Raw genomic sequence first — 72,089 nt, 5'->3', positions numbered from 1 at the left:
CCAGCCAGCTGGTCTGCGCATGCTCTGAGGGCGCAGCTGGGGATGCCCTCTGGGCCTGCAGCCTTGCGAGGGTTAACACGTTTAAATGTTTTACTCACCTTGGCTGCAGTGAAGGAGAGTCCGCATGTTTTGGTTGCGGCCGTGTCAGTGGCACTGTATTGTCCTCAAAGCGGGAAAAAAAGTTATTTAGTCTGCCTGGGAGCAAGACATCCTGGTCTGTGACGGGGCTGGTTTTATTTTTGTAATCCGTGATTGACTGTAGACCCTGCCACATACCTCTTGTGTCTGAGCCGTTGAATTGAGATTCTACTTTGTCTCTATACTGACGCTTAGCTTGTTTGATTGCCTTGCGGAGGGAATAGCTACACTGTTTGTATTCGGTCATGTTTCCGCTCACCTTTCCCTGATTAAAAGCAGTGGTTTGCGCTTTCAGTTTCACGCGAATGCTGCCATCAATCCACGGTTTCTGGTTTGGGAATGTTTTAATTGTTGCTATGGGAACAACATTTTCAACGCACGTTCTAATGAACTCGCTCACCGAATCAGCGTATTCGTCAATGTTGTTGTTTGACGCAATACGAAACATATCCCAGTCCACGTGATGGAAGCAGTCTTGGAGTGTGGAATCAGATTGGTCGGACCAGCGTTGAACAGACCTCAGCGCGGGAGCTTCTTGTTTTAGCTTCTGTCTGTAGGCAGGGAGCAACAAAATGGAGTCGTGATCAGCTTTTCCGAAAGGAGGGCGGGGGAGGGCCTTATATGTGTCGCGGAAGTTAGAATAGCAATGATCCAAGGTTTTACCAGCCCTGGTTGCGCAATCGATATGCTGATACAATTTAGGGAGTAGGTATAGGTAGGTATAATACATGAGTTTAATGCAACATGAGTTGAAACAAGGGGACAACAATCAGCATAGAGCAGAACTCCAGTTGTTCCATTGTTAACTTCCAATAGAATGACGTAATACAATTGTTATGGAATCGACTAGAACAGTGGTTCCCTAACGTTTTATTGTCCAGTACCCCTTCAAACATTCAGCCTCCAGCTGCGTACCTCCTCTAGTACCAGGGTCAGCACATTCTCAAATGTTGTTTTTTTGCCATCAATGTAATCCTGCCAAACACACACTATACGATACATTTATCAAACATAAGAATGAGTGTGAGTTTTCACAACCTGGCTCTTTATTTAACCATATTACATATAAAACCTTATTTGTTCATCGAAAATTGTGAATAACTAACCACAGATTAATGAGGAGTGTGTGCTTGAAAGGATGTACATAATTCTGCAATGCTGGGTTGTATTGGAGAGAGTCTCAGGCTTAAATAATTTTCCACACGCAGTCTGTGCGTGTATTTAGTTTTCATGCTTGTTAGGGCCGAGAATCCACTCTCACATAGGTATGTGGTTGCAAAGGGCATCAGTGTCAGTGCGATTTGCCAAGGTAGTGTCAGTCCGATTTGCCAACAGCACGATTTGCCAAGGCAGGATACTCTGAGCGCAGCCCAATCCAGAAATCTGGCAGTGGCTTTTGATTAAATTCAATTTTCACAGAACCGCTTGTTGCAATTTTGATGAGGCTCTCCTGTTCAGATATATATGAAGTAAGTGGAGTAAGTGGATTGGAGGCAGGGAATGAAAGGCATAACAAATCCAGTTGTTTGTGTCATCCATTTCGGGAAAGTACCTGCGTAATTGCGCACCCAACTCACTCAGGTGCTTCGCTATATCACATTTGACATTGTCCGTTAGCTTGAGTTCATTTGTTAACGCAGACAGAGAAGAGCTCCAACTTCTTAATCATAGACTCAATTTTGTCCCACACATTGAATATAATTGTGGAGAGTCCCTGTAATCCTAGATTCAGATCATTCAGGTAAGAGAAAAAAAATCAGCCAGATAGGCCAGTCTTTTGAGAAAATGGTCATCATGCAAGCAGTCAGACAAGTGAAAATTCGGATCAGTAAAGAAAACTTTAAGCTTGTCTCTCAATTCCAAAAAACGTGTCAATACTATGCCTCTTCATAACCAGCGCCATTCTGTATGTTGTAAAAGTGTTACATGGTCACTGCCCATATCATTGCATAGTGCAGAAAATACACGAGAGTTCAGGGGCCTTGCTTTAACAAAGTTAACCATTTTCGCTGTAGTGTCCAAAACGTCTTTCAAGGTGTCAGGCATTACATTGGCAGCAAGAGCCTCTCGGTGGATGCTGCAGTCTACCCAAATGGCGTCTGGAGCAACTGCTTGCATGTGCTTTACCACTCCACTATGTCTCCCTGTCATGGCTTTTGCGCCATCAGTACAGATACAAACACATCTTGACCACCAAAGTCCATTTGATGTTACAAAGCTGTCCAGTGCTTAAAAAATATCCTATCTTGTTGTCCTGGTTTCCAGTGGTTTGCAGAAGAGGATGTCTTCCTTAATTGACCCCTATAAACGTAACGGACATATACCAGAAGCTGTGCTAAGCCCGCCACATCTGTTGACTCATCCAGCTGTAACGCATAGAATTCACTGGCTTGTATGCGGAGCAGTAATTGTTTCAAAACAGCTCCTGCCATGTCACTGATGCATCGGGAAAAAGTGTTGTTTGATGAAGGCATTGTCTATATAGTTTTTTTGGCATTTTGCCTGGGCCTTTTTAAAAGAATTCATCAATTTTCGAGCAAACGGAATGAGCAGCAGCTATGTTAGGATACATACGGACGGTTAGTGGAATTCCTGCGAGAGCGTAACCGTTAATGTGATTGGATGTTAATTATTTGACTCGGCTACCTGTATTTGAAATTGTGTTGTTATTTTTGCTGAACACTAGATGGTTTAATTTTATTTTTGGCAGTGAAACGAGTCTACTCAGGTGATAATAAAACCTCACCCAAATGTATAGCCCCGTTGGAAGATATAACTGTATTTCTTTAAAAAAAATGTGAATCACATTATTATTTGGCGTACCCCCAACGGCATTGCGCATACCCCAGTATGGGAATACCTGGACTAGACAAACCTACTATTACACCATACTCGCAAAGTCTATGGTCTCTACACTGTAAAAATTAGGGGTCCAGCAAGGGTTCTTTTAAGATCCTAAAAGTTCCTTGAAGAACCTTGACATCAAAAGGTTCTCCAAGAAGCCCAAAGGAGGTGGGGTTCATCGAGGAACCTCCTTAGTTGGTGGGGGTTCTTGTAGGAACCTAACTGCCCAACTGAAACATTTGGACAGCAGGTGCAGGTACTTAACTGAAAATGGAAAGATTGCCTCAATGTAAGGTAAGGTTTCTCCCTTGTATGATCTAAATTGATATTGTTTTAGGATGATACCATCTATATTTTTGTATTTGTACAAATGGTAGTGTTGTTTGACACTTTCTCCCTTTAAAAACGATTTCTAAAACAGAAAATGGACACAATTCAATAGATATCAGTCAACAAAGAGGTAAGAATATGTTAAAGGCTATAGCTGCATTAGGTGCAGATGACCAAACTGCTAACTTTTGTGTGTGTCTGAGTCTGCAGGTATACTGACCAGGAGGCACACAAAGGTATGCACAATTTTTATTGGTATGTTGTGCAGATCACATGTATCATCTACAGTTAATTTTGGTTTCTCCAAAACCTTATAGGACCCAGTCACAGCAGCTTTCTTATGGACAAGGTATTTGTATAAAGAACATGATCAAAAGTTTTTTTTTTCATTGTCACAACTTCTGCCGAAGTTGGTCTCTCTCTTTGTTCGGTGGTTGAAGTCGCCAACCTTCTAGCCATCACTGATCCTCTTTTCATTTTCCTTTGGTTTTGTCTTGTCTTGTATCACACCTGGTTCCAATCCCATTCATTACATGTTGTGTATTTAACCCTCTGTTCCCCCTCATTGTCCTTGTTGGTGATTGTTTTGTTTGTAAGCATTGTGCAAGATATGTTCTGGTGTGCGACGGGTTTGTACCCACTTGTAATATTTTGTATATTTTGGTTTTCTGAGTTTTTGAGCACTTATTAAACTGCTCCGTTTTATAAGTTTGATCTCCTGCGCCTGACTTCCCTGTCACCAGCACACACCCTACCACCAGCACGCACCCTTACATTCATTCACATTTGTACATCTGTATAATTGCAGTTTTTTGATTCACACACTCCCCCCTCCCTACACCTCTGATGAATATAACAGGAAACCTGCTTGATCACCATGCACTGCAAAATCATTCTGGCTAAGGATACGGAGAACATCAACACATTAACATGAACAAGCAAAAGGATATATCCATTGGACTTGGAGTTTACCTCAGGTTTGGATTTTTACATTTTGCTTTGCCACTAATATCATAATAAACACTGACACCTGAAATATTGTGACATTGTTGTTATTGTTATGAATATTATTAATAGTAAGGGAGGGGGGAGTTTAAAATGTACCCAAAAAGGTTATTCAAAAGGGTCTTTGAGGATCCATTAAAAGGGGTTCTTTGAATAACCATTTTAAATGTTTTTTTCCTAAGAACTTATAGAGGATACCCCACAGTTTAAATTTGAAGAACCCTTGAAGCATACTCCAGTGTAGGCTTGCCTAGTTGTCCGGTAACCTGACTAAGTGTGTGCATTGATGTGAAAGTATTAATGGGAGGTCGGTGTTGGATGTGGGTGTACCTGGGGACAGCGTGTTTGCTTCCCAGAGTTTCAGGTGGACAGCTCCGGCGTGACATGTAACCCACGTACTCTCCCTTCATATTGCACAAAGTAAGCCTCAGTAATCAGGCAGTATTGGTTTTGGTTACGTTCAGTACGCTTCTCCTGTTTTGTATTATCTTCATGATTATTATTATTAAACTCAGCTTCTGCACCTGTTTCCTGACTCCCTGCGTATGTGGTAAAGAACACTGCCTCTTCAAAAGAGTAGAAGCAGCAGAAGATAAGGACATCTCTCAGATGGTCGCCGAACAAGGACACCTAATCCGCCAACATCACGATCAGCTGGCGTAACTGGGTGTGGCTATGGATGAGGTCTTCCACCTCTTCCATCACCCGAGAAGATTCACCTAGAACTAGCGGAGGGCCTTCTACCACGAGTCATCCTAGTGAGCCAGTACCCCAGCCTACCAGTCCGTCCAGGTCAGTGATTCCCAACTGTCCCTACCGGACAAGTATGACGGGACTCTTTCCAAATGCTGTGGCTTCCTACTCCATTGCTCCCTCTATTTCGCTCATCAGACAGGAGCCCCCACCAGTGAGAGGTCCATGGTTGCACGATCAATTCCCTGCTGACTGGGCGGGCGTTGGAGTGGGCTATGGCTCTCTGGGAGAGAGGAGAGGAAGAGCTAGGTTCCTATGAGGGGTTCATGGCTCTCTTCAGGGCACGGTTCGACCATCCTCTGTAGTGCAGAGAGGGAGGTGAGCGACTACTCCAACTCGGGCAGGGTGCCCAGACCGCTGCGGAGTATGCCCTCACCTTCCGGACCATGGCAGCCTCCAGCGGATGGAATGAACGGGCGCTAAACACCCTATTCCGAAAGAGGACTGTGCGAGTAGTTGGCGTGCAGAGACGACAACCTTTCCCTGAACGCACTCATCGCGATGGCCATCTGTTTGGAAAACCTTCTTTGGTAGCGCCGGTGCTCTCCTCACCTTCCTCCGTTGTCTATCCAGGGGCAGAGTTGAACCCATGGAGATAAGGGTCACACACCTCCCTGTGGCAGAGCAACGTCGCTGGAGACAGATGGAGCTGTGTCCCTATTGCGACCAGGATGGGCACCGTCTCCAGCTCTAATTAATGGACTCTGGTGCAGCGAGGAAATTCTTATTTACAATGAGGGCCTACCAGGGAACAGTGGGTTAACTGCCTTGTTCAGGAGCGGAACAACAGATTTGACCTTGTCAGCTCGGGGATTCAATACAGCAACCTTTCGGTTACTTCAGTACGCCCAACGCTCTAACCATTAGGCAAGGGTAGCCTAGTGGTTAGAGCGTTGTACTAGTAACCAAAAGGTTGCAAGTTCGAATCCCCGAGCTGACAAGGTACAAATCTGTCGTTCTGCCCCTGAACAGGCAGTTAACCCACTGTTCCTAGGCTGTCAATGAAAATAAGAATTTGTTCTTAACCTAGTAAAATAAAGGTAAAATAAATAAAAAACCTGCAGCTACAAAACTGCCTCTGTCAGAGCTTCCAAGGGAGGGTTCTTCTTCCAATACTGTAGCTTATCCAACTGCCAGAGCTTCTCTACATGGCTTAACACAGCGCGCATCCAACCCGGAAGCCAGCCGCACCAATGTGTCGGAGGAAACACCGTGCACCTGGCGACCTTGTGCACTGTGCCACTGGATTCGCTGGTGCGCGATGAGACAAGGATATCCCTACCGGCCAAACCCTCCCTAAACCAGATGATGCTTGGCCAATTGGGCGTCGCCCCACAGACCTCCCGGTCGCGGCCGGCTGTGACAGAGCCTGGGCGCGAACCCAGAGTGTCTGGTAGCACAGCTAGCGCTGCGAAGCAGTGCCCTAGACCACTGCACCACCCTGGGGACCGCCACAAGATACTTCTTCTCGAACTTCTTAGCCATGAGAGTACAGCTGAGCTGCTTGGTGTTCGCATCCACAGGAGCTGAAACCTGGTTCATAGATTCATGTAATGCTGCATGGTGTTGCAGAACGGAAAATGCTTCTTTGGCATCTCCCCTGATCTTTCCTCCGGAAGCTGGTTCTGCGCAGAGACTTTGGCTTTGTCCTTTCTCTGCTCACCTCCGTGGAGGATGGTGGTGGTCTTTGGGAAGGATTTGTCTTCACGCTGATCTCGGCGTGAGCTAGGGTGGTCCCTGCTTTGGTTGCTACTGAACAGCGTGTCATCTATTTGCACACTCACCTCATACTCAAGCCACTTTGCCAGCTGAAGGAGGGCTGGAATGGGTGTCTTGATGGGGTTCACACATCTCTTGAAGCTGGCTTTTAGATTGTGTGGTAACTTAGCTACAAGGCGGATGACATGTGAGCCACACCTCAGTTCTGTCTGTCCATATCTCCCTAGCTGATCCAACATGCCAACCAAGGCACGCACTCTCAGTGTGAATTTTCAGAATCCCTTGGTGTCACCACTCTTGGTGTTGCGGCCATCCATTAACCCTGCGATTTGTTGGAAGGCAAGCTGGTGGGGCTGGCCATACAGTTCTGTGAGGGACTCCATGGTGTCACTGTATGGGTACCTGCTGTTGCTGTAGGAGTCAGAAATTAGCAACTTCAGGTGGTCCACCAATATCTGAAACTTGAAGCACTCTGCATCTACAGGCAGCACATTGTCAAGGGCCACCTTCAGCCTTGCAAGCTCTAGTGGATCTTCATTGATGAAGTTGGGGATGGTACGAGTTGGGCCAACGTAGGCGCGCTCCCGGCTGGGTGGAGAAGGTGTGCAGTACCGGGCAGGTGAGTGCCGACAACAATCAGGTGAGCAGACCCACCAGCGATGGTCAGGCAAGTTGTCGCAACGGCGATGGTCAGGTAAGGGCTGACGACAGCGGTCAGGTGAGTGGTCACAGCGGCGACAGTCAGGTGTTTGCTGATAATGGCAATCTGGTGTAGGCTGACTGCAGCGGTCAGGTGAGTAGTCACTACGGTCAGGTGAGTGGTTGTGACTGCTAGGCGGCGGCCGTCAGGTGTGAGCCGATAATGCTGATCAGGTGTAGGCTGGCCGTAACAGTCAGGTGAGTAGTTGTGACTGCCAGGTTTGGGCTGGCGACAGCGATCAGGTGTAGGCTGACCGCAGTGGTTAGGTGAAGGCTGATGTTGGCGATCATGTGAAGTCCGCCCTTTAGGTGGTGCTGTAGGGCTACGAGTCCTGCAATGAGATGAGGACCGGTCTCGCTGGTGCGATGGCTCTCGACGGCGAGGGGTTGACTGAGTAGATGATGACGATGACTGGCCTGAGAAGGAGAGCCCTCTGATCCCAAGGTTTTCAATGAGCTGCTCCATCTATCTTTGTGACTGCAGTTTATCATCTCTGGTTGTCACCAGCTGTGCCCGCTCAAGCTGACTTTGATGATGACAATCTCTAGCAGAGGTGCGCCTGCTATGGGGGGCCAGTGAGTTGGCAACCGATGAAGGTGAGGCTCCATCCTCACTGTTGCGGGTCAGCCTGGGTAGTGACTGTTGGGGATCCATTGAAGCGGTTGAATTAACCTCTAGCGTCGCGCAATCCCGTATCCGGGAGCGTAATCATAGCCTCAAGCTCATTAGCATAACACAACGTTAACTATTCATGAAAATCGCAAATGAAATGAAAGAAATATATTCACTCACAAGCTTAGCCTTTTGTTAACAACACTGTCATCTCAGATTTTCAAAATATGCTTTTCAACCATCGCTACACAAGCATTTGTGTAAGAGGTATTGATAGCTAGCATAGCATTAGCCTAGCATTCAGCAGGCAACGTTTTCACAAAAACAAGAAAAGCATTCAAATAAAATAATTTTCCTTTGAAGAACTTCGGATGTTTTCAATGAGGAGACTCAGTTAGATAGCAAATGTTCAGTTTTTCCAAAAAGATTATTTGTGTAGGAGAAATCGCTCCGTTTTGTTCATCACGTTTGGCTAAGAAAAACCCCCGAAAATTCAGTCATTACAATGCCGAACTTTTTTCCAAATTAACTCCATAATATCGACAGAAACATGGCAAACGTTGTTTAGAATCAATCCTCAAGGTGTTTTTCACATATCTATTCGATGATAAATCATTCGTGGCAGTTGTGTTTCTCCTCTGAAGAAAAGGGAAAAATGCAGGCAGCTGGAGATTACGCAATAATTTCGACGGAGGACACCAAGTGGGCACCTGGTAAATGTAGTCTCTTATGGTCAATCTTCCAATGATATGCCTACAAATACGTCACAATGCTGCAGACACCTTGGGGAAACGACAGAAAGTATAGGCTCATTCCTGGCGCATTCACAGCCATATAAGGAGACATTGGAACACAGCGCCTTCAGAATCTGGGCCATTTCCTGTTTGAAATTTCATCTTGGTTTCGCCTGTAGCATCAGTTCTGTGGCACTCACAGAAAATATCTCTGCAGTTTTGGAAACGTCAGTGTGTTTTCTTTCCAAAGCTGTCAATTATATGCATAGTCGAGCATCTTTTCGTGACAAAATATCTTGCTTAAAACGGGAACGTTTTTTTTATCCAAAAATTAAAAGAGCTATATATCGAAGAAGTTAAGCTCTTCCGATAGCTCCCGTATCTCCCGTGTCAACTCCTCAGTTTCCTTTCCTTCCTTTCCAGCTTCAGGTACGTTATGACTATTTTGGAAGAAGAACAGGTTTCTCTCTCATCATGTACAGGAGGGTAGCTGCTACTAGTCATGGGGTGAGAGTAATTAATTCCACTCACAGCACCCCCTGCTTGTGGTCCCTCGTTGGAGTGGTGTGTTATTGTGTGTGTGTGGGGTTGTCTGCCTTGACTCGAAGCTACCTCATAGCCGACCAGACAATGTGGGGAGCGAGTCTGAGGCGGCGACGTACCACAACTTGTGGAGTATCTTCTCTGGTGACTGGCATCCTTGGACTCTGGCAGACACTGCATCCGGCCTGTAAGGACCATGAAAATATCAAATAAAATCAAATGTTATTGGTCACATGCAGATGTTAATGCAAGTGTAGTGAAATGCTTGTGCTTCTAGTTCTGACCAATCAGTAATATCTAACAAGTAATCTAATAATTTCACAACAACTACCTTTTACACACAAGTGTAAAGGAATGAATAAGAATATGTACATATAAATATATGGATGAGCGATGGCCGAACGGCATAAGTAAGATGCAGTAGATGATATAGAGTACGGTATATAGATATGAGATGAGTAATATAAGGTATGTAAACATTATATTAAGTGGCATTGTTTAAAGTGACTAGTGAAGCATTTATTACATCCAATTTTTAATAAATAAAGTGCCTAGAGATTTGAGTCAGTATGTTGGCAGCAGCCACTCAATGTTAGTGATGGCTGTTTAACAGTCTCATGCGCTTGAGATAGAAGCTGTTTTTCAGTCTCTCGGTCATAGCTTTGATGCACCTGTACTGACCTCGCCTTCTGGATGATAGCGGGGTGAACAGGCAGTGGCTCAGGTGGTTGTTGCCCTTGATTAACTTTTTGGCCTTCCTGTAACATCGGGTGATGTAGGTGTCCTGGAGGGCAGGTAGTTTGCCCCCGGTGATGCGTTGTGCAGACCTCACTACCCTCTGGAGAGCCTTACGGTTGTGGGCGGAGCAGTTGCCATACCAGGCGGTGATACAGCACAACAGGATGCTCTGGGTTATTTATGAATTAGAACTACCAATAAAAAGGGATAAAAACATAGGTGCTGGATTTTACTGCTTCAATGCCAAACTCCAGCGGAACAAGGTTTGAGATTGTTAATCTCAAACCTTTCTCCAAGAACGTGAGTTGATTATGATCTGTATATACAACCAAGTCCCCGCCTGCCCAGGACGCATACACTTTATAGTGCCTAGCGACCTATACCAGAACCAAAGCCTCTTTTTCGATCGTTGTGTGAGGCTGTTGATGCTTATTCAGTTTCTTTGAAAAGTATGCTATGGGCCAGTGGTCACCAACCTTTTCTGAGCCAAGATCTCTTTCAAAATACATACCGAGATCTGCCGTTCAGATAAAAAATAAACGTAAGCCTATGCAACATTAACTTATTAAAAACAGTGCAGCAAAAATGAGGTTTATGCATTAAGCTATAGGCTCAATACATTATCACTGCATATTGGCTATTATTGATGTTGTTGCTCTCTTTTTTTTAAATATATATTTACAAACGTGAAGTATATGATCACACTGGTAATTGATCATTTGTTGTATTACTTGTGAAGAAATACATTGAAATCATTTGTTTATTTTTTTTTACTGGACTGATGGTGCCTGCATCGGATGGTCAGTCTCAGGAGAGAGAGAGAGAGAGAGAGAGAGAGAGAGAGAGAGAGAGAGAGAGAGAGAGAGAGAGAGAGAGAGAGAGAGAGAACATTCAAAACAAAATTGAAAAGATATTAGACAATGATAGGACAAAGTAACAGTAACAGATGAGCATAACAAAAAATAATTATAATTATAATTATATAAACAAACATACAATAAGAAAAAATAAATAATAATGAGACATTGGATCACTTACCGTAGGCTACATATTATACATTATGTGTGAAATATTATGTTTGGATTATATCAGAGGTGGGCAAACTTTTTGACTCGCGGGCCACAATGGGTTCTAAAATTCGACAGAGGGGCCGGGCCAGGAGCATTTGGAGGGAGTGTTTGGGCCGGATATACTAAAGCATTAAATGTAGTGTGTGCAAACCTCATAGCACAGTAAGAACACTACAACCCAATTTATTAACTGTCTTTCAAATGTGAAAAATAGCCCTTATCAGTTAATAAATTTCTCAAGGAATATGCAAGATATGGCATTTACATACTATTTCGGAGATACTGGGAGGAGGAAATGTAAATAGATTAAAATAACATACGCACTGTGATTTATCAAGATTGCGTCTGTTTTTAATAAGTTTCAATCGAAGGTGCAAAGTTAAAGAAATCAACATTTATTGAAAAATGGAATCACTTTCAACATTCAAAACATATTATTACACAACGAAATACTCAAGCTCAATAATATCTACTTGTGTTAAACTCCGCAAAATCATGGATGGATTGTCCTGACCGCGCGCTCTACAAACTCGCCACGGACGCCCTCGCCTTCACGCGCAAACAGTACACGTGTATCGTTGCCAAGCACACAGACATAGGCTGTATTAAATATCAGCTGAAAATTTAAATTAAGAGCGATGTGCGGCGTGTTAATTAAGCTACTGTACCGCTGCTGTGCGTAAATGCGCATTGCTCTTAATTAAAAGACGCACTTCCAAACTTTCCATATGCATTTTTTCATAACACAGCAGAAAAACTCACCATTTCAGTGGGAACAGTGTTGTTGGTCTCCCTTTTTTGCCAGTGCATCAAAGTCTGGAGTTAGTTTTGTTGTGGCAATTCTCAGGACAGATCTGAGGTGTTGGTCAGTTAACTTGGATCTGTGATGGGCTTTGTTGATTTTCATGACGCTAAACGTCTGCTCACACACGTAGGTCGAGCCAAACAACACCAGCATCTTCTGCGCCGTCCTCCGGAGGTTTGGAAACGCGGTCTCGTTAAGTGAAGCGTAAAAGTCATTCAGTTTAAGAGACTTGAACTTCTCCTTTGAGACGGAGTCAGACTGAAGATCGATCAGTTCCAATTGCAGCTCCTGCGGTGCTGATTCGGGGTCTTGTGACAGGGGACAGGACACCAGTTGAAGTGACTTGTCAATTTTTTCAAAATCACAGAACCGACGGCAAAATTCTCTGTGCAGATCGTCCAGTGATTTGCAGTATTTCTTCGCATTTCGGGCGGCCTCTTTCTGCACGGCTAGTGTGGGGAAATGTGCGAAAGATTTGTTTGACATTTGCTATCCTTATTAAACACTCGGCATTCGCTGTCCACTTTCCTTCTCTTTGGTCCGCTCATTTACACAGAAGGGCTTAATGGTGACGTGAAACGAAGTGAAAATTAAAGTGAAATAAAGAGAAATACGCGCCACTCCAACAACGGTCAATGTGTTTTGAGTGCGCCATCTATTGGGGAAACGTGGGCATTGCAGGGAAAGGGGAAAAAATGAGGTTTTTACTATAATTTGGACAAGTTCGGCGGGCCGGATTAAAAAGCCTAACGGGCCGTATGTGGCCCGCGGGCCGTAGTTTGCCCATGTCTGGATTATATAGAGATTCAATCAATGAGATGTCGGGGGGAGATCCTCCATATGGTCAATAAAAGGTTGCCAAATTCTGTAAAATGTCTTTAACTTATTCCTCAAGCAGTAAGTGATTTTCTCCAAAGGGATACAACTATAAACATCCGATAGCCACATTGCAACTGGCAGGGAGGAATCCAATTCCCATTTCAAGGCAATATTTCTGTTAGCTTTATAGTATGGCTTTGCCTAAGATTGGTGTTAGAAAAGTTGCCCAGTAGACAGACCTCCGGGTCTAAAGGGAATGCAACCCCGTGAATTGAGGATATGGTATCGCATACCCCCTGCCAGAAACCGTGTAGTTTTGAACACTGCCAAGTGGAATGGAGGAATGTTCCTTCATCTGAGCCACATCTAAAACATAGGGAGGAGATATCAGGGTTGAACTTGTGCAGTCTAGATGGGGTGATATAGAGCTGATGGAGGAAATTAAACTGGATCAGTCTGTATCTGGAGTTCAATGTGGATGTAACACCATCCCTGCGTAGGTCACTCCATAGATCCCCATCAAGATCTAGATGAGGATCTTTTTCCCATCTAAGTCAGGGTTTATCTAGCTCAGGCAGTGTTAGTCCTGACATAAGAGCATCGTATACAAGGGAAATGGTCTTGAACAGTCGTTGGTCTGCGTGGCAGAGTTGTTCAATAGGTGACATCTTAGGTAGGTTCCATTGTCCCTTGAGAGTCACCCTAATAAAGTTTCGTAGTTGTAGGTAGCTAAAGAAGTCAATGTTAGACAGGTGGTATTTCTGTTTCAGCTGATCAAAAGACATAAGAACTCCCTCCTCATAACAATGTTCCAGAAGAGTGATCCCCTTATCAGACCATGATCTAAAGTTACTATTCTGGAAAAACATAGGAATCAATCTGTTGTTCCATAAAGGAAAAGGAAAGGAATCCCCCTCCTCCGAACAGCTCATGTAGTTTGGACCATGCCAGGACAGAATGTATGATTAAAGGGTAGTCTGTGATGGTTTTTATAGATTTTCTGTCCCATTTGTAAAACAATTCTGCCCCAGTGTCATCATTTACCTCAAGCTTTTCAATGTTCAACCATGAGGGAGAGGGACCATTGTCAAACCTCTGAGCCAGAAACCTAGACTGTGCAGCCCAGTAGTACATTCTAAAATTGGGTAGGTTTAAGCCCCCTTGACCGTAATCAAGGGTCAGTTTATCCAGGCCAACCCTAGGGGTTTTGCCGTGACAGATAAACCGTCTGGTCAGCTTGTCAAGAGAGGAAAAAAAATGCTAGAGATTGAAACAGATATAGAAATCTGGGCAGGACATTCATTTTAATTACATTGATTCTACCCAATAGAGTGAGAGGTAAGTCCATACATTTCCAAAGGTCACCCTCCACCTTTTGCAACAAACTGGCCAGTGTCACGCCCTGGTCGAGGTATTTTGTGTTTATCTTCATTTATTTGGTCAGGCCAGGGTGTGGCATGGGGTTTTTGTATGTGGTGTGTTCGTATTGGGTTTGTAGCTTAGTGGGGTGTTCTAGTTAAGTCTATGGCTGTCTGAAGTGGTTCTCAATCAGAGGCAGGTGTGTATCGTTGTCTCTGATTGGGAACCATATTTAGGCAGCCATATTCTTTGTGTGTTTCGTGGGTGGTTGTCCTTAGTGTCCTTGTTCCTGTAGCTGTGTTAGTTTACAGTAGTATTTGGCTGTTTCGGTTTTCGTTACATTCTGTGTTTTGTAGTGTTTGTATTTAGATTTGTGTTACGTTTTGTTCATTAAACATGGATCGCAATCTACACGCTGCATTTTGGTCCGACTCTCTTTCACCGCATGAAAACCGTTACAGAATCACCCAACACAAACGGACCAAGCAGCGTGTCAACAGGCAGGAGCCACAGGAGAAACAGCAAAGGCAGCAGCAGGAGCAGCGTAAAAAGGACTTTTGGACTTGGGAGGAAATCCTCGACGGGAGAGGACCCTGGGCTAAACCAGGGGAGTGTAGCCGCCCCAAGGAGCAACAAAAGGAAGTATCAACATGGGAGGAGGAATTATTCGGAGAAGGACCTTGGGATCAGCCTGGAGAATATCGCCGCCCCAAAGAACAACTAGAGGCGGAGAGAGCTGAGAGGCGCAGGTATGAGGAGGCAGCGCGGCGACGCGGTTGGAAGCACGGGAGTCAGCCCCAAAAATTTCTTGGGGGGGGCTCACAGGGAGTATGGCGACGCTAGGTAGGAGACCTGCGCCAACTTCCTGTGGTTACCGGGAGGCTAGAGAGACCGGGCAGGCACCGTGTTATGCTGTGGTGCGCACGGTGTCTCCAGTGCGGGTGCATAACCCGGTGCATTCTATTCCAGCTCTGCGTATTGGCCGGGCTAGATTGAGCGTCGAGCCAAATGCCATAAAGCCGTCTTTACATATCTGGCCCTCAGTGCGTCTCCTTGGGCCGGCTTACATGGCACCAGCCTTACGCTCGGTGTCCCTGGTTCGCCTGCATAGCCCAGTGCGGGCTATTCCACCTTGCCGCACTGGCAGAGCAACCGGGAGTATTCAACCATGTAAGGTTGGGCAGGCTCGGTGCTCAAGAGCTCCAGTGCGCCTGCACGGTCCGGTCTACCCAGTACCACCTCCACACCCCAGCCCTCCGGTGGCAGCTCCCCGCACCAGGCTTCCTGTGCGTGTCCTCGGCCCAGTACCACCAGTGCCAGCACCACGCATCAGACCGACTGTGCGCCTCACCTCTCCTGCGCTGCCGGAGTCTCCCGCCTGTTCAGCGCAGCCAGAGCCTTCCTCCTCTCCTGCGCTGCTGGAGTCTCCCGCCGGTTTAGCGCAGCCCGAGCTGTCAGTCTGCATGGAGCAGCTGGAGCTGCCAGTCTGCAAGGAGCTGCTAGTCTGCAAGGAGCAGCCAAAGCCGCCAGTCAGCATGGAGCAGCCAGAGCCGCCAGTCAGCATGGAGCAGCCAGAGCCGCCAGTCAGCATGAAGCAGCCAGAGCTGCCAGTCAGCGTGGAGCAGCCAGAGCCGTCAGTCTGCCAGTCAGCCAGACTCTTCCAGATCTGCCAGTCAGCCAGACTATTCCAGATCTGCTAGTCAACCAGACTCTTCCAGATCTGCCAGTCAATCAGACTCTTCCAGATCCACCAGTCAGCCAGGATCTGCCAGAACTGCCAGCCAACCAGGATCTGCTGGATTCAACTACCTGGCTGAGCTTCCTCTCAGTGCTGGGCTTCCTCTCAGTCCCGAGCTTCCCCTCAGTGCTGAGCTGCTCCTGTCCCGAGCTGCTCCTGTCCCGAGCTGCCCCTCTGTCCCGAGCTGCCCCTCTGTCCCGAGCTGCCCCTCTGTCCCGAGCTGCCCCTCTGTCCCGAGCTGCCCCTCTGTCCCGAGCTGCCCCTCTGTCCCGAGCTGCCCCTCAGTCCCGATCTGCTCCTCAGTCCAGTAGGGTTCTGGGTGAGAACTACTAGGCCATGGTCGGCAGCGAGGGTGGACTATCCAAGGACGCGAGGAGGAGGGATTAAGACGGTGATTGAGTGGGGTCCACGTCCCGCGCCGGAGCCGCCACCATGGACAGACGCCCACCCGGACCCTCCCTATTGTTTTGAGGTGCGTCCGGGAGTCCGCACCTTAGGGGGGGGTTCTGTCACGCACTGGTCGAGGTATTTTGTGTTTATCTTCATTTATTTGGTCAGGCCAGGGTGTGGCATGGGGTTTTTGTATGTGGTGTGTTGGTATTGGGTTTGTAGCTTAGTGGGGTGTTCTAGTTAAGTCTATGGCTGTCTTAAGTGGTTCTCAATCAGAGGCAGGTGTGTATCGTTGTCTCTGATTGGGAACCATATTTAGGCAGCCATATTCTTTGTGTGTTTCGTGGGTGATTGTCCTTAGTGTCCTTGTTCTTGTAGCTGTGTTAGTTTACACTAGTATAGGCTGTTTCGGTTTTCGTTACGTTCTTTGTTTTGTAGTGTTTGTAATTAGATTCGTGTTACGTTTTGTTCATTAAAAATGGATCGCAATCTACACGCTGCATTTTGGTACGACTCTTTCACCGCATGAAAACCGTTACAGCCAGATTGAGTTTATAGAGGTTGTTCAGATTACCATCCACCAATATGCCCAAATATGTGAAGCCCATAGGCGACCATCTAAAAGGAAACTTGTGCTTGATGGCATGATGGTCAAAGACAGACAACGGTAAGATTTAGCTTTTATCAAAATGGACTTTATATCCAGAGAAAGAACTATGACACTGTAGTAGGATCTGCAAGTGAGAGAGGGAGTGTTCTGGGTTTGTTAGAAATAAGATAAGGTAATCCGCAAAGAGTGATAATTTATGGGTTTGGGGGCCCACCCGAGCTGTATTTTTAAACTACTAACACACAGCTTGGATACCCATGCATACCCCACAAGACCTGCCACCAGGTGTCTCTTCATTATCCCCAAATCCAGAACAGACTATGGGAGGCGCAGATTACTAGATGGAGCCATGGCTACATGGAACTCTATTACACATCAGGTAACTGATGCAAGCAGTAGAATCTGATCTAAAATCCACCTTACGGAACGGCAGGGACTGCGAAGACACACACACACCGGCACAGACACACACATACAGTGGGGAGAACAAGTATTTGATACACTGCCGATTTTGCAGGTTTTCCTACTTACAAAGCATGTGGAGGTCTGTAATTTTTTATCATAGGTACACTTCAACTGTGAGAGACGGAATCTAAAACAAAAATCCAGAAAATCACATTGTATGATTAAGTAATTCATTAGCATTTTATTGCATGACATAAGTATTTGATACATCAGAAAAGCATAACTTAATATTTGGCACAGAAACCTTTGTTTGCAATTACAGAGATCATACGTTTCATGTAGTTCTTGACCAGGTTTGCACACACTACAGCAGGGCTCTATTTTTGTCTCATCAGACCACATGACCTTCTCCCATTCCTCCTCTGGATCATCCAGATGGTCATTGGCAAACTTCAGACGGGCCTGGACATGCGCTAGCTTGAGCAGGGGGACCTTGCGTGCTCTGCAGAATTTTAATCCATGACGGCGTATTGTGTTACTCATGGTTTTCTTTGAGACTGTGGTCCTAGCTCTCTTCAGGTCATTGACCAGGTCCTGCCTTGTAGTTCTGGGCTGATCCCTCACCTTCCTCATGATCATTGATGCCCCATGAGGTGAGATCATGCATGGAACCCCAGACCGAGGGTGATTGACTGTCATCTTGAACTTCTTCCATTTTCTTATAATTGCGCCAACAGTTGTTGCCTTCTCACCAATCTGCTTGTCTATTGTCCTGTAGCTCATCCCAGCCTTGTGCAGGTCTACATTTTTATCTCTGATGTCCCTACACAGCTCTCTTGTCTTGGCCATTGTGGAGAGGTTGGAGTCTGTTTGATTGAGTGTGTGGACAGGTGTCTTTTATACAGGTAACGAGTTCAAACAGGTGCAGTTAATATAGGTAATGAGTGGAGAACAGGAGGGCTTCTTAAAGAAAAACTAACAGGTCTGTGAGAGCCGGAATTCTTACTGGTTGGAAGGTGATCAAATACTTATGTCATGCAAGAAAATGCAAATTAATTACTTAAAAATCATACAATGTGATTTTCTGGATTTTTGTTTTAGAGACCTCTACATGCTTTGTAAGTAGAAAAACCTGCAAAATCAGCAGTGTATCAAATACTTGTTCTGTAACGATTGTCCTCTTCTTCTGAAGAGGAGTAAGAGAGGTCAGACCAATGTGCAGCGTGGTAAGTGTCCATTTTAATATATAAAACTGAACACTACAAAAATACAAAACAACAACGTGAATGAACAAACGAAAATCGAAACAGTCCCGTATGGTACAAACACAGTCACAGGAAACAATCACCCACAACTCAAAAGTGAAACCAGGCTACCTAAGTATGGTTCTCAATCAGGGACAACAAATGACAGCTGCCTCTGATTGAGAACCACACTCGGCCAAACACAGAAATCTCAAATCATAGAAAAAGGAACATAGACAACCCACCCAACTCACGCCCTGACTATACTAAAACAAAGACATAACAAAACACTAAGGTCATAACGTGACATGTTCTCCCTACTGTACACATACACATATACATATACAAAGACCCCAGCCACCCCAGTCATAGACTGTTCTCTCTACTACCGCATGGCAAGCGGTACCGGAGTGCCAAGTCAGAAGACAAAAAGGCTTCTCAACAGTTTTTACCCTCAAGCCATAAGACTCCTCAACAGGTAATCAAATGGCTACCCGGACTATTTGCATTATGTGTTCCCTCCCCACCCCAACCCCTCCTTTTACGCTGCTGCCACTCTCTGTTTATCATATTTGCATCGTCACTTTAACAATACATTCATGTACATACATTCATGTACTACCTCAATTGGACCGACCAACCAGTGCTCCCGCACAGTGGCTAACCGGGCTATCTGCATTGTGTCCCATCCACCACCCGCCAACCCCTCTTTTATGCTACTGCTACTCTCTGTCAATCATATATGCATAGTCACTTTAACCATATCTACATGTACATACTACCTCAATCAGCCTAACCGGTGTCAGTATGTAGCCTCGCTACTTTTATAGCCTCACTACTGTATATAGCCTGTCTTTTTACTGTTGTTTTATTTCTTTACCTACCTATTGTTCACCTAATACCTTTTTGCACTATAGGTTAGGGCCGGTAATTGAGCAATTCATTGTACGGTCAACACCTGTTATTTTCAGCACGTGACAAATAAACTTTTATTTGATTTGATATTTGATGCTACACACACGTACACATGGATTTTGTATTGTAGATATGTTGTGGTAGAGTAGTGGCACACACTTAATGTGTTGTAAAAAGTGTTTTGAAATGTAATGTCACGTAATATTTTTTATTATACATAACTATAACTGGATAGAAAACCAGGTGTCTGCTAACTGGGTTGCTGGGTCCTCTCAATCCTTTGAGGGGTTTGCCGGTACTTGCTTGGCCTACTTTTGAGACCGAATCACTACACAGGCTGGGAGTATTCCTTTTGCCTCAAAGCTATCAAACTGATCTATCCCAGAGCCCAGCAACAAAATATCTTGAGACCACCAAATGAACAGCGTTCGAGAGGTCCAGTTGGACTGCCTGAAGTGAAATGCTTGTATTCTTAAAATGTTGGAGTATTGTGTTCCACAAGTTACACTGAAAAGTAATCTCAAGTTTATCCATTTGGCTATAGTGCATTAGAGCCTTGTTATGCAAGACCAGCGTGCGATTTTCTACCTCAGACACTTCTAAACTCAGCAAAAAAAGAAACATCCCTTTTTCAGGACCCTGTCTTTCAAAGATAATTCGTAAAAATCCAAATAACTTCACAGATCTTCATTGTAAATGGTTTAAACGGTGTTTCCCATGCTCGTTCAATGAACCCTAAACAATTAATGAACATGCACCTGTGGAACGGTCGAAGACATTAACAACTTACAGACGGTAGGCAATTAAGGTCACAGTTATGAAAACTTAGGCCTTTCTACTGACTCTGAAAAACACCAAAAGAAAGATAACCAGGGTCCCTGCTCATCTGTGTGAACGTGTCTTAGGCATGCTGCAAAGAGGCATGAGGACTGCAGATGTGGCCAGGGCAATACATTGCAATGTCCGTACTGTGAGACGCCTAAGACAGCACTACAAGGAGACAGGACGGACAGCTGATCGTCCTCGCAGTGGCAGACCACATGTAACAACACCTGCACTGGATCGGTACATCCGAACATCACACCTGCGGGACAGGTACAGGATGGCAACAACAACTGGCCGAGTTACACCAGGAATGCACAATCCCACCATCAGTGCTCAGACTGTCTGCAAGAGGCTGAGAAAGGCTGGACTGAGGGCTTGTAGGCCTGTTGTAAGGCAGGTCCTCATCAGGCATCACCGTAACAACACTGCCTATAGGCACAAACCCACTGTCGCTGGACCAGACAGGACTGGCAAAAGGAAAAGGACTGCTCTTCACTGACGAGTCACGTTTTTTCTCACTAGGGGCGATGGTCAGATTTGAGTTTATCGTCAAAGAAATTAGCATTACACCGAGGCCTGTACTCTGGAGCGGGATCGATTTGGAGGGTCCGTCATGGTCTGGGGCAGTGTATTACAGCATCATCAGACTGAGCTTTGAGCACGTCTGTGACCTGTTGGATCGGAGGGTGAGGGCTAGGGCCATTCCCCACAGAAATGTCCGGGAACTTGCAGGTGCCTTGGTGGAAGAGTGGGGTAACATTTCACAGCAAGAACGGGCAAATCTGGTGCAGTCCATGTGGAGGAGATCCACTGCAGTACTTAATGCAGCTGGTGGCCACACCAGATAGTGACTGTTACTTTTGGAGCCCCCCCCTCCCCACCCTTTGTTCAGGGACACATTATTCAATTTCTGTTAGTCACATGTCTGTGGAACTTGTTCAGTTTATGTCTCAGTTTTTGAATCTTGTTATGCTCATACAAATATTTACAAGTTAAGTTTGCTGAAAATAAACGCAGTTGACAGTGAGAGAACGTTTACTTTTTTGCTGAGTTTAGAAGAGACTGACTAACATTGGCATAATTGAGCCATAATGCTTTTGTGGCTTGTGCATGGGCAGACCACATCTTACCAGAAAGAGTTTTGTGGATTTCAATTCAACTATTTTCATTTGGTTGATGTAAACAATCTGCCATTGCCAAGTGGATTTGGAGCAAGTTAAATATTGACGGCACAAGCGTGAATCTGTCTCAAGGCAGCAGTTTACAGTATTTACCCCAACCAAATTCAAAGTATGTGCAGCTCAAGGCACCCACTCTGCCAATGGGTTGATCTTTCATATGCTTGATTGCAGGCATTTTGGTTGTCGTGCCTTTGTGTTGAGCAGAAAAATAACCAGTCAGTTCGAGTATTGTTTGTTTAAGTTGTTGCTCGTGCTGTTGTTTTATTTTATGCTTTCTGATTGGATTATGAATGACACATGACTCACACAATTGACCAGTCACATGTACTTATTTTGCAGTTATTTTTTTAAACTTTTTATTAATAAGTTACCCAATCAAGGCAGGACCCCCAGTTACCCACGTGGGCCCCCTAACTCCTCTCCTTACCCCATCTGATGATTCGCAGAGCAGCAGCAGGCAGAAACAGGCTGTCAACACTCATTGAGAGTGTACTCCTGAGTTCTTCTGTGGTTGGCAGTTGCAGTACATATATAATATACTGTGTATATATATTTGTTGGTGTCTCCTGGGCAGAGGGGCTTCAGTCCCGGTAAACCCCTACATTAACTTGGTCCTGACTGTGGCCTTCCCCTCTTACCCACCTACTACATAACACAATGCTTATGTGTGTTCACACCACAGGAGGCTGCTGAGGGGAGGATGACCCATAATAATAGCTGGAATGGAGTGAATGGAAAGGTACACTATATATAGAAAAGTATCTGGCTCCCCTTTCAAATCAGTGGATTTGGCTATTTCAGCCACACCAGTTGCAGACAGGTTATAAAAGTGAGCACACAGCCATGAAAACTCCGTAGACAAACATTGACAGTAGAATTGCCTTACTGAAGAGCTCAATAACTTTCAACCTGGCACTGTCATAGGAGGCCACCTTTCCAAGAAGTCAGTTGGTCAAGTTTCTTCTCTGCTAGATCTGCCCAGGTCAAATATAAGTGCTGTTATTGTGATGTGGAAACGTCTAGGGGCAATAACAGCTCAGCCACGAAGTAGTAGGTCACACAAGCTCACAGAGCAGGACTGCGGAGTGCTGAAGCGATTAGCACGTAAAAATCGTCTGTCCTATGTTGCAACACTCACTACTGAGTTCCAAACACTCTGGAAGTAACATCAGCACAATAACTGTTAGCCGGGAGCTTCATGAAATGGGTTTCCATGGCAGAGCAGCAGCACAAGCCTAAAATAACCATGCACGATGCAGTGAAAACACGTTCTCCGGAGTGATGAATCACACTTCAGCATATGGCAGTCCAACGGAAAAATCTGGATTTGGCGGATGCCACGAAAATGCTACCTGCCCCAATGCATGGTGTCAACTGTAAAGTTTAGTGGAGGAGGAATAATGGTATGGGGCTGTTTTTCATGGTTTGGGCTGGGCCTCTTAGTTCCAGTGAAGGGACATCTTAACGCTACAGTATACAATGACATTCTAGATGATTTCATCGACCACCTTTGGGATGAATTGAAACACCGACTGTGAGCCAGGCCTAATCGCCCAACATCAGTGCCCGACCTCACTAATGCTCTAGTGGCTAAATGGAAGCAAATCCCCATAGCAATGTTCCAACATCTAGTGGAAAGCCTTCTCAGAAGAGTGGAGGCTGTTATAGCAGCAATCGGGGGATCAACTCCATATTAATGCCGATTATTTTGGAATGAGATGTTCGACGAGCAGGTGTCCACATACTTTTGGTTAAGTAGTGGATCAAACACATGGGAACCATCTGTTTGATGTGTCCAATACCATTCCATTGATTCCATTCCAGTCATTACTATGAGCCCGTTTCCCCTTTTAAGGTGCCACCGGCCTCCCGTGGTTTATGCGTCAGTGTATCATCCATTCTTGTGAAGGTAAACCATTTTGGGTGATTTTAGTTGACCATAGGAAATAAGAGCTTGCGCGTAATATTCCCCTATACGGGTTTGATTGAATAAGCTCGCTCTCTCGCTTCCCTGCTTGGCTATACTCAGTTGACCGTCTCCTTTGCTGTGGTCCACTGTCCACTGTTTCCTTTGACACAGAAGCCACGAAAGACGAGGTGTGGTGTGTGTGTTGCTGGACGACACGCCAGTGTGCACTGTGTGCACTGTCTTGGGTGAGATAGTACATTCTGTGTGTATGTGTGTTTGCGTCTGTGTGACCCAGTCTCAGACCTCTCCTTGCAGCTACCAACATCAGGTAACTACTTTATCATCTTCTCTCTTAGCTACATCCACTTGAAATTATCATTTTAAATTCCTTGAAGACACACTTTGTTGTTGCAAAAACTAAACCCTCTAAATGTATTTATTGTCTTACTGAGGAAATTGATACTGGGGATGTAGTGGTTATTTATGGCAATGAGAAGAGTGATTTTGTGTTATGTTTACTGCTCAGTCAATCTGCTCAGATGCATATTTTTTGGCCCCATTGTGTTGCATAGGGTGCATCTGCAGGATTGTATTAGGTGTTATGGATGTTTCAGACATCTACAACTCCGTTTTTTCCTTTATGATTTTACATTAGCATGCATGCTTTAGAGAGCATTTCATTAAATTACTGGGTAAAAAAAACACTACAAAGTTTGACCAAAGAGTAATCCCATTACCTTATGTAGCTAATAAAATCGACAAAGACAACATTCACGTGATATTTATACCATTAGGCTAAAACAGAATCATCCTTTTTCAATCTTTTCCAAGTGATTTATCATTTTTAGCATGCAATACCCCCTCATGCTTTAGAGAGCATTTCATGTAATTACTGGGTTAAAAAAAATAAAAATCTCCACAAAGTTTGACCAAAGAGTAATCCCATTACCTCATGTAGCTAGTAAAACCAACAAAGGCAACATTTACATGATATTTATATTACACTGGATATTTTATATTTAATGGCTAAAACAGAATCATCCTGTTTCAATCTTTTCCAAGTGATTTATAATTTTTCTCATTCCCCCCCAAACTCTCCAAACCCAGAGACAAAAACGTTTGTGGATTCAATCGACTCTATTCTCTATCTAGTAGCTTCCGGTGTTTGCCTTAGCGTCTTCTGAACTCTCAATGTGGCTACTGAGAGACTGGCGCATCTCTGAAGGGAGAGCTTCACACTATGGCAACCGAGAGGAGGCGTGGGAGGGGGGTCAAGATTTAAATGTTCTAGAGTTGGGGAAAATGGTTTGTCCAACTTGTTTTTCAATCACTCCACCCATTTCTTCTTATCAAACTATAGTTTTGGCAAGTCGGCAAGGACATCTACTTTGTGCATGACAAGTCATTTTTCCAACAATTGTTTACAGACAGATTATTTCACTTATAATTCACTGTATCACAATTCCAGTGGGTCAGAAGTTTACATACACTAAGCTGACTGTGCCTTTAAAACAGCTTGGAAAATTCTAGAAAATGATGTGTACCTGTGGATGTATTTCAAAGCCTTTAAACTCAGTGCTCTTTCTTTTTTCAAAAGAAATCAGCGAGGACCTCAGAAAAAAATTGTAGACCTCCACAAGTCTGGTTCATCCTTGGGAGTAATTTGCAAACGCCTGAAGGTACCACGTTCTTCTATACAAACAATAGTGCGCAAGTATAAACACCATGGGACCACGCAGCCATCATTCCGCTCAGGTAGGAGAAGCGTTCTGTCTCCTAGAGATGAACGTACTTTGGTGTGAAAAGTGCAAATCAATCCCAGATCCATAGCAAAGGACCTTGTGAAGATGCTGGAGGAAACAGGTACAAAATAAACTATATCCACAGTAAAACAAGTCCTATATCGTTATAACCTGAAAGGCCGCTCAGCAAGGAAGAAGCCACTGCTCCAAAACCCCCATAAAAAAGCCTGACTACGGTTTGCAACTGCACATGGGCACAACAATTGTACTTTTTGGAGAAATGTCCTCTGGTCTGATGAAACAAAAATAGAACTGTTTGCCGAAGAACACCATCCCATCCGTGAAGCACAGGGGTGGCAGCATCATGTTGTGGGGGTGCTTTGCTGCAGGAGGGATTGGTGCACTTCACAAAATAGATGTCATCATGAGGATAGAAAAATATGCGGATATACTGAAGCAAGATCTCAAGACATCAGTCAGGAAGTTAATGCATGGTCGCAAATGGGTCTTCCAAATGGACAATGGCTTAAGGACAACAAAGTAAAGGTATTGGAGTGGCCATCACAAAGCCCTGATCTCAATCCTATAGAAAATGTGTGGGCAGAACTGAAAAAGCGTGTATGAGCAAGGAGGCCTACAAACTTGACTCAGTTACACCAGCTCTGTCAGGAGGAAATGTCCAAAACTCACCCAACTTTTTGTGGGAAGCATGTGGAAGGCTACCTGAAACATTTGGCCCAAGTTAAACTTTTTAAAGGCAATGCTACCAAATACTAATTGAGTATATGTAAACTTCTGACCCACTAGGAATGTGATGAAATAAATAAAAGCTGAAATAAATCATTCTCTCTTCTATTATTATATTTCACATTCTTAAAATAAAGTGGTGGTCCTAACTGACCTCAACAGAATTTTTACTAGGATTAAATGTCAGGAATTGTGAAAGACTGAGTTTGAATGTACTTGGCTAAGGTATATGTAAACTTCCGACTTCAACTGTATGTACTAATTGCACTTTGCCTCTTTTAAGGCCCAATACATCTGTTTTTATCTCATTATCAAAACATTTCTTGGTAAATATGAAGTACCTTACTGTAATAGTTTTCCATAAAAAATAAGTAAAAAATGATTTCTCAAGCAAGAATTTTGCTAGGAATGTGTCGGGAGAGGAAGGGTTTCCTTTCAGTCTGCACTCTCGGTACAACACAACTCACTTTTGCGACTTCGATTGAAGAACTGGAATCATGCCTGACAAGGCTAATGAAATCTGTGCCTTTCTGAAAACGATAACCTTCTACAGGCGATAACGATAACCCTGAGGCCTCATTCATTCCTGCAATTCTTTCACTCTTCACCTCGATGTGAGCAGGAACAATTCACGCTTCTGCAAAAAAATTAAATACCGGAACATGAGATTATCTGATTTTGTACCAACTAAACTGTCGTGTTCACTCGTTATGTGCTGGGGTATGTATTTGTTCTCATAGTTTTTTTGTCACAAAAAATGCGTTATTCTTCAATATGCTTCAGCAATGAGTAAGACGGCAAAACATTTGACCGAGACGATGAAGGCTAAGCTGGGTTCAGGTTCGCGACCATGTCTCCAGTCATGCAGTTGTACTATTTCTCCCATAGATACTCATGATTTCTTTTGTTTGGCTTGGAACACACTCAGGGGGCACTCTTTCAAAACCAGTCCAGTGGCTGCATGCAAACTCCTTAGATAGACATATATAGCATTCTTGAGAAAGCTTGGGGTTAACATTGGCGACCTTCCTCTGCTGGATGCCGGTACTTGCAAAGTTGCAGGACGTGGGGAGGGTTTTTGGGGCTGTGGTCAAAGCAAATAGAACTAGCCTCCCAGCAGGGCAATAGTGAACTGGCTGATTCGGTCTCCCACAGAGATTCACTGGGCCCAAGTTCTGATGACGACATGTTGTCTCTTGCGGGCTCAGGGGGGATCTTGGTTGAGGACATAATTCCGGGGCAGCTGCCTCCTCACGCTAGTGATCATCCTTCCCCGCAGAAGTGACCGTCCTTCCCGCTGAAGAAATCTTCCACGTACCCGCCCCCTATGATTGCCACAGTCAAACACCACCTGCCTCTTTTTCCGGTTTTCGGCAAGGAAGTGGCAACAACCTGGTCCAAGCCACATTCCCTTTCGTCCGTCACTATTCTACAGTTCTACCAGACCGAGCTGCTGGCAGAGTAGGACGCAACTTTGACTGCCAGGTAGCCCCACACATTTCATTCTACTCATGTCCTGGTGCACTGTTCTGTTACCCAGGGAAAGTATGGGAGCTATTGTGGTGGGAAAGTGTCATCTTTAGCTGACTCTCTCGGAGGTGCCAGAGAGGGACAGATAGATGTACTTTGATGAGAATATTTCTCCGGCCCAGTTTGAGGCTAAAAAGAAGCAGGAAGAGGCGCTGCATGGTTTTCTCACTCTGAGGTCTTTCGGGGCTGACTGTGGAGAACCTTCCCGAAAGGAGACAGGTGGAGCCCTACCAGCTAAGTGGGCTGACCCGCTTAGACACACAGTTGTCGAGAGTGGTGGAAATAAAAAATAACCAATCCATCCCAGTCCACGAGAGGGCATTATGCCCCCTCAGATGACACTTTTCGGGAGACTCACTGCCTGCTCCGACCAACGTCGCACATGCGCAGTGTTACCCTAGATCATGTGAGGATGCAGTCAGGATACAGGCTGCAAGATGGTGCCGACAGATAGGGCAGCTTTGCTTCTAGCTCCTAAGCAACTTTGCAGTATTTATTTTTGTGTGTGTTATTTCTTACGTTATTAACTCAGGACATTTTTTTGTGTTATTACATACAGCCGGAAATAACTTTTGGATATCAGAGCGGCAGTAACTCAACAGTATTACGACCGGGAATACGACTTTCCCGAATTGGATCCTTTGTTCGTACCCCCCAGGGCAATTTAACTGATTCCAGAGGTTGATCCAAATCACCGCCGGCAGAGAAGAAGGATTCGGAGTGAACTTCTAGTCCGACTCAGGAGGTCCTCACACCATTCTCCACATCCGAGTATATTACTCATTATATTGTATTATTGTATTACTCATGTTCAGTCTCTGGATAATAAAGTAGACGAGCTCAGGGCAAGAATCTCCATCCAGAGAGACATCAGGGATTGTAACATACTCTGTTTCATGGAAACATGGCTCTCTCGGTATATACTGTCTTTGTCCATATAGCCAGCTGGGTTCTCAGTATATTGCGCAGACAGGAATAAATAACTCTCTGGGAAGATGAAAGGCGGGGGTGTATGTTTCATGATTAACCACTCATGGTGTGATTGTGATAACATACAGAAACTCACGTCCTTTTGTTCACCCGACGTAGAATACCTCACAATCAAATGACCGTATTACATCCCAAGAGAATTTTCTTTGGTTATAGTCACAGCCGTGTATATTCCCCCTCAAGCCGATACCACGACGGCCCTCAAAGAACTTCGCTGGACTTTATGTAAACTAGAAACTACGTATCATGAGGCCACATTTATTGTAGCTGGGGATTTTAACCAAGCAAATTTGAGGAAAACACTACCGAAGTTCTACCAACACATTGACTGTAGCACTTGCTCTGTGAAAATATTAGACCACTGCTACTCAGCTTTGAAATGCCTACAAGGCCCTTCCCTGCCCTTCCTTCGGCAAACCTGATCACGACTCCATTTTGCGCCTCCCTTCCTATAGGCAGAAACTCAAACAGGAAGTACCTGTGCTAAGTACTATTCAATGCTGATCTGACCAATCGCAATCCAATCTTCAAAATTGTTTTGATCATGTGGACTGGGATATGTTCCGGGGAGCCTCTGAGAATAACATTGACGAATACACAGATATGTGACTATTAGAACCTGTGACTATTAAAACCTACCCCATTCAGAAACTGTGCATTGATGGCAGCATTCACGCAAAACTGAAAGTGTGAACCACCGCATTTAACAATGGCAAGGTGATTGGGAATATGGCCGAATACAAACAGTGTAGATATTCCCTCCATAAGGCAATCAAACAGGAAAAACGTCAGTATAGAGACAAAGTGGAGTCTCAATTTAACGGCTCAGACATGAGATGTATGTGTCAGGATCTACAGACAATCGCGGACTACAAAGGGAAAACCAGCCACGTCGGGGACAAGACGTCTTGCTTCCGGACAAGCTATAAACACCTTCTTTGCCTGGTTTGAGGATAACACAGTGCCACCGACGAGGCCTGCTACCAAGGACTGTGGGCTCTCCTTCTCCATGGCCAATGTGAGTAAGACATTTAAGAGTGTTAACCCTTGCAAGGCTGCCGGCCCAGACGGCATCCCTAGCCGCGTCTTCAGAGCATGCGCAGACCAGCTGGCTGGAGTGTTAACGGACATATTCAATCTCTTACTATCTCAGTCTGCTGTCCCCACTTGCCACCATTGGCCACCATTGTTCATGTACCCAAGAAAGCAAAGGTAGCTGAACTAAATGACCATCACTCTGAGCACTCACTTCTGTCATCCTGATGTGCTTTGAGAGGCTAGTTAAGGATAATATCACCTCTACCTTACCTGACACCCTAGACCTACTTCAATTTGCTTACTGCCCCAATAGATTCACAGACGATGTAATCGCCATCACATCTGGACAAGAGGAATACCTACAGTGAGGAGAACAAGTATTTGATACACTGCCGATTTTGCAGGTTTTCCAACTTACAAAGCATGTAGAGGTCTGTAATTTTTATCATAGGTACACTTCAACTCTGAGAGACGGAATCTAAAACAAAAATCCAGAAAATCACATTGTATGATTTTTAAGTAATTAATTTGCATTTTCTTGCATGACATAGGTATTTGATCACCTACCAACCAGTAAGAATTCCGGCTCTCACAGACCTGTTAGTTTTTCTTTAAGAAGCCCTCCTGTTCTCCACTCATTACCTGTATTAACTGCACCTGTTTGAACTCGTTACCTGTATAAAAGACACCTGTCCACACACTCAATCAAACAAACTCCAACCTCTACCACAATTGCCAAGACCAGAGAGCTGTGTAAGGACATCAGGGGTAAAATTGTAGACCTGCACAAGGCTGGGATGGTCTACAGGACAATAAGCATGCAGCTTGGTGAGAAGGCAACAACTGTTGGCGCAATTATTAGAAAATGGAAGAAGTTCAAGATGACGGTCAATCACCCTCAGTCTGGGGCTCCATGCAAGATCTCACCTCGTGGGGCATCAATGATTATGAGGAAGGTGAGGGATCAGCCCAGAACTACACGGCAGGACCTGGAAAATGACCTGAAGAGAGCTGGAACCACAGTCTCAAAGAAAACCATTAGTAACACACTACGCCGTCATGGATTAAAATCTTGCAGCGCACCTAAGGTTCCCCTGCTCAAGCCAGCGCATGTCCAGGACCGTCTGAAGTTTGCCAATGACCATCTGGATGATCCAGAGGAGGAATGGGAGAAGGTCATGTGGTCTGATGAGACAAAAATAGAGATTTTTTATCTAAACTCCAGTCTCCAGACCTGAACCCAATAGAAAATCTTTGGAGGGAGCTGAACGTCCGTATTGCCAAGCGACAGCCCCGAAACCTGAAGGATCTGGAGAAGGTCTGTATGGAGGTGTAGGCCAAAATCCCTGCTGCAATGTGTGCAAGCCTTGTCAAGAACTACAGGAAACGTATGATCTCTGTAATTGCAAACAAAGGTTTCTGTACCAAATATTAAGTTCTGCTTTTCTGATGTATCAAATACCTATGTCATGCAATAAAATGCTAATTACTTACTTAAAAATCATACAATGTGATTATCTGGATTTTTGTTTTATATTCCGCAAAATCGACAGTGTATCAAATAGTTGTTCTCCCCACTGTATGTAAGAATGGTGTTCATTGACTATAGCTCAGCATTCAACACCATAGTACCCTCCAATCTCGTCATTAAGCTCAGGGCCCTGGGTCTGAACAATGCCCTGTGCAACTGGGTCCTGGACTTCCTGACGGGCCGCCCCCAGGTGGTGAAGGTAGAAAACAACACAGGGGCCCCACAAGGGTGTGTGCTCAGCCCCCTCCTGTACCCCCTGTTCACCCATGAATGTGTGGCCACGCACACCTCTAACTCAATCATCAAGTTGCAGATGACACAACAGTAGTAGGCCTGATTACCAACAATGATGAGACAGCCTAGAGAGAGGAGGCGAGGGCTCTGGGAGTGTGGTGCCAGTGAAATAATCTCTCACTCAATCTCAACTGATTGCACATTGTTGTCTTATTTAATTTAACCTCTCTAGGCTAGATGGGACGCTACCGTCCCATCAGCTTCTTCTGTTAGCACTCCAATATGTCCCATAAACATCACAAATGGTCCTTTTGTTCGATTAATTCTGTCTTTATATTTCCAAAATGTCCATTTATTTGGCGAGTTTGATCCAGAAAAACACCAGATCGAACTCGCGCAACATGAATACAAAATATCTGATAAGTTACCTGTAATCTTTGTCCAAACATTTCAAACAACTTTCCTAATACAATTTTTTATGTAAATAATCAATCAAATTTAAGACGGGATAAACTGCATTCAATAGCGGATGAAAACAAAGTGGAGCAAGCTTTCAGGTCGCGAGCCCCAACCCCAACAGTACACTAGACTTGGCCCTCGTTCTGAACAGCCCTACTTTTTCATTTCGCAAAGGAAAAACCATCAACCAATTTCTAAAGACTGTTGACATCCAGTGGAAAAAAATCCTGGATGGTTTGTCCTCGGGGTTTCGCCTGCCAAATAAGTTCTGTTATACTCACAGACATCATTAACTTTTTATGGCGGCAGGGGCAGTATTGCGTAGCTTGGATGAAAAGGTGCCCATATCAAACGGCCTGCTCCTCAGTCATAGTTGCTAATATTTGCATATTATTATTAGTATTGGATAGAATACACTCTGAAGTTTCTAAAACTGTTTGAATGATGTCTGTGAGTATAACAGAACTCATATTGGCAGGCTAAATACTGAGGTGAAATCAAAACAGGAAGCCAGAAATCTGAGTCCCCAATGAAATCCCCTTGACATATGAATGATGTTGCACTGCCTTTTTACAATTTTCTACATTTATAATAATAGGGAAAACATTAAAACTATGAAATAACACATGGAATCATGTAGTAACCAAAAAAGTGTTAAACAGAAAAAATATATATTTTATTTTTGAGGTTCTTCAAATAGCCACCATTTGCCTTGATGGCAGCTTTGCACACTCTTGGCATTCTCTCAACCAGCTTCAACTGGAAAGCTTTTCCAACAGTCTTGCGGTCCGACTCATCCCAACCATCTCAATTTGGTTGAGGTCGGGGGTTTGTGGAGACCAGGTCATCTGATGCAGCACTCCATCACTCTCCTTCTTGTTCAAATAGCCCTTGCTCAGCCTGGAGGTGTCTTGGGTCATTGTCCTGTTGAAAACAAATGATTGTCGCACTAAGCCCAAACTAGATGGGATGGCGTTTTGCTGCAGAACGCTGTTGTAGCCATGCTGGTTAAGTGTGCCTTGAATTCTAAATAAAATTAATCATTCAAATTTCTTGAAATATTCCATATTGACATATCTTAAAGTAATGATGGACTATTGTTTCTCTTTGTTTATTTCAGCTTTCCTTGCATAATATGAACTTGGTAAATAGAGCTTCTGCCACCTTAACCGGTCGCTCCGGTTGTCCCCCGCATACCTGCAGGCACTGGCCCAGTGGGGTACTGTTGCAAGGGGCGCTCATGGGACAGGTGTTATTCCGCAAGGTGGTCATAATAGACGTGTTCCTCTAAGTGTGGGGCACACTGTGTAATAGCTACTCAAATCGGGGGTATGGACGGTGGACAGAGTGCCTGACATTTCAATTACCTGGAGCTTCAGAGGATGTAATTGGCGTTCATGCACCTCCTCCCACGTTTGATGGGCTGTTATGTGCTGGTCAGTGGAGGCTACACCCCTGGGTGGCTGCCCAGATATGGGAGAGGTTAGGCAGGGCCGATGTAGATCTTTACGCAATGCAAGAAAACAAAAGTTATTGCGCACCAGTGGTCTTGGACCCTGCTGTACCTATTGGGCCCACATGGGATTTAGCTCTGGTTTTGGAGGCATGTGTGCTGCCCCCTTTGAGCCTCTGGAGTTGGTGGATCTGAATGTGTTGGGGGCCTCCACGACTTTTCCGTACAGCGTTCCTGTTCACCCCTGGCGACTCTAAGGTGACGTTGTGTCCTAATGTGGCCTTCATGGTTATGACTTACATGTCTTTAGCCTTTGAGCTTATTTTCCTTTTCTCCTCCTCCTTTTGCTTCTGTAGAGCAACAGAGGTTTCATGCCCTGTCCAGTACTAGCTTTATGCACGCACTTTGAGCGGACTCGAGATAACCGGTTATGTGACCAGCTTTTTGTCTGTTTAGCTAATCCAGCTCGTAGCAGGGCGCTCTTTAAGCAACGTCTCACCCTGGCATACAGCAGCAAGTGGTAAGGGTTATTTAGCGGTGTACCTGCCCACTCGACCATGGGTTTGGCAGCGTCTTGGGCTCTTTTTAAAGGATTGACTGTAGGGGATATTTGCACTGCGGCAAGTTGGTGAGGTTTTATAGCTTGGATGTCACTTCTCCCAGTGTAGCCCACAGTGTGCTTACAGCTGGGACAGGAGAGGGTCATTAGGCAGCGCACAGTGTGCATAATACCCAGACTACCTTGCGGGTGGAGGTCTGGGTGGTCTGCCATGGGCCATTTCAGTTGGTATCCATTGGGGCCGGCTTGGGACGGGATTTGAATTCTCCATAGTTGTGTTGAACCGACAGGGTTTGATAGGTTACTTTCTAAATAGAAATCATTAAAGTTACTAGTTAACTGTCCAAACTTGTATCAGTAATGTCATTTTTGGATTACCCAAACTCAGTAACATAATCTGATAACTTTCCTATTAAGAGGTATCAGTAGAAGACACAAAGGAATATTACAAATTGAACAACATCTATTGCAGGATCAATCAATGTTAGAGTTTAGCTGGCTAATAATGGATGTTGCATTTTACTTTATGGGTTAGGTATATTTCTAACCCATTGCTTTCTACTTCAATACAGATAATAATACGATTGGGCTATATCTTTATGTTTGTCAAGCATAGGTGTATAGGTGGCAGGGAAGTCAGGCGCAGGAGAGTCAAACAGAGTGTAAAATGGAGTCTTTTAATAAAGTCCACGTAACATGCTCCATAACACTAACAGGTACATACATAAACAAACATGGGTACGAGGACCCGACGCGCACCTATAAAACTACACTGACAATAAAACAATCTCTGACAAAGACATGAGGGGAAACAGAGGGTTAAATACACAACAGGTAATGAATGGGATTGAAAACAGGTGTGTGGGAAGACAAGACAAAACCAATGGAAAATGAAAAATGGATCAATGATGGCTAGAAGACCGGTGACGTCGAACGCCGAGCACCGCCCGAACAAGGAGAGGCAACGACTTCGGCAGAAGTCGTGACAATGTTAAAAAACTACATCTGTCAGATTTCTAGTCATTTCAGTTGATTAAATACATACCCCTTGATCTTCAAGAATATGACTTGAAAATATTGATTAGCAAAATATTTTTAACTGAACATGACCCAAAAACGAAGGACTTATTAATTTCAGTCAATTAAAAGTGCACAAGTTTGAGCATGCGTTTGTTAGGCCTATTGAAAATATTAAATCAGCTGATATTAGATTGAGCAATAAAAAGTCCCACTCGTGGTATTCATATGATACAAAACAAAGGGAAAAATGATTTTGACTGCCCTGGTCCTTTAAACTTTATACTCAATTATAAATCCTAATAAATAATATATTCCATTTTAATTTGATGTCGTTATAGGTATGAAGACCCGTTTAATATTCCTTTGGCTATTGGCCTCAGCATTTCCTGTGTCTGTAAGTACTGATAAATCCACTCTTACTTTATGAACAGCTTTTTAATAAAAATGTATGATGCCAATCATTGTAGCCCTGTTGAATAACCACGTCTAATGATGTTTTATAAGGAATGATTTGCTATTCCCAAGGTCAAAGGCAAACGTCACGACAAACATGAAGCTTTGTCCAAGTCCTCACACATAGCTAAACAGAAGGTAAAGTGCATCCAACTCCTGTATTTTAAATAGGTTCCATACTGTAAATAAACCCCATCTCTATAAAAACAGAACACATTGACAAGGATTCTCCAGAAACTTTACCTTTCATTATATGAATGGCAAAAGTTTGTCCAGAAGCTATATCTTTTGTTATATTTACAAAATGTTTTTCCAGAAACTTTTCATTTTGTTTTCCAAGGACATTGTTCCAAATGAGGTCAATGAGGGGGAGGTCCTGCCAACCTTCATGACCTTTGAGTCTAGCAGTCAGGAGCAGGAGGACATAAGCTACGATGACAATGGTAATGTTAATGTGGGTCCCTCCAATGAGGGAGGGGTGTTTGAGGTGTCCGACAGTGGTGAGAGGAGCACCCCCGTCCTGCTGAGAGATAAGGCACTGGTGGACCTCCTCCTGGGGGAGTCAGAGGAAGAAGAGGTGGAAGAGGTGGAGGAGGTGGAGGAGGAGGAGGAGGAAGAAGAAGAGGTGGGAGACTTGGAAAAGGAGGAGGAAGATGAGGAGGTGGTAGAGGTGGAGGAGGAGGTGGATGTGGAGGCAGAGAAAGAGGTGGAAAATGTGAAGGTGATGGCGGATGAGGAGGAGTCAGTTGAGAATGAGGAGAAGAGAGAGAAAGAGGACGAGGAGGAACATGTGGTCGGGGACAGAGGAGTAGAGGAAGAGGTTCAAGTTGAAGAGACGGACAGCAACACCGAGCCTGAGATTCCAGAGGATCTGTACTACGCCAGCGACAGCGACAACACAGAGCCTCTTGAAACCGAGCTTGAGGAAGGGAAACCCCTCGCCGAAGACGCCAAGTTCCTTTCAAATAAGAAAGTGGAGGCCGAGGTGGAGGAGAAAGAAGAACAAGCTAGCAAGAATGACGAAATCCCCACTGCCACTGATGACTATGAGTCCCAGCCAGACATACAAGACGCCGAGTTCACTGAGAGCCAGGAAGTGCTCGGTCAGTACAAGTACGATGCCCAAGAAAAGGGGACCAATAAAAAAGACGCAGACACAGACACTGAACTCCAAGAGACAAAGAACAGTGTGGATCTTGATGGGACACATCTTTCAGTAGAAGGGGGAGAAGAGAAGGAGGAGAAGAACATAAACAAGAGTGCCAGTCACACCAGAGGCAAAGCCAGGAAGCAGAGGAAGAACCAGAGAGTGAGGAAGCACCCCCTACAGAGGGATGAGGCCCCACCAGGAGAGGGAGTCCCAGACAACCAGGGGGATGAGGGCGTGAAGGAGCACTACCGCACCACCGACAGTGCTGTATACAAGCCCAAGAGGAGAAGAGCAGGGAAATGGGTAACACTCATCACATATCGCCCATTAGCTATAATGCAATGTCATCCTAAAACTTCAACCTACATTGAACCATGTCACCTCTATATAAAGCTAGGTCCTTTTCTGCAGGTGACCTATTTAAAATTAAACCGATGATCCATGGATGGATCTACTCTATTCCCAGAGCTTCCCAAAATGTGTGTACTATACAATATAGGAAATGTAATTTAAAATGCAGCCCACATCTTATCTATTAACATCTGTGGGTGGTTTGTTGACCTCTATTGAGATTTCACCTTGTTTCCTACCCAGGCTCCTCTGGTGGGAATGAACCCGGTCCAGATCAGGGCGACAGTGGACCTCTACCCCAGCACCAGGCCCTCTTTGGAGGCCAGCCTATACAGACCCCAAGCATCCACTGCCGGTAAGTGTAAATCTCAGCAAGGCACGCACACACACACACACATACACACCAGGAATCTGCTGACTGGGCCTTTTCACTAACACTCCCAGAAGAATAGTGCCACGCTACCAAAACAAACTCCCTCTCGTCTCCGCTGGATTAAGGGGTCAATGAGCGAGCTCATGTTGAATTCGAGCACTGTACAAACTCAAATGGCAATGGAATGCAGGGGGTAATGGCTGTGGTGGTAGTGCTGGGGTTTCCATTGACATCTATAACCAATAGAAAGTACATACTAGTGAATCATAATTAAGACATGATTAAAACATTAATATCACATGAACAAAGTATAAATACAATGACTTAGTGAATCTAGCAGAAAATAAACATCAATGTTCACATCAATGTTCCACTGACATAAAATTATAGGGCATGAGTGTGCTTAGGTTTTTTTTTCTCTTTTAGACCCTTGTGAGAACTTCCGTTGTAAACATGGAAAGACCTGTAAACTCAACAAGGAGAAGAAGCCTGTGTGTGTGTGTCATGAGCCTTCTGCCTGCCCACAGAGTGTCACTGACTATGATCATGTGAGTATGAACAGTGGTCATTGGGGTGCCAGGTGCGTTTCAGAGTTTTAAATCGTTGCCTCTGAATCATATATACTGTAATGAAACAGGCAGGGAGCAGGTCTCAAACCCTCGACCTTCAAGCCCGAAGTCCAGCAAGCTATCGACTGTGCCCCAAAAGCATGCTTGAGCGGCAGAGTCGATATCCGCGCTTATAAACCCAATACTATACAGTATGTTACAATACTATACAGTATGTACTGCTGTGAGCATGGGTTGAACCTGACCCACTGCTCTAGCACGTTCTCTCTATCCTGTCGAATAAACATAAACAATACGAAAGGAATTCCTTTAAAAACATTTGGGAAAAGTTTCTATTAGGGTCAGGCCATGGAAATGGATGTCACGTTGGTATGAAGAGAGTCGGGAGGCTCAGGAATGCAAATTACAGCGTGTGGTGTAAAGGCACGGGGACGAAGACCAAACAAACACGTAACAAAAACACAGGGTTGAACCCCCAAAAAAGAGTGAGGAGTACCTAAAATAAATAACACTAACGCACAATGATTATCACACGGGACTAGACCCGTAATCATCTGCGCAATCCACAAGGGCACGAAAGCCCAAAACACACAGCATTGGTACTCACACGCACCAACGGACATTATAACAATAATTGACCCCACTATGGTGAACAAAGAGCACATATATACAAATACAATCAGTGGGAACAGGGGACAGGTGTGCGCAATGAAAGTTCCAGAGATAACTGTGGCAATTGATAAGATTGGTACCACAGAACTATGCCTCTATAAAAGTTCAGATTTGGATAAGTATTCTGATCCTACATCTGTATTTCGAGGAAACTTGAAGGAAACATGCCACGAATCTGGCAATGGTAGGTACAACCCTGACATGCTATTCTAGCAACATTGAGGAGCTGTTGGTTCTGTCTAGAATTGTATCTGCAGACATCTGTTCCTAAGACAGGTGCACTAGCCTCAGTTCCGATAGAGTTGACTATATTGGAAAAATGTGACGCTTAGTTGCTTACCAAGAGCAGGATGTTCTTTGTTAAATCCATAACTCATGAAGTCATTTGTCTTTCATGCAGGTATGTGGAAGTGACAATGTCACCTACACACCCTGTGAGTTCTTTGCCACTAAGTGCAACCTGGAAGGCACCAAGAGAGGCCATAGACTTCACCTGGACTACACTGGAGTCTGCAAATGTAAGACAGCTATAGTCAGACCACCTCTACAGTTTCTGACCAATACAGTAACTAACATGAAATAACTACATAAAGTATAACACTTTTTTGTCAATTTCTTCTACTCCCTGTATTTTTATGTATTTTTCTCTCTCGTTTGTTTCTCACACTCTATATAATTCCCTCATCTTACCTTGTCTCTTCCTCTCCCCTCTTTCTCACTCTCTCTCTTTCTTCCCCTACCTTACTCTCTCTTTTAGTCATAGCACCCTGTATGACTGGTGAACTGGTCCAGTTTCCTCTGCGTATGCGCGACTGGCTGAAGAACGTCTTGCTGCATCTCTATGAACATGACTCCATGTCCCCTGGCTTCCTCACCCCCAAGCAACGCATCCGAGTGAGTAAACATCTTTTTTTTTATTTGGATTTTATTTTTATAGATTTTTATTTAATTCAATATCATTGGATCCATAGATTTGAAAAAACTCTCTTATGGACACACTTAACTATAAGCTTAAAATATGAGGGTAGACATACCGTATATAAAGGGGTTATAGTAGTTTAATTATTTCAAATCAAATCAAATCAAATTTATTTATATAGCCCTTCGTACATCAGCTGATATCTCAAAGTGCTGTACAGAAACCCAGCCTAAAACCCCAAACAGCAAGCAATGCAGGTGTAGAAGCACGGTGGTTAGGAAAAACTCCCTAGAAAGGCCAAAACCTAGGAAGAAACCGAGAGAGGAACCAGGCTATGTGGGGTGGCCAGTCCTCTTCTGGCTGTGTCGGGTAGAGATTATAACAGAACATGGCCAAGATGTTCAAATGTTCATAAATGACCAGCATGGTCGAATAATAATAAGGCAGAACAGTTGAAACTGGAGCAGCAGCACGGCCAGGTGGACTGGGGACAGCAAGGAGTCATCATGTCAGGTAGTCCTGGGGCTTGGTCCTAGGGCTCAGGTCCTCCGAGAGAGAGAAAGGAGAGAATTAGAGAGAGCATATGTGGGGTGGCCAGTCCTCTTCCGGCTGTGCCGGGTGGAGATTATAACAGAACATGGCCAAGATGTTAAAATGTTCATAAATGACCAGCATGGTCGGATAATAATAAGGCAGAACAGTTGAAACTGGAGTAGCAGCACGGCCAGGTGGACTGGGGACAGCAAGGAGTCATCATGTCAGGTAGTCCTGGGGCTTGGTCCTAGGGCTCAGGTCCTCCGAGAGAGAGAAAGGAGAGAATTAGAGAACGCACACTTAGATTCACACAGGACACCGAATTGGACAGGAGAAGTCCTCCAGATATAACAAACTGACCCCAGCCCCCGACACATAAACTACTGCAGCATAAATACTGGAGGCTGAGACAGGAGGGGTCAGGAGACACTGTGGCCCCATCCGAGGACACCCCCGGATAGGGCCAAACAGGAAGGATATAACCCCACCCACTTTGCCAAAGCACAGCCCCCACACCACTAGAGGGATATCTTCAACCACCAACTTACCATCCTGAGACAAAGCTGAGTATAGCCCGCAAAGATCTCCGCCATGGCACAACCCAAGGGGGGGCGCCAACCCAGACCGGATGACCACATCAGTGAATCAACCCACTCAGGTGACGCACCCCTTCCAGGGACGGCATGAGAGAGCCCCAGTAAGCCAGTGACTCAGCCCCTGTAATAGGGTTAGAGGCAGAGAATCCCAGTGGAAAGAGGGGAACCGGCCAGGCAGAGACAGCAAGGGTGGTTCGTTGCTCCAGAGCCTTTCCGTTCACCTTCCCACTCCTGGGCCAGACTACACATTTACATTACATTTAAGTCATTTAGCAGACGCTCTTATCCAGAGCGACTTACAAATTGGTACTTCAATCATATGACCCACTGAAGAGATGAGTCTTCAGTAAAGACTTAAAGGTTGAGACCGAGTTTGCGTCTCTGACATGGGTAGGCAGACCGTTCCATAAAAATGGAGCTCTGTAGGAGAAAGCCCTGCCTCCAGCTGTTTGCTTAGAAATTCTAGGGACAATTAGGAGGCCTGCGTCTTGTGACCGTAGCGTACGTGTAGGTATGTACGGCAGGACCAAATCAGAGAGATAGGTAGGAGCAAGCCCATGTAATGCTTTGTAGGTTAGCAGTAAAAGCTTGAAATCAGCCCTTGCTTTGACAGGAAGCCAGTGTAGGGAGGCTAGCACTGGAGTAATATGATCAAATTTTTTGGTTCTAGTCAGGATTCTAGCAGCCGTATTTAGCACTAACTGAAGTTTATTTAGTGCTTTATCCGGGTAGCCGGAAAGTAGAGCATTGCAGTAGTCTAACCTAGAAGTGACAAAAGCATGGATTAATTCTTCTGCATCATTTTTGGACAGAAAGTTTCTGATTTTTGCAATGTTACGTAGATGGAAAAAAGCTGTCCTTGAAATGGTCTTGATATGTTCTTCAAAAGAGAGATCAGGGTCCAGAGTAACGCCGAGGTCCTTCACAGTTTTATTTGAGACGACTGTACAACCATTAATTTTGTGGATGTTGATCCCCATTTGGGAACTTTCCCTAACACCCTCAGCTGGAATGTGGCGCATGGAATGCAAAAAATATTCTTAAAAATATTTAACCTCCACACATTAAGAAGTCCAATAGCTTAAATGAAAGATAAACACCTTGTTTATCTACCCAGCAAGTCAGATTTCTAAAATGTTTTACGGCGAAAACATAGTACATATTTATGTCAAACCACCACCGAAGACACAGCTAATTTGCATAGCCAAGTTGAACAAAATATGCAATCAACAAACGCAGGATTAAAAGAAAAATAAATCACTAACCTTTTGAAATCTTCATCAGATGACAGTAATATAACATGTTACACAGTACATTTATGTTTTTTTCAATAATATGCTATATATATCCATAAATCTCTGTTTACAATTACGCATTGTTCAAAAAATGCTACTCAAATGTCCGGAGAAATGACGATAGCTCCGGCAGATAACGTCAGATAACAAGCAATACACATCATAAACTTTAACTAAATATGCATGTTCTACATATATATAGTAATATACACTTCTTCTAAATGCAATCGCTGTGTTACATTTATTTTTAACATTACAGAATTCGTTCACTAGGCTATAATATGAGTCGGAGCTCAGAAATTAGCATGATGGCTCCTCTATCTTGGAGTCCACAGAAACCCAAATTTAACACATAAATATTCCCTTACCTTTGCTGTTCTTCCATCAGAAGACCTGGAAGGAATTATACTCACCAAAAACATTGTTTAGTTGTGAAGTCTGTGTCTTTCGGTTATCAAACACGGCATATTTCGGTTGAAATGCAGCCAAAAGTCAAGTGGATGCGCACCAAAACGTCAAATTTACATATTATATGTGGACTAAACTTGTCAAACTATGTTCATAACCAAGCTTTAGCATGTTATAAAGGTGCACAACAATTCTCAGGACGAACAGAAACACACGCGTCGTTTAATCATTCTTGGAAGAGAGAGAGCACTGGAGGAGAGCGCGCATGAATGTGACCTTTTTTTTTCGCGTGACCGAAAGGTTTCGGGCCGCCAAAACTCTCGTGAGCATGCTATTCTCACAATGAGAAGCCCCATTGAAAGTAGACATCGCGCTGAAGACATAGAAACTGTTCCCAGGTCTGTAGGCGCTTGGGAAGGGTGGGGGCGATGACGTCAAAGTTGGGCCAACTTTTATGATGACAAGAGAGAGTTTGGGAGAATAACTGCCCTGAGAGTTCTGCTTTACATACAGACATAATTTCAACGGTTTTAGAAACTTTAGAGTGTTTTCTATTCAATAATACTTTTTATATGCATATATTAGCAATTTTTGAAAGATTTTTTTTCTGTTTAATATGGGCACGCAATTACTCCAAAGGGGGCAGCAGACAGCCCTATCTTTAACAGGTTTAAGATTAATTGTCAGATTCAACAGAAGATCTCTTTGTTTCTTGGGACCTAGAACAAGCATCTCTGTTTTGTCCGAGTTTAAAAGTAGAAAGTTTGCAGCCATCCACTTCCTTATGTCTGAAACACATGCTTCTAGCAAGGGCAATTTTGGGGCTTCACCATGTTTCATTGAAATGTACAGCTGTGTGTCATCCGCATAGCAGTGAAAGTTAACATTATGTTTTTGAATAACATCCCCAAGAGGTAAAATATATAGTGAAAACAATAGTGGTCCTAAAACGGAACCTTGAGGAACACTGAAATTTACAGTTGATTTGTCAGAGGACAAACCATTCACAGAGACAAACTAATATCTTTCCAACAGATAAGATCTAAACCAGGCCAGAACTTGTCCATGTAGACCAATTTGGGTTTCCAATCTCTCCAAAAGAATGTGGTGATCGATGGTATCAAAAGCAGCACTAAGGTCTAGGAGCACGAGGACAGATGCAGAGCCTCGGTCTGATGCCATTAAAATGTCATTTACCACCTTCACAAGTGCTGTCTCAGTGCTATGATGGGGTCTAAAACCAGACTGAAGCATTTCGTATACATTGTTTGTCTTCAGGAAGGCAGTGAGTTGCTGCACAACAGCCTTTTCTAAGATTTTTGAGAGGAATGGAAGATTCGATATAGGCCGATAGTTTTTTATATTTTCTGGGTCAAGGTTTGGCTTTTTCAAGAGAGGCTTTATTACTGCCACTTTTAGTGAGTTTGGTACACATCCGGTGGATAGAGAGCCATTTATTATGTTCAACATAGGAGGGCCAAGCACAGGAAGCAGCTCTTTCAGTAGTTTAGTTGGAATAGGGTCCAGTAGGCAGCTTGAAGGTTTAGAGGCCATGATTATTTTCATCATTGTGTCAAGAGATATAGTACTAAAACACTTGAGCGTCTCTCTCGATCCTAGGTCCAGGCAGAGTTGTGCAGACTCAGGACAACTGAGCTTTGAAGGAATACGCAGATTTAAAGAGGAGTCTGTAATTTGCTTTCTAATAATCATAATTTTTTCCTCAAAGAAGTTCATGAATTTATCACTGCTAAAGTGAAAGTCATCCTCTCTTGGGGAATGCTGCTTTTTAGTTAGCTTTGCGACAGTATCAAAAAGGAATTTCGGATTGTTCTTATTTTCCTTTCCTAGAAAAATAGGATGATCGAGCAGCAGTAAGGGCTCTTCGGTACTGCACGGTACTGTCTTTCCAAGCTAGACGGAAGACTTCCAGTTTGGTGTGGCGCCATTTCTGTTCCAATTTTCTGGAAGCTTGCTTCAGAGCTTGGGTATTTTCTGTGTACCAGGGAGCTAGTTTCTTATGAGAAATGTTTTTAGTTTTTAGGGGTGCAACCTCATCTAGGTTATTGCGCAAGGTTAAATTGAGTTCCTCAGTTAGGTGGTTAACTGATTTTTGTCCTCTGGCGTCATTGCGTAGACAGAGGGAATCTGGAAGGACATCAAGGAATCTTTGTGTTGTCTGTGAATTTATAGCACGACTTTTGATGTTCCTTGGTTGGGGTCTGAGCAGATTATTTGTTGCAATTGCAAACGTAATAAAATGGTGGTCCGATAGTCCAGGATTATGAGGAAAAACATTAAGATCCACTACATTTATTCCATGGGACAAAACTAGGTCCAGCGTATGACTGTGACAGTGAGTGGGTCCAGAGACATGTTGGACAAAACCCACTGAGTCGATGATGGCTCCGAAAGCCTTTTGGAGTGGGTCTGTGGACTTTTCCATGTGAATATTAAAGTCACCAAAGATTAGAATATTATCTGCTATTATCTGCTATGACTACATGGCCCAGGAGGCCTGTAAACAGTAGCTATAAAAAGTGATTGAGTAGGCTGCATAGATTTCATGACTAGAAGCTCAAAAGACGAAAATGTCATTTTTTTTTGTAAATTGAAATTTGCTATCTTAAATGTTAGCAACACCTCCGCCTTTGCGGGATGCACGGGGGATATGGTCACTAGTGTAGCCAGGAGGTGAGGCCTCATTTAACACAGTAATTTCAGCAGGCTTAAGCCATGTTTCAGTCAGGCCAATCACATCAAGATTATGATCAGTGATTAGTTAATTGACTATAATTGCCTTTGAAGTAAGGGATCTAACATTAAGTAGCCCTATTTTGAGATGTGAGGTATCATGATCTCTTTCAATAATTACAGGAATGGAGGTGGTCCTAGTGAGATTGCTAAGGCGAACACCGCCATGTTTAGTTTTGCCCAACCTAGGTTGAGGCACAGACACAGTCTCAATGGTGATAGCTGAGCTGACTACACTGACTGTGCTAGTGGCAGACCCCACTATGCTGGCAGGCTGGCTAACAGCCTGCTGCCTGGCCATCACCCTATTTCATTATTTATATTTTCTAAATAATTTATATTCATATAAAGGGGCTTTATGAAGTTAAACCAACTGCATTCTTAGTGATTGATAGTATACATCTCAAAGACATAAAATCACCAGCACCTCACAACTGATTTTCTTGTTAGCACATATTCATATTCAATTCAATACAACTTTAATATTCATGTGTGACCATAAATGATGATGTTTATCTCCCAGGTGAGAAAGATCCACGAGAGTGAGAGGCGCCTCCATGCCGGCGACCACCCCATTGAGTTGCTGGCCCAGGACTTTGAGAAGAACTACAACATGTACATTTATCCCGTGCACTGGCAGTTTGCTCAGATGGACCAGCACCCGTCTGACAGGTACAGTACTTCAGAAGAAAGATGCATTTGTTTGTTGATGTCATAATCATGAAAATGAACTAGAACGTAATTTTACACTGAGAAGCAAGAGCCTCTTGCTTACGCCAAGCTTTCATTGAAATTTATATGAGCGTCTGTAAAAAGTTATATTCCTAGTGCAGCAGGACAATATTAAAGAAGTGTAGCTATATGTCTTTGCTATGATTCAAGAGTGAATAGCTTCACTTGTAGCTGTTCATCTACACAAGACATTATGGTTCGGTTCTCTGATTACGGTTCTCATTGTGAATCAGATACATGGTGGATCTGAATCTAATATGAGATTAAGAATCAGTTAAACTGAACATTTAACATTTGAGTATACCTAAAGGCCCATAGAGTGGGTAACACAAGTGGAAGCACAGCTGGGATATTACTGGAATTAGTCCCTTTGGTTAAATCCAGTTCAGACTGTGTGTGAATCGGTTCCGGTTTTGGGGTCAGACTCCCCCATATTCAACCCCCAATGGAATAAAATGGAGTGAAACAGGTAAGCACTATTTCAAAATCAAATCACATCAAATTGTATTTGTCACATTGTATTTGTCACAAGGAGGGGGGGGCAATTCAAATAGCCTGGGATGCAATTTGATTAGCTATTCAGGAGTCTTATGGCTTGGGGGTAGAAGCTGTTAAGAAGCCTCTTGGACCTAGACTTGGCGCTCCGGTACCGCTTGCCGTGCAGAAGCAGAAAGAAGAGTCTATGACTAGGGTGGCTGGAGTCTTTGACAATTTTTAGGGCCTTCCTCTGACACCACCTGGCATAGAGGTGCTGGATGGCAGGAAGCTTGGCCCCGGTGATGTACTGGGCCATATGCACTACCCTCTGTAGTGCATTGTGGTCGGAGGCCGAGCAGTTGCCATACCAGGCAGTGATGCAACTCGTCAGGATGCTCTCAATGGTGCAGCTGTAAAACCCTTGAGGATCTGAGGACCCATGCCAGTCCTCTTAGGGGGAATAGGATTTGTCGTGCCCTCTTCGTGACTGTCTTGGTGTGCTTGGACCATGTTAGTTTGTTGGTGATCTAGGTGCCAGTAATGCACAATTAGAGACACTCATTTTTTTTTTCTGTTGCAAAATGTTTAAAACATTCTCCATTGCATAGGCTTATGAACATGACACTGGTGTTCCTATCCAGGTTTCTGTCCCACTCTGAGCTGGCCCCCCTGAGGGTCCCGTTAGTCCCCATGGAGCATTGTACCTCCCGCTTCTTCCAGGAGTGTGATGCAGACAAAGACAAACAGGTGTCCTTCAGGGAGTGGACCCACTGCTTCGGCATCAAGGGTGGTAAGAGTGGCAGTCTTATACAAAGTGAAAGCAATTCATTGACCAAAGAATGAGGCTTGCTTGACATTGGCAATGTTGTGAGAGTTGTAGTAGTTACATGTGAGTGAATGAATGAATGCTGCATTACTGTAGCTTACAGAAGGACCATGGTCATGTGCTTTCACACATTTGATAGTATGACCCTGCATTGTGAACTCTTGTAAAGATGTCATCTCTTGTGATTTTCCATTTTCCCCCTCTGCAGAGGACATGGATGTCAACCTGCTCTTCTGAGTCCAATCAGTACCTCATCAAGCAACCAGCTTAAATAAGCATTTAACAAAATAACCTTCAATCATGGCAGAACCACATACCTTAATTGGAGAGTCATTTGTGTTGATTTCAATTGTATGTTTTTGGGATGTTCTGTAAAGTTAGCCCGGTGGAACCAGCCTGATCTCTGTGTTCACCATTGTATTTAACTTCACATATCAGTCTGGCATTGCTCCTTATTGAAACTGTTTGAGCCTATGTCTGTAATGAGAGGCATTATTCAAAACTAACTTGTCAGTGATGAGATCACCTTTAACCAATCAGAGGACCACCTAATTCAAAGCACAGGATTTTGGGGGTGGGTTTTCTGAGAGCATGCTGATTTGACCAGTAATTTCTTGGTTTGTCCAAAACTCCCATCTATTGGAGAAAGCCCATATGTATATGTGCAGTAATCCGGCCGGTTCCACCATGCTACTGCAAAGTACAACTGACTAAAAAGTAAAAGTGAGGATGGACCACTGTCCTTCCATGTCTTATGTCAGATGGAAGAGGAGGGTAGTTCATGTTGTCTTATTACAGTTGTGGTGGATAATTTCTTTCCTATCAAATGAGTAGAGACAAACTTATCACACAAGTCAGAGTTATACTTAAACTAAATCTTTAATAATAAGAGCTTTGCAATAGCAATGACCTTCAACGATTCACCATTTCTAATGATCCGTTGAGAGTGGCAACACAATGGCTACTGAGATTTTTTATAGCAAAGATCCACCCCCTTGTCGACATAACAAACCACAGATATTAGGAACAGTTCACAAAGTGAGACTTTATAAATGAGAAAGGAGTATCCCGTAGTCAGATAACATTCGCTATACATTATTGTTCAGTTTGGCCCCTAAAACGAGATTGCTATCTTGTTCCTGTTACTCCTAGCATAAAAACACCAACTCATCCAATGGCATAAATCAATTGTCAACTCTAGACACTACCACACACATCCCCCAAGGCCGAAGGAGGGAGTGACTGGCACACAGACATTGTGGAAACCAGTAATTGGTTCCCCATTAATCACACCATCCACATGGTTTAACAGATACATTCACATATGAAGACAATGTTCCCTCCTGTACTCTTCTCTTTCTGATATTCTGCCTAGCACCAGGGACATGTGAAAGACAAGCCTGACTTCTCCCCTCTCTGGGCCCCAGCTGAGGGAAGAAGTGCAATTGCCAACACCAGAGTCCGAAGGGAAACATTCTAATAACAAGTAAGCATATTATGCAGAGAAGACATCTTTATTATCTGTTACCCAACTTATTCTGATTCATCCACCACACAGTGTAGCTATTACAGTGAAATACTACCATGCTATTGTTTGAGGAGAGTGCAGAGTTATGAATTAGAAAATGTAAACCAATTAGGCACATTTGGGCAGACTTGATACAACATTTTGAATTGAAATGCAACGGTTCTTTGGATCAGTCTAAAACGTTGCACATACACTGCTGCCATCTAGTGTCTAGTGGCCAACATCTAAATTGCGCCTAAACTGGAATAATACATTGTGGCCTTGCTCTTGCATTTCAAAGATGATGAAAAAAATATGCTTTTTTTCTTTGTATTATTTACCAGATCTCATGTGTTATATTCTCTTACACTAATTTCACATTTCCACAAACTTCAAAGTGTTTCCTTTCAAATGGGATCAAGAATATGCATATCCTTGCTTCAGGTCCTGAGCTACAGGCAGTTAGATTTGGATATATAATTTTAGGTGAAAATGTAAAAAAAAAAAAAAAAGTCTGATCATTAAATCACACCAAGGTAAAGCAAATTTGGATCTATAAATATGTGGATGTTCTGTGATACTGTATGTAGATACTGTATAGCTGATAGTGGAGTAGAGTAGGTGATGAGATTGTATTTTTTAAACAATTAACAATGATATCAGTGTTATGAACACATTCCAAGAGGGGGAAAGTTTACGAGTGCTTTTTGTAGATGACAATAAACAAAACAAAAATGCAGGTGAAACAAATCACTTTACTTTTTGGCCAAAATATTACAGTATTTATTTTAAACATAAAAAAGCTATAGTTTTATGCGGATGCATTTTTTGTATGGAAACCATTTATAATTGACTCTCACAATAAATTGAGCTTGAATAGAGTATTTATTTCTATGTCAAAAGGAGAAATTGTAATGGCAGTAAATGTAGTAGAACATATGATGTTGACAGAATTACTAAGAGTTGAATGCTGTAACTGTTTTTTATGTTGTTTTTATGTCTTGCCTGATAGCTACTTCACTAACCATTCTAATAAAAGTAATGTTGACCTCATCTGATCTCATCACATTCCTGTTTGATTGTTTTACTTCATGCACAATTGAATTGAATGTAACTTTATTGATCCCCCCACAAGGAAAATGTAATCAATAAAGTTATTTCATGCACTATGATACATTTATACAATGAAGAGAAACTACTCCAGTATTTAGTTTTTAGGATACACTGAATTACACTCAAGCCTTCTTTATATTCTTATTTGATCATTTGTACTGTACAATGACATAACTGGGAAGTAACTGTAAGAAGTTGTGGTTGGTGATGTCACTTTCACGTCAATGGTGATGCTTTGTCTCTTTTAGTTTAAATGAAAATAATAACCGGCATCTATTTTACACAGCCACCACAGGTGAACAGTTGACTCATCCAACAAAGGCTTATAATAAGGACATAATCGTAATATGATAATATGGTTCAGATCTGGGTTTGCAATCCATGTGATTTGGAATAAGGCCCTCTTTGGGTCAGCAAGCCACAATTGTGAGATCAACATTTAGAGCTGTATTCTGATTGGACTGTTACCAGTGGACATGGAGGAAGTGGCTCTTTATAAGAGCAAAACTAGAAACAGCATGTCATCTTCAGAAGTGTCTTTGTGAGCTGAAAAACTGCCATCATTCACAGAGCTATGACAGATGACAACTTAACCATTTTCATGGAACAGCCTTCATGTATTTTAATCACATTTCAAGTATTGATTTTGTACTAATTGAAAATTCATGACACAGGGTTATTGTTCCTATCGGTTATACGTTTCCAACAATGAGATGCTTTTCTGACTTTCTTTTTTGTTTGGTAAAGCAGAGCAACATGTTTTGTATGCTGTGGATCATCTTTCAGACAATGGCTCTCCTGGTAAGACACATTTAAATATTTATTCAATACTGTAGCTACCATTGTGTCCAGACCTGGGTTCAAATACTTGGAAATCCTTTCGAATACATTGAGCATTTGCTTGAGTTTGCTCGTAGTGCCAGATTTGGCACATTCAGATTCAGGGTTTCCAGTTTTGGGACTTTTTAAAGTTAATTTAACTACATGTAGGCAAGCTCAAACAGGCACAAAGTATTTGAAATTATTTTTCAAGAATTTGAGACCTAGGTCTGATAGCGTCCACTGTGCTTTCCTGGTTTCATTTGTAGGTGGCGGCTGGAGGACAGTCTTCAGGTAGTGGTGAGGTATTGTGTGTTTCTTAAACATCTTAACAATAAGATAATTTTATCAACAATATCTTAATATACATTTGCTTTCTGAGCTTCTTTACAATCACTGAGATTATCTTCTACAATAATGTTATACATAAATACAATATAATACAGAAATGTATCAATACATATACAGTATAAAGAAATAGTGTGGACAGTATGACTCAGTGAGAGAAGTTAAGGCATTATGAGCTAAGTAATAGGATAATGTGCATTACTCCCCAGGGTGGTGGTGGTGGCAATGGAAGAGTTGTGAATGGAGGCATGGTCGGTAATGCTGTTAACCCAGGGGTTATGAATGGGCTTGCCTTAAATGGGCGACCCTTTCTGGCACAGGTACGTATACAGTTTGGGTGGTTAAAAAGTGTCCCTGCGCTGCAGCACAGGTTTTTTTTAAACTGTATATTTTAAAAATATAACTACACCATCAGTGGCATATTTCAGAAATATAACTTATATATTTAATTACATAGGTTTTGTTAGATGATTTCAAGCAAACTTACTAGAGAGTCATGTAGACGATGCACTGGTGCTGCAGTACAGGCATTTTCAAAAGTAACTTTTGAACCAGCATCTGTACTATGGGCTACCTCTCTAACATGTCATATTTCTAATATAAACTGTTTCTCCTGGTCTAAACTATTCTTATTGGCAAAACAGGTAGTACCAGTTGGTGGATCATTACTTATTTAACAATCGGGTGCACTTGGTCAGGCTGCCATGCCCCAGCTGGTCCCCATTGGTGCTCTTCAGCAGGGTGGGGCACATCCTGTAGAACAGGTGGGAGCAGCCAATGGCATGCCACTACAACAGGGACAGCTTCCTCAACTAGCCAATGGGGTTTGTCTCCTTTGTCCAACTTCGCTTCTCTAACATTTACCAGAAGCCTAGAGATATCAGGAGTTTCTATTGAAAATAATCTGTGTTACAGTGTGACTGTGTAAACATATCTTTACAGGTTCTACCATTATTTGCAGTTCTGCCACAGGCAAATGGCATTGGAGGCCCCCAGGCTTCAATGTTGATGCAAGTATATCATTACTGTTGTATCAGTAGTATGTCTTATAGTGTCGTACACCTATATATCTCAATGCACCAAATACATCCCATTTAACAGTGTTCACACCTTGATGTCAATGTCCCATGATGGTGATTCAGGCTCTCTCATCCTCTCCTCATAATCTCTCCTGTCAGATTATTCCTGTGGGTGGAGGAAACAACATCCAGCAGCCAGCTGCTGGAGGGAAGGCAGGCAAAGCTAGAGTCAAGGTAACATGATGGGCCACCTCTACTCGTTAGTCATACAGTTGAGGGCACTATAAAAAGTTCCCCAGGTTGACTGTGCTAAGCGGAGATGGCGGAAGTATCCGGTGAATGAGATTAGGTTGTTCTGTGGTATTAGTAGAACAATTGCCACAATGCAAGTGTGTGCAACACGGCCCTAACATATCCGTATCCAATAATATACAGTAGTTTGGCATAAGTGTAGTAATAGTTTGTCACAAAAACATATACTGTGTCACCAGATTATAAAAAGGTTTTAGTGCTCACAACTGTAGATTGCACAGACTACATCGCAGTCAAAAAGAAATGTATTATGGACCTTGATATACTTTTGCAAGTGTTTCACCTGCTCTCTCATTTTAAATCCCTTTCACAGCATTCTGTCCCTTTCCATGGAATGGCCAAATCAACAAGAACAAATACTCCACTGGTATATTCTCACAGTTATTCCTCCTCTTAACTTAATTTCTGACAGTGTGATTGGCCTTATAACCCTCATCATGTATTTGAATGAATTGCCCTCAAATAAAAATGACTCATTTCCAAATTACCAAGGCATCTCTCAAATTAACCTTTATCTATTGTTCACGTTTTAATGACGTTTTCTCATGAAACATGAGGCAACTCATTGGCCTTGTGGTTAGAGCACAGAGTTTCTAAATCCAGAGGCGCAACATCGCGTGTCATCCGGGAACGCTTGCGAAACAGACCAAGCAGACCAGAGCGGGGTTTGGGGTTTGAGAAGTCAACGAGAGAAGCTTAAAAAAATGTTTCCATCGCTAATTTTCTATTAATGTAAAGGACAACCTAGATTCGAGCCAATTTCTTAAGTAGTTGAACATGTTATAACTCCAACCTATTGGAAGTGACAAATAGACACTTTTTCATTTTCATCAAAATAACTTTATATCGAAGGAGTGCCTTTGATTTGATGGCCTGGACATGCACAGTTCGACCGCAGAAGGCTGTTAGACCCGATTACCTGTTTCTGAACATGAGTTTAGCTAGCCAAAGTTGCCATGACATTGCCTATTGGAAAAACAGTATCTGCCTATCTTTAATCTATACTGTCTTCGATTAGTGTCCACTCTGAGATTGGAAGGGTGGGTGTTCAACCCACAGTCAAGTCATACCAAAGACTCTAAAAATGGGAACTGATGCCTCTCTTCTTGGCACTCAGCATTAAGGAGAATTATTGCGGGTAAGGCCTTGCGACAACTTGTGTCTTGTACATGCAAAAGACTAGCGTCTTGTACATCAAGCTGCCTCATGCTACAGAATCAAGACATACTGTAGTCTCCTACCCCTATGGGCTGTTACGGCTCAGGCAAGGCTTACTTGTCCAAGGTGTACTTCAAGAAACATGTATTTTCATGAAACATGCATTTAAATACATCACTAATAAACTAAGGTTGTAGCAATACATTTGTTGTTAATATAACACTTTAGGTAACAATAACAAATGTACAAAGTAGCTAATAATGCTTCTATCATGTTCCATTCTGCCGATCAGACGAAGGTGACTACTGGAGAGGTGGAAGAATCCTCTGGCTCTGACTCACCAGTGAATGCTGTCCTGAATACTGTGAGGCTGAGCATCTCAAACCTGGACAGCATTCTAACTAGGGTTGCAAAATTCTGGTAACTAGGATGTGTGGAAAGTGGGAAAGTTAACAGAATTGTGCAACCCAAAATTAACTATATAACCTGTAATATCAAATACCAGAATCTCGTCAAGCTGCCAATTCCAGATGACAAATGACCTCCACAGGCGGGGGTTCAATTCCTGGGTGCGCTACTTTAACTTGCTGTGTTGCCTTCTTGTTTGTCCCCCCCTTACTTCAAAATATATCTCTGAATAAACTTGATGAAAGAAAAGTGTTATTCCAGTCTCCTTTGACAAAAACTAAAACTAGATTAACAGACGGTCTGACTGTATCTCGACTATGTGTCCATATACATGTTTTGTAACGGCATTCCCAATATACTGGAAATGATGTTATCACAGCTGATGTCTTTGAATACATTTATTTAATGGATGTCAATCTTTGCAGGTTCTATCTCTCCATGTCCTGCAATCTAATTGCTATTCATTCCCTATTAAACTATTGTGATTGCTAATTACACTTATAAGTGACCATTGACCAGAAGAAACTGCTTTCTTGGGAATATGGGAGAGATCTAGATAGGTATTGTTAATTTGGTGTTGGAGAAGACTCATTGATAGCTGAATGAAACACCACTGTTGTTTAAACCAAATTCTTTTTCTGATTAAAGAAGCAATAAAACTGGCCTTCTTTAGACTAGTTGAGTATCTGGAGCATCACCATGTGTGGGTTCGATTACAGGCTCAAAATGGCCAGAAACAAAGACCTTTCTTCTGAAACTCGTAAGTCTATTCTTGTCCTGAGAAATGAAGTCTATTCCATGTGAGAAATTGCCAAGAAACTGAAGATCTCGTACAACGCTGTGTACTACTCCCTTCACAGAACAGCACAAACTGGCCCTAACCAGATTAGAAAGAGTGGGAGGCCCCGGTTCACAAGTGAGCAAGAGGACAAGTACATTACAGTGTCTAGTTTGAAAAACAGACGCCTCACAAGTCCTCAACTGGCAGCTTCATTAAATAGTACCCTCAAAACACCAGTCTCAACGTCAACAGTGAAGAGGCGACCCCGGGATGTTGGCCATATAGGCAGAGTTGCAAAGAAAAAGCCATATCTCAGACTGGCCAATAAAAATAAAAGATTAGGATGGGCAAAAGAACACCAGCATCCCGGAGTCACCTCTTCACTGTTGAGACTGGTGTTTTACAGGTACTATTTAATGAAGCTGCCATTTGAGGACTTGTGAAGCATCAGTTTTTCAAACAAGACACTCTAATGTACTTCTCCTCTTGCTCAGTTGTGAACTGGGGCCTCCCACTCTTTCTATTCTGGTTAATTTCTCTGAGCTAGGCAAGATCAAACACAGTTGATCAGAGTATGGCAGAGAGATAATAAAACATAAAAACAAAGAAGATCAACATCTATCTCATCATTGCAGTTACTTTGTACCCTGATCAGCTTATTCTGGGCTATCTGGAGCTTCCCCTTCAAAAGCTTAGATAAGCCCTCAAACCAGGAAGTTCTAGCATAGTCAAAATGGAGTCATTATCAAGCAGCTTGGACTTTCTAGCAAAGAATATGGTCCTTGCATTAACCTTCCCTAACACTTTAGTGACCATGCCCCAAAGCTTCCATCAAGGATGCATCCCAGATAGCTAACACAGGTTCTGGTAGTCAGCACCTCACCCGCTATATCCACTCTGTCTCCAGACGACGTACACAATTTAGGTCTGGACCAAAAAATAATTGCCTCAGTTTTACTTAAGTGCAGAGATAGTAAGTAAAGCAGACATGAGTTTGCTTTTCTAAACCCTTACTGAAAATCAAAGGTTAGACTTTGTTGACATATTCATGCATTTGCTCATGTACAACTCTCTACAGGATCTTTGATATTATACTGAAGATAGGCCTATAATTCCCAGGGTCAGACTTTATCTGTCACGGTCGTTAACAAGGACGGACCAAGGCGCAGCGTCATTTGAGTTCCACATCTTTATTCAAAATGGAACTACCAAAACCACAAACAAACATAAAACGAATGTGAAAGCCGTACTGCTAAACACACTAACACAAACAATATCCCACAACCCAGGTGGGAACAATGGAGAACTTAAGTATTAGACAACAAACATCAGCTGCCTCTTATTGGGAACCATACCAAGAGCACCAACATAGAAATGAAAAGTATAGAACACCCCCTAGTCATGCCCTGACCTACAACACCATAGAGAACCAAGGGCTCTCTATGGTCAGGGCATGACATTATCCTCTTCTTATACAGAGGTATTGTTCAAGAGAGAGATTAGTGATATGCCTAATACAAGGGCAATTTAGCTCAGCAGAATCTCTAAGTATCCTTGCAGGAATATTATCCAGGCCTGTGGCTTTGGAGCATTCAAGCTCTGCTAGAATACTGGCTACTTTGGCTGTTGCTACCTTTGCAAAAGAAAAAGAGTTTGGCTGAGAATTTCAAAAAGCATTTTTCTACGGCTGGCCATGCTTTCCACCTGGCTACCCCTACCCCGGTCAACAGCACTGTACCCCCCACATCAACTCGCCAAAGCCTTCCCCATTTCTCCTTCTCCCAAATTCAGTCAGCTGATGTTCTGAAAGAGCTGAAAAATCTGGACCCCTACAAATCAGCCGGGCTAGACAATCTGGACCCTTTCTTTCTAAAATGATCTGCATAAATGGTTGCAACCCCTATTACTAGCCTGCTCAACCTCTCTTTCAAGTCGTCTGAGATTCCCAAAAATTGGAAAGCAGCTGCGGTCATCCCCCTCTTCAAAGGGGGACACACGCTTGACCCAAACTGCTACAGACCTATATCCATCCTACCCTGCCTTTCTAAGGTCTTCGAAAGCTAAGTCAACAAACAGATTACCGACCATTTCGAATCCCACCATACCTTCTCTGCTATGCAATCTGGCTTCAGAGCTGGTCATGGGTGCACCTCAGCCACGCTCAAGGTCCTAAACGATATCTTAACCGCGATCGATAAGAAACAATATTGTGCAGCCGTATTCATTGACCTGGCCAAGGCTTCCAACTGTCAGTCACCACATCCTCATCGGCAGACTCGATAGCCTTGGTTTCTCAAATGATTGCATCGCCTGGTTCACCAACTACTTCTCTGATAGAATTCAGTGTGTCAAATCGGAGGGCCTGTTGTCCGGGCCTCTGGCAGTCTCTATGGGGGTGCCACAGGGTTCAATTCTTGGACCGACTCTCTTCTCTGTATACATCAATGATGTCGCTCTTGCTGCTGGTGAGTCTCTGATCCACCTCTAAGCAGACGACACCATTCTGTATATTTCTGGCCCTTCTTTGGACACTGTGTTAACAACCCTCCAGACGAGCTTCAATGCCATACAACTATCCTTTTGTGGCCTCCAATTGCTCTTAAATACAAGTAAAACTAAATGCATGCTCTTCAACCAATCGCTGCCTGCACCTGCCCACCCGTCCAACATCACTACTCTGGACGGGTCTGACTTAGAATTTGTGGACAACTACAAATACCTAGGTGTCTGGTTAGACTGTAAACTCTCCTTCCAGACTCACATCAAACATCTCCAATCCAAAGTTAAATCTAGAGTTGGCTTCCTATTTCACAACAAAATATCATTCACTCATGCTGCCAAACATACCCTTGTAAAACTGACCATCCTACCGATCCTCGACTTCGGTGATGTCATTTACAAAATAGCCTCCAATACCCTACTCACTAAATTGAATGCAGTCTATCACAGTGCCATCCGTTTTGTCAGCAAAGCCCCATATACTACCCACCATTGCGACCTGTACGCTCTCGTTGGCTGGCCCTCGCTTCATACTCGTCTCTAAACCCACTGGCTCCAGGTCATCTACAAGACCCTGCTAGGTAAAGTCCCCCCTTATCTCAGCTCGCTGGTCACCATAGCAGCACCCACCTCTAGCACACACTCCAGCAGATATATCTCTCTGGTCACCCCCAAAACCAATTCTTCCTTTGGCCACCTCTCCTTCCAGTTCTCTGCTGCCAATGACTGGAACGAACTACAAAAATCTCTGAAACTGGAAACACTTATCTCCCTCACTAGTTTTAATTCCCAGCTGTCAGAGCAGCTCACAGATTACTGCACCTGTACATAGCCCATCTATAATTTAGCCCAAACAACTACCTATCCCCCTACTGTATTTATTTATTTATTTATTTCACTCCTTTGCACCCCATTATTTCTCTCTACTTTGCACATTCTTCCACTGCAAATCTACCATTCCAGTGTTTTAATTGCTATATTGTATTTACTTCGCCACCATGGCCTTTTTTTTGCCTTTACCTCACTTATCTCCCCTCATTTGCTCACATTGTATATATAATTATTTTTCTACTGTATTATTGACTGTATGTTTGTTTTACTCCATGTGTAACTCCGTGTTGTTGTATGTGTCGAACTGCTTTGCTTTATCTTGGCCAGGTAGTAATTGTAAACGAGAACTGGTTCTGAACTTGCCTACCTGGTTAAATAAAGGTGAAATAAATAAAGAACCCCTAACTCGACATAATACTTCTTGACTTGGTCGTTTCCATACAAACCAGAACTGGTTGGCAGCTTGCTAACCAGCTTGCTGGCAACAGAAGGAAAAAAATAGTTGAATTTATTGGCAACCTCTGCTTTTTCATATATCACCTCCCCCTTGATGTTCAGTCCAATACTGTTTAGTCTGTTTTTGGTAGTACTACTACATGCTAGTTCCTTAAATGATTTCCAAAGCTTTTTAGGGTCATTTTTGTTCTCAATGATTTTATGAGCAAAGTAACCCTTTTGCTTCATTTATCCTGCTTTGTGCCTAATTTCTGTGACCTTCATATAGGAGAAAATCAGACTGCTCTTGAGAGTTTTTACATTTCTTAAAGGCCTTGCTTGAATAGATTCTAGAATCTCATGATTAAACCAAGGGCTAGATCTCTGCTTTACTCTGTCCACTGGGAGCCATTCACCACATCAAGGAATCTATATTCAAAGGCTTCACAGGCACTGTCTACTATCCAGCACAAGTGACCAGTCAATTTTACCCTCTTGCTTCCTAAGCATTTTCTCACATTATGTTTTGAGTGCTCTAATTCGAACAGTTCCGTGGCACTTAAATAGTGTATATCTTTAAAAACTCTCCTTGTGCAAAATGTTTAAAAATGCTCACTGATTCCATAGACTATTACTCCTATGCAATGAACAAGCTGCACATGCTTTCGTACGACAGTGAAGTTCACATACTGCATTATGAACTTTCCCTGCCCATTCATTCATGAACCCACAAATATGTCACTAAAATGTTTCACATTTTCAGTAAGATGTTCAAGACAAACACAAGCCATTATGGATTGAACCATACTATGGGACATTTTTTAAACAAAAAACGTATTATATTCTATAATATTTTGGACAATAGTCTAACTGTTTTTCAACGTGTGTTTATAACCAAAAAGGACGAGTCATTAGTCGTAACATATAATTAAAAAACAAAGTGGGGGCATTTGGTCTCATACTTTACAAACGACATGAGATTCTATTACCACAATACAGCCGCAGACTCACCTAGGTGGTATTTACCTATAATACTGTAGTCGAATACACCAATCTCAGACAACCTATGAGCTGCATGACACCCTTCCTACCCAATCACAATGGAGAAGTGTCGTAACTAAGCATGGGTCCTGTGAACATGTGCATACGTGTATGGCTGTTACAGCATGTGAAAGAAAATAGGCAGTTTAAGGTTTAACAATGTCACAAGTCCGTTCACAATCTCTTTAGGAAGCAATAAGTACAGTATGCATTTACCCTGCTTAAGGGTGTACATAAGTACATGAGTACATTATTTGTTAAAACCACAACAATTGTGATAGTACACATTGTTAAATGTATACAGAAGCAATCTACAAACATATTATGTTGATTTTCATTCTTAGATTCTTTACCCACGTGTATTTCATGCTTTACTTAGGTCACGGGGCTCCAGAATTACAACCTGGTTGTTTAATCTGTTTGTGACCTTTCACGGTCCTACTGCGGTCACTAGTGGTCACTTAGTAATATTTGGAACAATGGACAATGATCTAATTTTGGGGACCAGGTATTGGTGTCATTGAAGATTAAAACCACACAATGCCTTTGGCTTTATTTTAATTTGGTCCCTTCTGTTATTATGTGCATTAGTTGACCAACATGAAGATTTCTCATTTCTGGGCTCAGTTCTAATTGGTTACTTTAGAAGACCAAATGTCAATAAAAGGCTATGTTCAAATGTCAGAGGGCAACTGAGAATACTGCTTGGAGGACAGCACCTGAAACAAAACCATTTTCACCACCTTAAGGTCTGTATTTTTGCCTTCATATTCAAACATTATATGATTCGATAATTTTGTTAGCAGCAAATAATCTATATAATGTATATAGTACAGTAGCCCCAGTAGTTTAGCAACAGTAATCACGTTTGTGGTCTGTCTGTCAAGATTCCAGATTGCAAAATGAAGCTTCTTCTTTTTGTAGCCTTCATGGCCACCATCTTCAATGTGAGTATATCACATGATCATCACACAACAATGTACAACATCTAATGTTAGCGTTCAAAATGACTCAGCCAATATTTTTTTTCTCAATGATCTCTTTTTAGGTCAATGCTGGCAAGGTAGGATGCTGGACATTAAAAACATATTTATCCTTCACCAATCCAATGCTATTAGGTTGATGGGAAGTATTGAATGAGAGCACACTTCAGAAGAAGCTGTTGATAGAATTAAAGGTCATATCATATCTATCTTTGCCGTTTCTCAGAAGCTGAGGCTGCTGGGAGGTCTAAATGGTGGAGTTGTGTCTGGGGTTAACCCTGGACTGGTGGTGGGGGGCCTGAACCCTGGCCTCACTGGTGGCACTGGGTTGATTGGGCAGCCTATGTTTGCCCAGGTCAGTCATCAATATCTCTGTTTGCGTTTTCATTCTATTTCAAGAAATGTATTATACAGTAACTGTTCACTGCAGGTGGATAAACAAATAAGTAACTGTTTTTAAACTACTTATACATCTTTTTATAAATAATTTCACATAACAGTTTATGCAACAGACAGTCAATTGTGTATTAGGGAGAAATGAGGGAAAATGATATTTTTATCTAAGTGCTCAATAATTTGGCACAACTTTCTTCCCTCACTCATACAGATGGTTCCAGGTGTCCCCACGTATGTCATGCAGCCCCAAGCTGTCCCCGCTGGTCCCTATGGATTCCCAAATGTTGGGATGCAGCAGCCTCAACCGTTCCCTAACTTCCCTGGGCAGTACCAGTATCCTGGCCCACCAGCTAATGGGGTATGACTCGAAATAAACACACTTTCATACTCTTATTCTGCTACATATATTTTCTGTTATTTTAACATTTTATGAGTTCTAAAAATGGGAAATACACATTTTTGACCTGCATGTTTATATTGGACATTATGAGAAGAAATAATGGGAAAGGCTTTGCAGTAATTAATATGCCAATTCTCCCTTAAACAGCTGCCTTACTACATGGGCGTCCCTCAAATGACAGGAATGAATCCGACACAACAGCAAGTCATGGTATAGTCGACGCTATGTATTCAAACTTATGCTGTGTTCATTTGATGTCGGAAACTGGGAAACGCTGACATTTCAAATTTGCTAACCTAGGCAGAAGAGTTGGAATGTGAGTTTCCTACTTGGAAGGTATAAGAATTATCCAATAGGAAGCTCTTTACGCAAATAACTTATGTTAATTTTAACTCGGAGGTCCTGAGTTTCCGACTTGACGTGAATTCGACATGATCACCGGAGGGCGAGAGGGTATTACTGTCATGGCTTTCGTTGTGGGAAGGAGGAGCGGACCAAAATGCAGCGTAGTTGTGATTCATTTTATTAAATACGGAAACTAAACACGATAAACTAACAAAATAACAAACGTACAAAAAAACGAAAACAGCCCTATCTGGTGCAAACACAGAGACAGGAACAATCACCCACAAAACACTCAAAGCATATGGCTGCCTAAATATGGTTCCCAATCAGAGACAATGATAATTACCTGACTCTGATTGAGAACTTCCTCAGGCAGCCATAGACTATGCTAGACACCCCACAAAACCCCAAGACAAAAACACACCACAATAACCCATGTCACACCCTGGCCTGACCAAATAAATGAAGATAACCATAATATATTTCGACCAGGGCGTGACAATTACATACCAGGAAAATACATGAATATATATTTTTTGAACATTTTGAGCATTCCATCATTTACAATTTATAATAAATGTATAATAATAACTCTTCCTTCTGGTTAGGGAGTCCAAGGTGCAGGTGGGATTCCCTTGATGCAGCAGCCACAGCAGGGTCCTCCACAAGCAGAACCAGTGAGAAGATTCAAGGTACAGTAATGGTCACTGACGGTACAGTACACGTGCCTCATGGTCAATAGTGTATCTCAATATGTAATTAACTCTGTGTAAGGAAAGGAATCTAGCTAATATGCGTATGTTCATACGATTTTCACCTTTAGCGCTTTCTGATAAGGAGGGCTCACACCATGAAACCTGATTTGGACATTCAGGTACAGAATTATGCACATTTAATCTGATACATACATTAGTTATGAAATGCTTAACTACTGCTTATGAATGTGTTATGTATGGATTATGAATGTGTTATGAACTTATAAACGACAAGATAGCTCCTGTTTATCAGAAGGGTTTTAATGATTTGTATTTATACTTGTTGGCTATCTTTTCTCATTCAGATTTCAACTGAGACAACCACAACTCCATCCCCAACTACTTGTTTAGACAATATTCAAGTTTAGAGTGGACAAATTGGATTGGAACAAGGTATACATCAAAATACAAACAGTCTGCTTACATTTGTGGTATTGTGCAATATCTCATTATTGAAAAAAATGATAAACAAGAACTATCTTTGGTCATTTATTTACAGGTGTCTGCTCTAGAACAGGGACACGGGAATTTCACCAAATTGTCCACAGCGCTTTAAGTTAATCATATCAGATACCATAGCGGTTAAGAGCTTGCGGCCATTAACCGAACGGTTTCGAATTCCTGAGCCAACTTGGTGAAAAATCGGTCGATGTGCCCTTGAGCAAGACACTTAACCCTAGTTTCTCCTGTTAATCGCTCTGGATAAGAGCATCTGCTAAATGACAACGTATAATGTCTTCTAACATTGTATACATGCAGATCTTATGCCAGTTAGTTAAGAACAAGTTCTTATTTACAATGACGACTTAGGAACAGTGGGTTAATTGCCTTGTTCAGGGGCAGAACGATAGATTTTTTTAACCTTATCAGCTCAGTAACCTTTCGGTTACTGGCCCAACACTCTAACCACTAGGCTACCTGCCTCTGTCCATGTATCTTTGTTAAAATGTCAATAAACATGGCTATTAGCCTTCATAAAAGTTGTTTGCTTGTTTGGTTTGAAATGGTTTTCCACCCCATGAAAGGGGTTGATTTTTGTCCCTTCCATGTTTATCATGCAAATGTATGGCATGTTGCCAGGATTTCTAGAATCTAATTTTGGCCTATATTGTCATCTAGTGGCAGAATGAAATGAATTTGAGTATCTAAAATATTACGAGCCCAGTTTACCGGACTAAGTTTACTCCGTAAGAAGCACTTTTAATGGAGAATCTCCACTGAGCATGCCTTTTAGTCCAGGACTAGGTTGAATTTCTGTCCAGGAAACCAGACGTTTAATAATTTGTGAGGACTGGTGAAAGTGCAGAAACTGTTGGTGAAGAAGTACATAGACAGGCTACAAGTGATTCCAGGGCTCTATGAAGAACAGACGCAGTGCCATGAAAAAGTGAATAAGGGGGCAGTTGAAATCGGGGAGGAGGCACAATTTTGGGGGGTTCTTGCAATGGAATTATATTGAATTCTGCTTATATCACGCAATAGCACAATAAACATAAACTTCAAATGCTAAGACTCCGAGACCATTGATTGAGTTCTTTTGAAGTGACAGGAAGGTGCAAAATCTGTAGCCTATCCCCACTGCACTGTATCAGCACAGTGGACAGCGCCCTACACACTAAAGCAATTACACTTTGGTAATGAATATAGGCTACACGATAGATAGGGTCATTCACCTATTACAAACAACCTATGTGAATTCAGCCATACACACAGCTGTCTTACCAAGATAATGCAAGCCAAATGCTGAAAGTAGTAGCCTAGTTATTCATGCATGCAAACAAAAATACTTAATAACAGTTTGGCTTAGAATACTGCTAAACTGCGAATACGAATAAATTAATGAGAGCAGAACAAAACAACTGTACCAAGTAGGCCTGGTAGAGAAAATATCAGATGGATAAAGACATGACACAATCTATATTTAGACTGGTTACATTAACAGTAAACAAACACAGTAAACAACAGGCGAATGAAGATCCGAATGACCAATATATAGACTACAACCTACTACAGTGAGAAGCAGCCATGCAGCGCTGTCTTTTTAACTTTTTTGGCTATTTTTATATAGGGACATAGAACTAAAACTGAGGGGAACTGGGCCTGATGAAGAACAAGGGCAATTGTTCTACTGTTTCTACTGTTCTACTGCACGTCTCACACTTCCTCAATCTCTTTTAGAGATTGGTTTTATCCTAATCAAATGATGGCGGTTAGGATCTAAAACCAGCAGCCCTCCTGTTGCCAGTTCAGCAGCCTTTACAGCTACCTGCCTATAATACCTTATTTACAGGACACAATCAACACTGAAAATGTCAATCAAAATACTTCCATTTACACATATCAACCCCACACCAGTACATAGACAAATCATCTGTCTGAAAACTCTTAACCACCTGCAGCAAACTATCTTTCAATGACACATTATCATCACAGTTCTCTATGAAAGGTTTACAAAAAAATGCAGATTCGTGGTCATAATAGGCATTGAGTTCAAGGGTCTTTTGGCTAATATAGGAAAAGTGAAGTATAATAGGAGATGATGTATATATTGTGAACATACTGTAGGGGCAGAACACCCATTGAAATAATGGGAGAAGAGTTGACTGTTATCCACCTAGTATGAGTCACATACTGTAGAGTCAACATATTAGACAACAACATGAGAAATGGAGTATGACACCCCTGATAGATAATGTCCAGCCATGAGATTCATTTTGACTTATGGTCAGTCCATAATGATACAGCTGCATATACCTGCACCGTAACTGTCTGAGTCTGAGATTGATGTCATCTCAAAGAGCCTATGCGTCATATTAACCATAGTCTGTGTGTGTCTGGGACATGACAGCTCAAATGGGAAGATAGAGATAGTTTAAAAGTAGGAGAGACACAGTAGGCTGCACGGAGATATAAAGAACACACAGGAAAAAAGGAAGACGGACTGAGCTGGCGTTCTCTGATAAGGTAACACTGTCATGGGCTATCACTTGCTTTTGTGTCAACAAAAACAGTTAAAAATAAGTTTGTATCACATACAATATGCTCAAGATGGTAACATGTATTGAAATGTCAGATATCAACAACATCTGTTCTGTCTTTTTTGTAGGATATCATGAAGCTGCAGACTGTAACTGTTTTGGTCTGCCTTTTTGGTGCTAGCCTTTCACTTCCTGTGAGTTTCACACGTTACTTGAATATTCTGTCATTTATAGCACTACACTTAAAAATGAATCATAACAATCTGTTTTTGTTGCTTTTTTAAAGCTATTACAACAGCAAATTGGAATCCTCGCAAGTAACAGCAATGAGGTACATTGAATTGCCCCATATGTTTTTGTTTGCAACTCTTGACATTGCATTTGTAGTTCATGATTTTTACCTTTTAAATTGATGTTTAGTAAAATACAATGCAATGTAGAGTAATGTTTGTTAGAAACATTTTCTGACTGCTCACCCATCCTTTACAGATCTTGCGATTCAATGGACTGACCCTGACAGGTGTAGGCTTTGGGCAAACACAAATGCAGGTACTGAACCAATCCAATCGAACTCAATCGAGATAGAAATCATTAGCCATGATAATGCTAAAGACATACTGTAGAACAAAAAGATTGATATCATTAGCCACATTTGTAGACAGCATAATAGTTCAAAATGGTCTCCAGTAATGTATTTCAGGAGCAGCTTCCATTCCCACTACACCTTGAACTACACTAATTTTCAGCTTTGGCACATCAGCTGAATTGTTCATTCAATTGCTCATCACCACTTGAACAACTTCGGTCAGCAAAGCTTTGACATGATCTTAGGTCAGAGACAGATTTTTTTACCCAACCTTGTTTGCTCAGGCGTCTCTGTTCATGCCCCAGTACGTGATCCAGCAGCAACCTGAACTGGCTCTCCCCCAGATGGTGAACTTTAACCCCCAGATGGGAGGCCCTTTCGGCCCCCAGAAGATGTTCCCTACACAGGGGAACCAGCTGCCCCCCCTGCTGTACACCAATGACCAACAGGAGCATCCCGGGGCCCCCCAGGACCCCAACAACCACAATATCCAAATTAACCTCCAGCAACCTCAAAACCCTGCACAGGTAGATCAGTCAGTTAGTCTATGTATGTTTATACACAAATTCATTGAAATACCAATGTATCGATGGATACCAATGACAAAAGGCTTCCCAGCTTTTACTAATGAATAGACATGTTTATTTCCTGAAGTCAGTTTGTCTATGTTTGTATACAAATTCTATGTAATTCAATGAAATACCATGTGTCAGGTAATTTCCAGTATTGATTGAAGTTGTATTTCTTTGATATTTTCCTGAAGGGGGTTCCCCAGTTTCCTCAGTACTACCCATCCTTTTCATTTCCCCAGCAACCAAGAATGCAGGTACAGTGGAGTTTTACTCTTTCGATGTGATTTGATCCTCAATGTGCATCTGGTATTCACTGTAAGAAATGATATATACTCTTTATTCATATGAAAGGATCACTTTACCCCCCATTTTGTGTCGAATTGTGTTAATTAGTCCACTGTTGATATGGTCCCCACAAAGTGTGTATGTCAAGTTTTCAAGATAAAGCACTTAAAAAGCTAAATGTGTGATCATGATGCGTTTTGAATAACATGATGCAAAACATATCATCATCACACCTTTTGATCTTTTACGACTCTTAACTTTCACAAGTGTATCTTCCCTAGGGCTACCCCTACTACACATCTTATGGTTACCCCAACTACCCCCAGCCTAACCAGAACAACCAGGTGAACGGGCAGAACCAGCAGAACTCGGAGAAGACCCCTCAGAAACCACAGCTCCCACTACAGGTGAGAAGTGGTCATTACATTGGTGTGCTCTCCCTTCCCCTGATACTGGCCTGCTACACTAGATGCATGACTTTTGCAGAGTGTGAGACGCTCCAATTAATTTCAATTATTCTACGCATAAGCGGCACGGTTCCAGGAGAATACAAAAGCTGACTGTGGCAGTTTGAAGTGTGGTGAAATATTCTCAAAAGAAAGGAAATTAGAGACAGTGAACCGATAGTATGTCGTCATTTCATGATTTTGGTTTAATTTTAAACTAACAATCATTTTATAGGCCAGACAGAGTATCTTAATTATTATTATTTTCCCTTTCAAAATTGCAACAGACTGCCCAACCTCAGGCACCAGGAAAGGTAAGTCATCTCTTATTACCGTGTTTGAATCATGTACGGACGGATAACATTAATGTGGCCTCTATGTGAGGGCTGCTGATGGAGACTGTATTTTTGTGTTGATAGACATGGCCTAAAAGATTCCAGACAGAGGCTGCCAACCCTCCACCAGATCACCGTGGAGACACAGTTGACCCTGGCATAGATGAGGTATGACCTCTACTTCTTATACTATAACTATAACAATACTAATATAATATATTATAGTATGTATACATTGTCTATATAGATTTTTAACATATGATATGAAACATATATTGTTCTTGTTATCATGTCATCATGCTAAACATTTTTTACAGGGTCGTCCCAACCTCTCATTCCTGTTTGAGCCATAGAATTGTATGTGGGGGCAAGGAAAATTGAGGTAGAGTAACATTAGGGCCATTTCCAGGTTTTTAATATGGGAAGGAGACATATTTTCAACTGAAAATCTGAAATGTATTCATATCAGGAATATACTGTACTTCCATTTAAGTGTTTCTTTTTTTGTTGAATTTTCAGGGATCGGCACATCAATATTTAAGATCTGTTTTCAGTTACAATATGATACATTTTCTATTGTCAAATAAATCCATTATCAAGCAAAATCCCAGTTGTCAATTGTACTTTGTATGCACACAAAAACAAGAGCTCTTAGTTTGCATGGTGGGCGTTTTAATGAATGATAGATTGCAATTGATTGAGAAGGTGTCCAATTACATCACAGAAGTAACCGCCACAAACACTTGCCATGTACTGTATAGATATAAAGAGGATCTAAAGAGGTCACACATAACTTGCCACTGGTGTGCTCTTGAGCCAAAAGGGGTCCCCTGAATAGACAGAAATATCATCCTGAAATGACCTCACTGCATACCCATACCAATGAGTAAAATCATATATTGTTAGCCTAAAACTAAGGCTTGTGTGGTCTCATGTGTTAGGAAATTGATTGCTATTTAGGGAAAACATTAGCAACTAAAAATCCATTGTTCATCTTTAAAGTGTAATGTACTCCAGAAAGATATGTAAATTTGTCATCTCAATCCAATCAACGAATCCAATCCAGATGCAAGCCTTGGTCTTCTTCTCCCTGTAAACAAGGAGAAATGCTTGAAGCCAAAGTGCTTGACAAGTCAGGATAGCTTCACCTTCCACACCTTGTATCCGCCATATTATTTTCCTTCCCCCTTCCAAGTCTCTGTCTCCTCAGCCTGCAGATATATCAGTCATAACATGTTCAAGTAGGAAATATATTAGTGTACTGTAAGAATACAGATACAACACATCATATTAGGAAGAATATAGCAATGTTATTAGTAATTTCTTACCTCCATTAATGATGGGAGCTTTGGGTATAGGTTGAAAGATTAAAATAATGCATGTTTCAGATGGTATTGTGAGTGACGTTTGATTGAAAAATAAGCAATATTGTTACATTTGACAATATTTATTAATGACGACTCTAAAGCTGAAAGGAAAAATTCAAATCTGAATAAGATACTTACAGGTGTTGTTATCACATATTCAAATTAGATTTTTGTCTGCAGGGAAAATAACAGATAAACATTTAAACATTTGTAAATGTAATTATAAAAACCCTCACAAAATATTTTCTGTTAACATTGTGATATTCTGATCATGTTAAAACATACATGTTTACATACGGTAGCTGATGGGTTGTAGATGAGCTTCAGGTAAGGCTGGAATTGAGACAAATAACAAACATTTTTGTTATTAGTCTAATTTTAAAATCAACTTGTTCTCTGTTTGTTCAGCATTGTAAATATATAACAAATATTTTCACCTCTCAAGGATCCGCCCCTTTTTCAAAATGTTGGCATAAAATTACATACCCAAATCCAAATCCTGAAGCAAGCATATGCTGCATATTCTTGGTAACATTTGAAAGGAAACACTTTGCAGTTTTTGGAAATGTGAAAGGAATGTAGAAGAATAAACACAGTAGATCTGGTAAAAGATAATACAAAGAAAAAAACAACTGTTCTTTTGCATTTTTCTTGTACCATCATCTTTGAAATGCAAGAGAAGGGCCATAATGTATATTATTCCAGCCCAGGTACAATTTCAATTATGGCCACTAGATGGGAGCAGTGTATGTGCAAAGTTTTAAACTGATCAAATGAACCATTGCATTTCTGTCAAAATGTTGTATCAAGACTGCCCATATGTACCTAATTTGTTTATTTATAACTCTTCATGTTCAAAATTGTGCACTCTCCTCAAACAATATCATGGTATTCTTTCATTGTAATAGCTACTGCAAATTGGACAGTGCAGTTAGATTAACAAGAATTGAAGCTTTCTGCCAATATCAGATAAGTCTATGTCCTGGGAAATTTTCTTGTTACTTACAACCTCATGCTAATCGCATTAGCCTACGTTAGCACAACCATCCTGTGGACGGGACAACAATCCAGAAGAAGTTTTAAAGGTTCATTAGACACTTACCTGGAAACCAGATGAGTATGTGTATCCAAACTATCAAAAGTAGGGACACATGAAAAATATTGACTGCTTTTCAAGTTCTTTCAAGAAATTCACACTTAACCAAAATGTAGTAGAATTTGATTTAAAATGTCTGTCCCAGACATGCTGTTTTCAACTCTCTAGAAACAGCAGGAGCAGTAGAGATATGAAAAGCCAACTGAAATGTACTCCTGCTCATATAAGTGTACTTAAATTGTATTATGTACACTGAACCAAAAATATGAACGCAACATGCAACAATTTCAAAGATTTTAGGCCGTATCCTATTGATTTCACATGGGAATACAGATATGCATCTGTTGGTCACAGATCCAGCGCATTCGGAAAGTATTCAGACACCTTGACTTTTCCACATTTAGTTACATTACAGCTGAATTTTTTTTAAATAGTCCCCCCCCCCTCACCAATCTACACAAAATATCCCATAATGACAAAACAAAAACAGGTTTTTAGACATTTTGGCAAATGTTTAAAAATAAAAATCAGATTTACATAGGTATTCAGACCCTTTACCCAGTACTTTATTGAAGCACCTTTGTCAGCGATTACAGCCTTGAGTCTTCTTGGATATAATGCTACAAGGGCAGCAGCGTAGCCTAGTTGTTAGAGCGTTGGACGAGTAACTGAAAGGTTGCAAGAGCGAATCCCTGAGCTGACAAGGTAAAATCTGTCGTTTTGCCCCTGAACAAGGCAGTTCACCCACTGTTCCTAGGCCGTCATTGAAAATAAGAGTTTGTTCTTAACTAACATGCCTAGCTAAATAAAGGTAAAATTAAAATAAATTAACAACCTTGGCACACCTGTATTTGTGGAGCTTCTCCCATTCTTCTCTACAGATCCTCTCAAGCTCTGTCAGGTTGGATGGGCAGCGTCGCTGCACAGCTATTTTCAGATCTCTCCAGAGATGTTCGATCGGATTCAGAGTCAAGGACATTCAGAGACTTGTCCCAAAGCAAATCCTGTGTTGTCTTCGCTGTGTGCTTAGGGTCGTTGTCCTGTTGGAAGGTGAACCTTCACCCCATTCTGAGGTCCTGAGGATCTCTCTGTAATTTGCTCCGTTCATCTTTCCCTTGATCCTAACTAGTCTCTCAGTCTCTGCTGCTGAAAAACATCTGCCACTACAATGCTGCCACCACCATGCTTCACCGGAGGGATGGTGCCAGGTTTCCTTCAGACGTGACGCTTGGCAGTTAACCCACTGTTCCTAGGCCGTCATTGAAAATAAGAATTTGTTCTTAACTGACTTGCCTAGTTAAATAAAGGTAAAATAATATAAAAATTCAGTCCAAAGAGTTCAATCTTGGATTCGCAAGACCAGATAATCTTGTTTCTCATGCCCGAGAGTCCTTTAGATGCCTTTTGGCAATCTCCATGTGGGCTGTCATGTGCCTTTTACTGAGGAGTGGCATCCATCTGGCCTCTCTACCATAAAGGCCTGATTGGTGGAATGCTGCAGAGATGGTTGTCCTTATGGAAGTTTCTCCCATCTCCACAGAGGAACTCTAGAGCTCTATCAGAGTGACCATCGGGATCTTGGTCACCTCCCTTCTCTCCTGGTTGCTCAGTTTGGCCGGCCAGCCAGCTCTAGGAAAAGTATTTGGGGTTCCAAACTTCTTCCACTTAAGAATGACGGAGGCCACTGTGTTCTTGGGGGCCTTCAATCCTGCAGACATTTTTTGGTACCCTTGCTCGGAGTTCTACAGACAATTCATGCAACCTCATGGCTTGGTTTTTGCTCTGACATGCACTGTCAATGTGGAACCTTATATAGACAGGTGTGTGCCTTTCCAAATCATGTCAAATCAATTTAATTTGTCTCATGCAGCGCAACACATCTCCATTTCCTAGTTACACATGGTCTGCGGTTGTGAGGCTGCACCTGTGTAATTTTTTATTTTTTATTTATTTAACCTTTATTTAACCAGGCAAGCTAGTTGAGAATAAGTTCTCATTTGCAACTGAGACCTGGCCAAGAGAAAGCATAGCAGTTCGACACATACAGCAACACAGTTACACATGGAATGAACAAAACATACAGTCAATAATACAGTAGGAAAAAAAAAGAAAAAAGTCTATATACAGTGAGTGCAAATAAGGTCAAATAAGGGAGTTAAGGCAATAAATAGGTCATGGTGGCGAAGTATTTAAAATATGGCAATTAAACATTGGAATGGTAGATGTGAAAAAGATGGATGTGTAAGTAGAGATACTGTGGTGCAAAAGGAGGAAAATAAATAAATACAGTATAGCTTAGAAAATGCCGCCCTCGTCAAACTACCGGTCGAGGCAGCTGGCTATTCCTGCCCAATGTGTGGGCCGGACGTGGGGCCTAATCATATAATTATATTTAGAATCACTATTAATTAAATAGCATATCTAGTCATAAAGATTAGGCTTTTTTTTAAATATTGCATTTTTTTGAGGCATAAAT

At 42.5% G+C, this 72,089-nt stretch overlaps 2 protein-coding genes across 2 annotated transcripts; both read left to right on the top strand.

The window, feature by feature from the left end:
• The first annotated feature begins 35,029 nt into the window (after positions 1 to 35,029).
• LOC135508588 (SPARC-like protein 1) lies at positions 35,030 to 47,078 on the top strand. Its single transcript, XM_064928854.1, has 10 exons — positions 35,030 to 35,083; positions 35,215 to 35,280; positions 35,483 to 36,595; positions 36,887 to 36,998; positions 37,443 to 37,564; positions 38,658 to 38,775; positions 39,015 to 39,151; positions 45,287 to 45,435; positions 46,614 to 46,762; positions 47,007 to 47,078. Exons 1-10 carry the CDS (start codon positions 35,030 to 35,032, stop codon positions 47,033 to 47,035), a joined length of 2,049 nt encoding a protein of 682 aa, XP_064784926.1. The 3' UTR covers positions 47,036 to 47,078.
• A 17,772-nt stretch (positions 47,079 to 64,850) lies between these two features.
• Positions 64,851 to 67,751, top strand: LOC135507337 (uncharacterized). The gene is made up of 11 exons (XM_064926896.1): positions 64,851 to 64,912; positions 65,055 to 65,120; positions 65,213 to 65,257; positions 65,416 to 65,475; positions 65,797 to 66,039; positions 66,276 to 66,338; positions 66,651 to 66,776; positions 67,103 to 67,129; positions 67,235 to 67,318; positions 67,468 to 67,532; positions 67,670 to 67,751. Exons 2-10 carry the CDS (start codon positions 65,061 to 65,063, stop codon positions 67,501 to 67,503), a joined length of 744 nt encoding a protein of 247 aa, XP_064782968.1. The 5' UTR covers positions 64,851 to 64,912; positions 65,055 to 65,060; the 3' UTR covers positions 67,504 to 67,532; positions 67,670 to 67,751.
• Positions 67,752 to 72,089: the final 4,338 nt, after the last annotated feature.

Source organism: Oncorhynchus masou, chromosome 21 (assembly GCF_036934945.1).
Source record: "Oncorhynchus masou masou isolate Uvic2021 chromosome 21, UVic_Omas_1.1, whole genome shotgun sequence".
Lineage (NCBI taxonomy): Eukaryota > Metazoa > Chordata > Actinopteri > Salmoniformes > Salmonidae > Oncorhynchus > Oncorhynchus masou.
The sequence above is the reverse complement of the archived record's forward strand: the minus strand, read 5'-3'. Positions and strand labels throughout refer to the sequence as shown.

Coding starts and splice junctions, on each gene's coding strand:
- LOC135508588 (XM_064928854.1), top strand. CDS start 35,030: ATGAAGACCCGTTTAATATTCCTTTGGCTATTGGCCTCAGCATTTCCT. Junction 35,084..35,214: donor CCTCAGCATTTCCTGTGTCT/GTAAGTACTGAT, acceptor GCTATTCCCAAG/GTCAAAGGCAAACGTCACGA. Junction 39,152..45,286: donor CCCCCAAGCAACGCATCCGA/GTGAGTAAACAT, acceptor TTTATCTCCCAG/GTGAGAAAGATCCACGAGAG.
- LOC135507337 (XM_064926896.1), top strand. CDS start 65,061: ATGAAGCTGCAGACTGTAACTGTTTTGGTCTGCCTTTTTGGTGCTAGC. Junction 65,258..65,415: donor TCGCAAGTAACAGCAATGAG/GTACATTGAATT, acceptor CATCCTTTACAG/ATCTTGCGATTCAATGGACT. Junction 66,040..66,275: donor AACCTCAAAACCCTGCACAG/GTAGATCAGTCA, acceptor ATTTTCCTGAAG/GGGGTTCCCCAGTTTCCTCA.